The sequence below is a fragment of the Urocitellus parryii genome, chromosome 7 (assembly GCF_045843805.1).
Source record: "Urocitellus parryii isolate mUroPar1 chromosome 7, mUroPar1.hap1, whole genome shotgun sequence".
Classification (NCBI taxonomy): Eukaryota; Metazoa; Chordata; class Mammalia; order Rodentia; family Sciuridae; genus Urocitellus; species Urocitellus parryii.
In genome coordinates, this window is record NC_135537.1 from 93,924,322 (window position 1) to 93,996,410 (window position 72,089).

Here is a 72,089-nt window from a genome sequence, read left to right on the forward strand (position 1 = left end):
ATCTCTCAACACAGACTCTGAAAGCTAGAAGATCCTGGAATAACATATTTCAAACACTGAAAGACAATGGGCTCCAACCAAGAATCGTGTATCCGGCGAAATTAAGCTTCAGGTTAGAAGATGAAATTAAAACCTTCCACAATAAACAAAAGTTAAAAGAATTCGCAGCTAGAAAACCATCTCTTCAAAAAATCCTTGGCAAAACATTACAGGAAGAGGAAATGGAAAACAACATTGAAAACCAACAATGGGAGGTAGGACAGTAAAGGGGGGAAAGTAGTCAAAGAGGATAACAAATCAGGTTTAGTAACATCAATAAACAAATATGGATAGAAGAACAAACCATATCTCAATAATAACCCTAAATGTTAATGGCTTAAACTCACCAATTAAGAGACATAGGCTAGTAGAATGGATCAAAAAACAAGACCCAACAATATGCTGTCTACAGGAGACGCATTTGATAGGAAAAGATATACATAGACTGAAGGTGAAAGGTTGGGAAAAATCATATCACTCATATGGACCGCGGAAACAAGCAGGAGTGTCCATACTCATATCTAATAAAATAGATTTCAAGCCAAAGCTAATCAAAAGGGATATAGAAGGACACTTCATACTGCTCAAGGGAACCATACACCAACAAGACATAACAATCATAAATATATATGCCCCAAATAATGGTGCAGCTGTATTCATCAAGCAAACTCTTCTCAAGTTCAAGAGTCTAATAGACCAACATACAATAATCATGGGAGACTTCAACACACCTCTCTCACCACTGGACAGATCTTCCAAACAAAAGTTAAATAAGGAAACTATAGAACTCAATAACACAATTAACAACCTAGACTTAATTGACATATACAGACTATACCACCCAACATCAAGTAGCTACACTTTTTTCTCAGCAGCACATGGAACCTTCTCAAAAATAGACCATATACTATGTCACAGGGCAACTCTTAGACAATACAAAGGGGTAGAGATAATACCATGCATCTTATCTGATCATAATGGAATGAAACTGAAAATCAATGATAAAAGAAGAAAGGAAAAAGCAAGCATCACCTGGAGAATGAACAATAGGTTGCTGAGTGATCAATGGGTTTTAGAAGACATCAAGGAGGAAATTAAAAAATTCCTAGAGTTAAATGAAAACACAGACACAACATATCGGAATCTATGGGACACATTGAAAGCAGTTCTAAGAGGAAAATTCATTGCTTGGAGTTCATTCCTCAAAAAAAGAAAAAACCAACAAATAAATGATCTCATACTTCATCTCAAAATCCTAGAAAAAGAAGAGCAAAACAACAGCAAAAGAAGTAGAAGGCAAGAAATAATTAAAATCAGAGCTGAAATTAATGAAATTGAAACAAAAGAAACAATTGAAAAAATTGACAAAACTAAAAGCTGGTTCTTTGAAAAAATAAATAAAATTGACAGACCCTTAGCCATGCTAACGAAGAGAAGAAGAGAGAGAACCCAAATTACTAGCATACGGGATGAAAAAGACAATATCACAACAGACACTTCAGAAATACAGAAGATAATCAGAAATTACTTTGAATCCTTATACTCCAATAAAATAGAAGATAGTGAAGGCATAGATAAATTCCTTGAGTCCTATGATCTGCCCAGATTGAGCCAGGAGGATATAGACAACCTAAACAGACCAATAACAATAGAGGAAATAGAAGAAACCATCAAAAGACTACCAACTAAGAAAAGCCCAGGACCGGATGGGTATACAGCAGAGTTTTACAAAACCTTTAAAGAGGAACTAACACCAATACTTTTCAAGCTATTTCAGGAAATAGAAAAAGAGGGAGAACTTCCAAATTCATTCTACGAGGCCAACATCACCCTGATTCCGAAACCAGACAAAGACACATCAAAGAAGGAAAACTACAGACCAATATCTCTAATGAACCTTGACGCAAAAATCCTCAATAAAATTCTGGCGAATCGGATTCAAATACATATCAAAAAAATTATACATCATGATCAAGTAGGATTCATCCCTGGGATGCAAGGCTGGTTTAATATACGGAAATCAATAAATGTTATTCACCACATCAATAGACTTAAAAATAAGAACCATATGATCATCTCAATAGATGCAGAAAAAGCATTTGACAAAGTACAGCATCCCTTTATGTTCAAAACGCTAGAAAAATTAGGGATAACAGGATCATACCTCAACATTGTAAAAGCAATCTATGATAAGCCACAGGCCAGCATCATTCTGAATGGAGAAAAATTGAAGGCATTCCCTCTAAGATCTGGTACAAGACAGGGATGCCCTCTCTCACCACTTCTGTTCAACATAGTCCTTGAAACACTGGCCAGAGCAATTAGACAGTCAAAAGAAATTAAAGGCATAAAAATAGGAAAAGAAGAACTTAAATTATCACTATTTGCAGATGATATGATTCTATACCTAGCAGACCCAAAAGGGTCTACAAAGAAGCTATTAGAGCTAATAAATGAATTCAGCAAAGTGGCAGGATATAAGATCAACACTCATAAATCAAAGGCGTTCCTGTATATGAGCGACAAATCCTCTGAAACGGAAATGAGGACAACTACTCCATTCACAATATCCCCCCAAAAAATAAAATACTTGGGAATCAACCTAACAAAAGAGGTGAAAGATTTATACAATGAAAATTACAGAACCCTCAAGAAAGACATAGAAGAAGACCTTAGAAGATGGAAAAACATACCCTGCTCATGGATAGGCAGAACTAACATCATCAAAATGGCGATATTACCAAAAGTTCTCTATAAGTTCAATGCAATGCCAATCAAAATCCCAACAGCATATCTTGTAGAAATAGATAAAAGAATCATGAAATTCATATGGAATAATAAAAGACCCAGAATAGCAAAAACAATACTAAGCAGGAAGTGTGAATCAGGCGGTATAGCGATACCAGACTTCAAACTATACTACAGAGCAATAGTAACAAAAACAGCATGGTACTGGTACCAAAACAGGCGGGTGGACCAATGGTACAGAATAGAGGACACAGCAACCAATCCACAAAACTACAACTATCTTATTTTTGATAAAGGGGCTAAAAGCATGCAATGGAGGAAGGATAGCATCTTCAACAAATGGTGCTGGGAAAACTGGAAATCCATTTGCACCAAAATGAATCTGAATCCCTATCTCTCGCCATGCACAAAAGTTAACTCAAAATGGATCAAGGAGCTTGATATTAAATCTGAGACACGGCATCTGATAGAAGAAAAAGTTGGTTATGATCTACACGCTGTGGGATCGGGCTCCAAATTCCTCAATAGGACACCCATAGCGCTAGAGGTAACAAATAGAATCAACAAATGGGACTTACTCAAACTAAAAAGTTTTTTCTCAGCAAAAGAAACAATAAGAGAGATAAATAGGGAGCCTACATCCTGGGAACAAATCTTTACTCCACACACTTCAGATAGAGCCCTAATAACCAGAATATACAAAGAACTCAAAAAATTAGACAATAAGATAACAAATAACCCAATCAATAAATGGGCCAAGGACCTGAACAGACACTTCTCAGAGGAGGACATACAATCAATCAACAAGTACATGAAAAAATGCTCACCATCGCTAGCAGTCAGAGAAATGCAAATCAAAACTACCCTAAGATACCATCTCACTCCAGTAAGACTGGCAGCCTTTAGGAAGTCAAACAACAATAAGTGCTGGAGAGGATGCGGGGAAAAGGGCACTCTTGTTCATTGCTGGTGGGACTGCAAATTGGTGCAGCCAATTTGGAAAGCAGTATGGAGATTTCTCGGAAAGCTGGGAATGGAACCACCATTTGACCCAGCTATTCCCCTTCTCGGTCTATTCCCTAAAGCCCTAACAAGAGCATGCTACAGGGACACTGCTACATCGATGTTCATAGCAGCTCAATTCACGATAGCAAGACTGTGGAACCAGCCTAGATGCCCTTCAATAGATGAATGGATAAAAAAAATGTGGCATTTATACACTATGGAGTATTACTCTGCATTAAAAAATGACAAAATTATAGAATTTGGAGGGAAATGGATGGCATTAGAGCAGATTATGCTAAGTGAAGCTAGTCAATCTTTAAAAAACAAATACCAAATGACTCCTTTGATATAAGGGGTGTAAACAAGGACAGGGTAGGGACGAAGAGCTTGAGAAGAATATTTACAGTAAACAGGGATGAGAGGTGGGAGGGAAAGGGAGTGAGAAGGGAAATTGCATGGAAATGGAAGGCGATCCTCAGGGTTATACAAAATGTCATATAAGAGGTAAGGAGGGCTAAGTCAAGAGAATACAAATGGAAGACATGATTTACAGTAGAAGGGGTAGAGAGAGAAAAGGGGAGGGGAGGGGAGGGGAGGGGAGGGGGGATAGTAGACAATAGGACAGACAGCAGAATACATCAGACACTAGAAAGGCAATATGTCAATCAATGGAAGGGTAACTGATGTGATACAGCAATTTGTATACGGGGTAAAAGCGGGAGTTCATAATCCACTTGAATCAAACCGTGTAATATGATGTATTAAGAACTATGTAATGTTATGAACGACCAATAAAAAAAAAAAAAAGAAAAAAAAATTAAAAAAAAAAAAAAAAAAAAAAAAAAAAAAAATAAAATTGCTTTCAACCTAAATATTTTTATTCCACAAATAAATCTATAACCAAATTAATTCAAACACAACCAAGAATTTCATTAATCATTCTGAACTATATTACTTGTGCTGAAAAAAATTAGGAGAAACTGCCATCTCCAACTAATTTTACTTTGAAAGATTTTTAGTGCATCATTATCCATAAGTACTAATACATTTAATTAGCTCTTAGTTTAAAAAAAACTACAGCAAGACCAACCAAACTCTAACCTCACAGCTCCCACTTACTGAATTTTTTTAAATACGGTTATAATCCTCTTTTTTGAAACCAACAAAAGTCACCCTTTTTCTAGATATCAGAATAAATGACTCTCAAACAGACGGTATTTCAGCTACTTTCCTAATTCCAATCTCCCAACTGATCATATTCCACCCTGAATAGCTACAGAGATCTAAAACTAATGCTTAATATGATTTAATAACAAATGTTTGATTTCAAAGCAAATGAACATTGAAAACAACAACCAGAATTAAGACAAAACAATTCATTAACTACTTCATAAAACTTCTGGGCTCTAGATGGCAGACAACTGAAACTGAGCAAGCTTGCCACTCCTATTCCATATGTCCAAAGTATTTTCTGAGCAAGACTATAATAATGTTCACAGCCACCAAAAATGCAAGAGCTTATTGTTTATTCCCTTTAATGAACCTGCCTGTTAGGAGGTATGGTCCTTTTAGCCTTATACCTCATACAATTTAAGATCAGGATATACTAAACTAATAGGACAGCTTGACTATTAATATCAATCTCACCTAAATGGTTTTTATCACAATAAATCAGTAACCAAATTAATTCACACCCAATCAAGAATTTCATTCATCATTCTGAACCATCGATTATGCTTAAAAGAATTTCAGGAGAAATGCCATTATTGTATATATTTTCAAATTCTCCCATGTTTAACAAAATGGAATGTTTTTTGTGAAATGTATTAATTTTCTATTCTGCTTATTAATTTATAATTTAATAGCATTTAAAGTTATTTATGAAGCTCCAATAAAGCATAATTAAAATAAGTTGATTTTTTAAAAATATTTTGCCTCTCCTACAGGAATGACAAATAAATTTTCTATTCACCCAACTCCAATCAACTACTGTAAGTGTACCTGAAACAGCATTTAAAAAGCGGGTCTGGTCCAAGCTCAGCTAGAAAAGAGTAAGAAAAAGTAGACACAAAGGGGAACATAGCAAACCATCAGACCTAGTGTGTTTGGCCTTGTAAAGACAATATAATATCACAGCCTAATTATCTTCTTGCCCTTTTTCTGTTCTATCTACCTTTTTCTGGCTATCTACCTTTAGGCTTCTTTGATTACTAATTTGATTACTAATTTGATTCTAATTTGATTACTAATCAAATTAGAATCTTCTTTGATTACTAATTTGATTACTAATTTCATTACTGGAATTGGGAGGGAGGAAGGAGGGGAAAAAATCATATCAGCTGGTACTTTATTTCCATCAATTCCAAACTGAAATGTTAGAGGTATCATTAAACTATGTTTAAAAGCATTGATGAAAAGATAAGACACTTTCTTTTATCTGAATCAATCCATGTTTATTAACTACATATTTGTCCAGAGCTTACCTCTCTAACATGAAAAGACTTTAGTTTGTTAATAGGACTGAAAGAATGGAGTACTAAAAAAACAGATGAAGCATAAAATTTTTATAAACAATATCTGTTTAGTTTCAATTACACTAGTTCGTTGATCCAAGTCATACAATTCTAGACATCTGAATACATCTACAATCAGGATACATCCCTATAATCAATAAAATTATGATTATTATCCTGTGAAAGTCATATGACATCTTCTGTGAGACCAAAAAGCCTCCGGAGCAGTATCTGGGGCTTTAGCCTGGTGGTAGAGGGTGTGATAAGCAAATGCAAGGCCTGGAGTTTAATCTTCTGCAGCCAAAACCCAACATCAAAGCATCTTGGATTACATGAACAATAATAATTGTGTTTTTTCTTTGAAATCTCAAAAAGTCACAGTAAATTAGAGTTAGAAAGACTGGTATAAATCTAATCAAAACCCCTCCATTTTATTGAAAACATAGCTTAAGCAGTTCATTAAGTAAAAAAGCAGAGTTTCCAAAGCACTGTGTGCTGGGTGTGGTGGCACACACCTCCCAGCAGCTTGGGAGGCTGAGGCAGAAGGATCACAAGTTCACAGTCAGCATTAGCAACCTAGAGAGGCTGTAACTCAGTGAGACCCTGTCTCTAAATAAAATGTATAAAAGGGCTGGGGTTGTGGCTCAGTGGTTAAGTGCCTTGTATTTAATCAATCTCCATAAAAATAAATAAATAAATAAAAGCACTGTGCCTTTCACCACAATTTACTTCCTCACTTTTTCTGTGATACCTATGAATTTAGAACAAAAGTGATTGTTCCTATGACTCCTGGAAAAATGTGATTATCTATGAATTTTTAAGAAATGCTTTTCCTATGTTTCTTGAATTGAATATAAATGTTTCCCTGTAGTATTATATTTACATTGGTAAAAACTTTCCATTTTGAATGACCACAAACTACAATAGTATTTATGGGAGAAAAGAGTTGGGGCAGAAGACTTAAAACCTATTAAACAGCAATAACAAAATCACTAATTGGAACCTTAACAGAGAACTTGGAAAGACCAGGTACATTGTTCATCATGGCTGGAGGCTGCCTCAAGAGAAATTTTAAATGCACAAAACTATAGCAGTACAAATGGAAATGGAGCTCAGAGCAGCAGAGCTACCAAGAAGCCACCCAGAGCTGGAAGGTGCACCTCGCTGGGGAGAAAGTCCTGCCAACAGATGCTCACTTTCAATTTCTTAAAATAGAGCTGAGAGACTTCTTGCTTATGTGGCAGCCAAAATGAGGGCTATAATCTTACTCCGCTATTCTGGAGCCCCATACTTAGGAACAGCCCCAGAATCAGCAGCTTCCATCTGACACTATTCCCCAAGTTTCTAACTACATACAAGCTATGTTCTAGAAATGTGTTTTAGTAAAAGTGACTGTATTACAAACTGGAAAGTCTTTTAGAGATCTGAAAAGTTGGTGAAAATCTCTCAGTATATCAATGGTCCAGGGAAAACAATATTTGGATTTTCATTTTTTCTTCCATAAATTCCCAGTCATGTACATTTCCCTTTAACACTCTGAAGCTTTAAAAATAATGATTGACAGAGATTTTGGTAAGCTATCTGTAAAGTTTAATTAATCGAAGTGTCTTCTATAACTAAATTTTAAATAAAACAAGAGCAACAAGTTTCCATTCAAAATAATTGAGATAAGCATCATTGTACATAGCCATTCCTTCAAATTACCACTTTCAGTAGTGAGTGCTTACCTGAAGCACAATAGGATCAATGCAAGTAAACTTAGTTTCTTCTCTGTAGAGATACACAATGGAACACTTTAACAGAAGAATCTTGGGGTTTTTAATACAAGAATTCATCTAGAAAAAAAGAACAGACTGTTAAAGCTGTTAAAGGTTTGCACTTTACAGACTTTCTTTAATAATTAAGTTCACATGGTTCCTAATTCCCGCTAATTTAAAATATCTCATTATATCAGTATTAATTTAATTCTTCTGGGTTATTCTTTCATTTTTTTAAAAACAAGTAATCTTTTCTGATCAATGAAAAATTCTTTAAAAATTTACTCTTTTGAAACACTAATTGAATCCATTCCTCTATAATCTAACTTTTTCCCCCCTAATGTTGTAAGAAGAGGTAGGAATGGGTCTTACAGATAGGCTATCTTAAAAACTCAAAGAGATCAGCAAATTTGAAAGCATATTTAATTCAAGATAGAAAAGGAAGAAAAGAATTAAAATGCCTCCTGAACATTTATAATGAAATAAATTTCTAAACAATCACAAGTTGGCAAACTGAACTGGGTAACATGAAGTTCATACAGAAAGTCTTCAAGCATGTTCAAAAACATGTGACTAAAGTCACAGGCAAAAGGGACTGAGTTCTCTAATCAAGATTTCAGACTGACCCATCTTAGAGACCCCAAACAGTACTGAGAACAGTGACTCACTAGCTGGGGAATTATATTCAAGGTTCTTTTAACAAATTAAAGATTCTCTAAATATGGTCAGTAGGACAAGTTGGTCACTCATGCATACATTTCTACCACAGTTACACATGGTTTTCTTCAGTTCCTGAAAACAGCATGACACACTGACCTCTTAATTCAATAACAACCACCAAAAACCCTACTTAACCTGATTTAAAGCACTACTTTAAAAGGTAATGTGCCGCTTTAATAAGTGTCTATATGTAAATACTAACTTTGGATCACTGCTGAAAAATAATACTGAATTCAGGCAACTTTTACTTATCTTTGATCACTAACAATTCTCTAGAGGTAAAATGCCTTACAGTTGAAGCCCTCTGTATCTACAAGGTCCACATCCATGGATTCAACCAATCATAGACAGAAAATATTCATGGGCAGGAGGACTGTACCTAACTAAATTTGCAGATTTTTTTCTTGTCACTATTCCCTAAATATACAGTACAGCAACTATTAATCTAGTGTTTATATTGTACTAGCTATTATAAGTAATACAGAGATAATTCAAAGTATGCAAATACTACACCATTTTATATGAGAGGTTTGAGCACCCTCAGATTTTAGTATCCCTAGGGAAACCTGAAACCTTCCTATATGGAAGCCTGAGCCTCCTTCTCCTTCCTCCATCTGGTGAATGCTATTATTCAAATTCCAGTTCATTCATCATCAGCTCTGGGGGACTGTTATGGTTTGGTTATGAGTTGTTCCCCAAAAGCTCACATGTGAGACAATGCAAGAAGGTTTGGAGGAGATATGATTGGATTATAACATTAAGCTAATCAGTGAATTAATCCCTGATGAGATTAACTGAATGGTGGCTAGGGGCAGGTGGGATATGGCTGGAGGAACTGGAGTCACACTGGGGGTGTGACTATGGGTTATATATTTGTATATTGCAAATGGATTCTCTCTCTGCTTCCTGATCAAATCATGAGCTGTTTCCCTCTGCCACACTCTTATGCCATGATGTCCTGCCTCACCTGGAGCGGCCCTCTCCCAGAAATGGAGCAGTCTTCTATGGACTAAGACCTCTGAAACTGAGAGCCCTAAAATAAACTTTTCCTCATCTACAGTTGTTCTAGTTGGGTCCTTTAGTCAGAACAGCGAAAAGGCTGACTAAAACAGGGACCTTCCAAGAAACCTCCAAACTTTCACCCCTGTGACAAACATTACTAGTTGCCCCTCAATGTCTTATTCTCCTTTTTTGCCATGTTTCAGAAAGACTAGTTAACAGAGCACAGAGCCATAGTTCACTGAATTTCACTGTTGAACTAAATCACATTACCTTTTTATGTGCAATGTTCTTGGTACAAACAAAGCCATTGACAACCACAGAATCAAATTTCTTTCCACCTGGGATCTGATGGAATAATTAAAATTAAAAAAAAAAACAATAAAATTAAGTGATAAATCCTTAGTATCCAGCCAGATGGTGCTAACATTTTCTACTATACATCCAAATAAAGACAAGAAATTCCAGGATATAAATCTTCCTATCAACCAATGATTAATGGCATCTCAGCATGATTATCATCCTACTCCCAATTTTCTTATATAGTGTTGGTACTCTAACATACTCACTGATTGAATAAATTAGTTGCTTTGGCAATTAAAACTATTATTTTAAATATCATAGTAAAAAATACAAAGTATTCCATTACTATCTAATTAAATTAATTACCCACTGTTTTCCTCAGAATGGTGACAGTAATCTGAAACAAGATTTTCTCATAACTGATTTCTTTCTTAAGAAGAGGAAGCAAGAAAGGAGAAACTATTTTGGGGGATTATCCACCCAACTCACACCTTCTGTCCACCTCTCACTTCCTCTGAGTGGCCCTCATGACCCCTAAGTGCACTGCTAACAGAGCAGACACCAAACTTCCCACACTCAGCAACCCACAGGGTAATGACTCTTTTTACATTTCCATTAAGTCACAAATGCTACCAGGCCTGCCTCACTGATTCCTAGCATAGGCAGAGTATTAGCAGAGCTCACCTTTTTAATGTGTACAAATTGACGAATATCCATATCATCATCCTGGTTCTTGACATCAGGTCGCACTGTCTGAACAACCTGGCAGACCAGTGACACGATGATGTCCCTCCAAGATGGTGACAATGAGTCACTATGGAGCAACTGCTGGAGTAGTGCCATCATGTAGTTATGATTAGCTGAACTATGAAAATGTCAGAAGAAAGAAATGTGCATAGTTAATATAACCAAACACATAATTCTTAACATATAAGCAGTATACAATGGAATAAACATTTCAATTACACCTCACAGATGAATCTTCTAGGTCAATTTATATTTTCTCGGTGTATCTGTACCTTAATGATTTTGTATATAAATAAAATCTGTGAATAAATCCAACCAACATTCCCCATTAATTTGCTAAAATGAAATTTCAGTACATAAATTCAAATGTGAACAGACAAGTCCCTTTTTAATAAGATATTTCATCAGAAATCAGAATAGGCTTTATTTTCTAAGTAATCTTTGTATTTTTTGCTTTATAAGGAAGAGGAACTACACATATGCCTAAGTCATTGAACATAAAAATGGACATTTAAAATTTAAAAGCTCTCTGCCTTACAGCAATCTCTCCATAGCTTGTTTTTCCCCATTCTCCTCCCTTAGGAGCTCCAGGTTGTTATGATGCCAGCCCAAAGGTGTGAAAGGCAACTCTTTGGATTTTTCCTCCACCCGACGATTAAATAAGGATTCTAAGTAAACATAAAATATGAAGTCAGTATTTTATTGCCATGTTTTATGCCATCTACTCACATATTTAGAAATTACCAACTTTTCTTTTGAAATTTTTTTTAAGTTAGCCAATATAAAATACAGGTATGAAAGGGCAAAGATGTAAAATAAATACATAAATTATATAAAATATATATAATAATAAACATGTACATATATAAATACATTAAAAATATAGAAGCAGAGATTGACAGTGTATAGCTCAGTGGTAGAGCACGTGTCTAGCATGTGCAAGACCCTGGGTTTGATTCCCAGCACCACAAAAGAGAGAGAGTTGTGTATGCTAATTTCCCCTACAAAATTACAAACTGACTGCATTCAACTGAAATCTGAATGCTGGCAGAATAATATATAATAGTGGGGGTACTGAACTTTCAAGAAAGAAGCTCAACTCAGATATCCCAAAACAGAAGGTGACAATGTAGAAATCTATATAGACAATCCTTTATGGTGTTTCTTTTTCAATATTAGCAGAGACTTTTAAAGAAACTTGTTAACAAGATAGACCTGAAAATAAACTACAAAGAAATATTAAAACATGATACATAGCAAATTATACAAAGTTTTATAAAATCATTGAAATATTTTAAAGGGTAAAAATGAATCAAGACAAATTCAACAGATAATAAATGTTTTGTAGAAAAGATGCTTACTCTAAATAACTGAAGTGACTAAATAAATGGAAAGAAAGGAGATAGGTAATGCTTAGAAAAATTCTCTAATCCTTTCCCTTTTAAAGCATACTAATCTAGCAAGAAACTTCCACTAAACAGTCCAACAGTCATTACATAAAATATGTGTGCATGATGTGGGAGGTACAAGACCTGCACATTTCAATCATATAAACTGCCAGTCTACAAACTTCCAGTTGAACCAGATGCTTAGAAATGAATTTAGAAGGATTGCCAAGTGATCAGTTCCCTTGCACTAACTTGCCCTACCTTCTCTTTTATCCAAAACTCCAGAAGCCAAAAAGACACTGGGAAGGGAACTTCTCCCATATTCAAGACCTAAACTAAGAAGTATTGTGAACTAACTGGGTATGTTCTTACTTTACAGTAAGCTAAATAAGGAATGGGTAATAATAGGCTTATATTCTTCTATATTCCTGTTGTCCCCAAGAAACTGATCAGCAAAATTAGTTCTTTAGCCTCTTTTGTCTATTTCTTTTCCCAAGTCTACATGGGAAAGCAGCATCCTCAAATGGATGAAATCTACCTATAGGCTTTTTGATAAAGCTAACAATCCCTGATGATATGTATATCAATATTTAATACTGTATTCATGATGTAAGACACTATCCATGCCTTTAAAAGAATAAAATTCAATTTTTTAAAAGTTTTTAAACGATTACTTTTCAGACCCTTCTCTCAAACCAAATCTAAATTTATATCCTTGTCTTTCAACATTCTCAAAGCCATTATACACATTAAAACTGTGTTAGTAGTACTAATCAAACATATTTTCAGTACTTCTCTGTCAGTCAATGTGCTAAGCCCTAAGGATACCCTCCTGAGCAAAAGAAACACCATCACATGGACAGTTGTTGATAAAATTACCTTTGATGAAGGCGTCACTTATTGAGAGCTGTTGTCCTCCAGCATCAGAAATCAAATACTCTGCATACGAAGGAGAGAACAGAGAGGAAGGAAAGACACATGACTATAATGGGCCGGCATAATTATATAGAGAGCACACCCACACACAACAATGTATTACTCATATAAAACCCATCACTGCTTTGTGAACTCAAGAAAGCTTCAGACTAAATTTTTTTATACTTGCACTTCATACTAAACTTAATAACTCAACAGAACCATGAAACAGTTCACCTCAGTTCAAATGTCAGATCATTTTTACCATCATTTTTCCAAATAGTAAATATTCAGATACCAAAACTGAAAGTTTATGAAAACTAAAATCTTTAGTAATTTGCATAAGCCTAAAATATTACATTGCTTTTCTCATATGTAACTGTATTTTAATACATAATGACTTTGTCTATATACAAGGTAGTTCCCAGAGAAGCCATCTGAGAAAACAATGTAAGGTTTTTTAAAATTGCAGAATATAAACTATAAAACAAATTCATATGAAAGTGACATTGGCAAAAAAAAAAGATATAACTTATCAGATTTTTAATAGTTTTGAATTAGATTTTGTTTTTCAAAAATTCTAACCCAACATTGCCATTTGCCAGGAGGTAACTCCTGAACAGGCGCTGAATGCTTTTAAAAATATTAAAGTGAAACTTACTCTTTACTTCCCTTTGAACTTTCCTCTAGAAGGGTGACCAAGCATAGCTCAAGTGGGGTTCTGTATACTATGCAAAGCAAGCCACAACACAATTTAACTCCTTTAAGGTGAATGTTCTCCACAAAATTTTTTCTAAGTTCATTTATAAACAAATGGGCTTTAAAAGGACCTATGTTTATGAGCCACTATGATCATCTTCCCAACCAGGAAGCAGAGAAAATATTTTATTTAGAAAATTCAAGTGCACCATGCCAAATACAATAAAGACAAGGTTATGCTTTATTTCTATATTTCCCTTGCAGAAATGAATAATGCTAAATTCTGTTAGTTCAACTAATGTATTACAAGTCTTTTACAAGTTTTATTTTTCACTCTAAAGCTTAAATACAAAGGAGACTCCAGAAATTGTGGATTTTCCCAAACATTTATTATGAAAAAATTTCAAGCATACAGAAAATATTGTATACCATCTACCTACATTCAACAATTGCTAAGGACTTGCCGTATCTTTCTCTTCACATATACATATGCTTTTTTCCTTGACCATTTAAAATTACACACATCACATTTTACCAGTACTTCAACATGCATCCTTTTAAAATAAGGGCACGCTTCTTTACAGCCACACCACCAATTACAGACTTAAGAAAACTGTCAATATCTGTTTTTCATTTTTCTGGTACTAAGGATCAAACCCAGGGCCACATGCAAGTTAGGCTCTGCCACTGAGGTATATCCTCAGCCCCTGACAATACCTTAATATCATAGAACTGGTCCATATTGAAATTTATCCAACTGTTCTCAAAATATCCTCAAACATATAACCAAAAAAGTTCATACATAATATTTGGCCCTATGCTTGCTCATTCTCTTTTAATCTAGAACAGATCTCCTACCTTTATTCTTTTCCATGATAAAGAACTTTTAAGCAACCCAGGCCAAATGTCTTTGTGCAATATCCCACATCTGGATCTGAGCAACTATTCCTTCATGGTAGGTTTAATCTGCATCTCTCCCCCATGTTTTCCTGTATATGGGAAATTATATCTGGAGGCTCAAGGAAGCCATTATTTTCTCTTTCTTTCTAGGTCATACTTGCGATAACTTTCCAAGAATGGCTCAGAATTCTGCTTGCACCACATAATAAAACACATTTCAATTGTACAATTCTCTAAGACCAATAGTGAAAAATTAACCAAATCAAATGTCATATTTTAAGTACAGATATTTCAAAGTTTTTGGTTTTTGTGGTTGTTTTTTTGTAGATGGACACGATATATTTATTTTTATTTGTTTATTTTTATGTGGTGCTGGGGACTGAACCCAGGGTCTCACACATGCGAGGTAAGTGCTTTACCACTGAGCTACAATTCCAGGCCTCAACATATTTTATAAACCCAAATTTCCTCAGTCATAAAAGATAGAGGAAAATTGGTAAAGAGCATTGCTTTTAATTCCAATGGAAAAAATCAAACATAGTTAATCCCACTTGTATTTATTTAAAAGGAATGAAAACAGGCAGAAGAACTCTAATCTTTCACATACTCTTTTTTTTCCATACTGGGTCCTGAACCCAGGGCCTTGCACATGCTAGGTAAGTCTAAGATATATATATATATATATATATATATATATATATATATATATATATATATATATATACCACTGAGATATATATCTCTAACTCTTTTTATTTTGTTTTAATACAGAGTCTCACTAAGTTGCCCAGGCTGGCCTCAAACTTGAGATTTTCCTGTGTCAGCCTTCCCAGTAGGTGAGATTACAAGTATGCACTACCATTACCAGCTCACTTTAGGAATCTTTACTTTCTGATAGGATAATTTTAACAACAAAGAACAAAATATTTTTATCACATTTCAACTTCATAAAGTAAATGGAAAAAGAATGATTCTTAGTATTTTAAAAAATAGCAAGAAAAGAAGGACACAGAGGCACACTTCTGCAATCCCATCATAGTGTAAACTTAAAATAAGTACTGAACAACAGTAAATACAAATTGACAAAGCCCTACAGTATAATTTAGGATCATCCCTTTCCTGCTGCTATCAAATTATTAATTGCCCTTTTAACATTTTGTCCGACCATTAAAATAAGCTATAAATTAGTATGCTAATATTAATTGTGGCACTGCTGAGCTCCTACATTCCTAAACACACCATGCTATTTGTGTGTTTCTCGTACAAAAATTCCATAGTACAATGGTGAATATGAAATTCTAGGGTGTAAAGAAGATAGTGGTTAAAGAATATAAAGTTTCAGTTAGCCAGGGGAATAATTTTTTGAGATATATTACACAGAATGATGACTATAATAACTATAATATAATAACAGTGTATGGATCATTTCAAAATTGAGAAGATAATAAATTTCAAGAGTTCACACCACAAAAAATGATAAATAAATGAGTTGATGAATATGTTAATTAACTTGACTTACATTGTATACATGTTATTAACATCTCTCTGTACCCCATAAACACATACAATTATAATTTGTCAATTTACAATTTTTGAAAAGCTCCAAAACCGGTACTTTAAATAATAAATATGATCACCTCCTTCAACTCCCTCTTTAACAGATTTCTAGTGCAAAATTCATTGTTGTCTAAAATGTTTTTGAGAACCACCAAATGCCTAACATCATATAAAATCGTATATATGATATTCTCCTTATCTAATGACCTCATATTAACATAAGATGAAAATGGGATTGTTTTCAAAATGTCTTATTTTAGTAAACCAATGCAGCTGCCCTTTACCACAATCCTTTTCTAAATATTACAGTACACCCAATTCACTAAATTTTCCTACAATTTTTCCAACTCCCAATACCACATCAAGAAACCATCTTAAAAAATGTAACTCATCTATCAATAGTCATCTAGATTCTGTATTACCTTACACAATTCTTACAAAATAATCATCTCTGGCTCCATGACCTCAGACCCAAATTCTTTCAACAATCTTGCATGTGGTCTGCCTAAACCTGGCAACAGACTCACTGAAAATAGCAGGACATTTTCTATCTCTTCTCTCTCTTGGGCTTTGCTTTCCCCTTAACCTTGTGTTCTTTCCTGACAAGATAAATCTTGACAGAGAAAAAGAAAAGTTTCTTTCAATATTATACTGACTTCCCTAAATAACCATTCTAATTTTTCTTTCTTGCTATGGCACTATCTTTTCTCAGATATCCTTGGCCTTTTCTCCAACCTTTAGTAATATCTCAATCTTTAGTGCCATCTAGACTCCTGCTATCCTGTCATTTTCCTTAAGAGTGCTGGTCCCTCTTTTAGATTCATTATCATAAGAACATTGCCACTCACAACTTTTTTAAAGGTTTGAGATCAAAGAAGTTTCAGAGGAGTATGATGGCTTTTTCAACTTCAGGTGCTTCCCTTTTTATTCTCCCTGAAAAATGTGAGGTTGTGCTGTAAAAAAAGGCATTATTGGAACCTCCTGATCCATTCCCCTCTCAACACTCTGAAGTTAGGTTTCCTAAAATACACGTGTGACTGTGCTCAGTAGTGTGCCCCTTGCCATTATGAATTCTATGATGATAGATCACTTTCTTCAAGATTTTCAAAACTTTCTTAACTTTCCAAGAGATAAAAGCATCAGCAAGTCACAAATGTATTTTATATTCTGCTTTTAGTGAAATGAAACTGCCAATACATATGTCCAGAACAGATGTCCTCTGTCATGGTATACTCTGCCTCTGATCCACATCTGTAAATTAATACTCAAAAGCATCACAATATCCTCCAGGTGACAGTTAATTCTCACAAAAGTGTCATGTCTGCTTCACTGTCCTTTCATGCACACCCATATTTTCTCCATCATTCATCCAATTTCTGTTTTGAGGGTTTCCATAAAGATGTATACCTTACTTATGTTCCTTGCTAGTCAAATCTTCTCCTATCCCACACTCTCTAAATTTCTTATTTTTAAATAAAATACAGCTTATTATTTTAACTCTTAAAGACATTCTACCACATCTTGATAATAACTTACATTGACAATTAAGATAAATTTGGTTTAGAAATGTAAATTTCTTTCAAATTATTTTAATAAAGATATTTAAGTTCAAAATCTTCCCATTTGTTACATTTTTTTAAGCTCAAAACAGAGAGGAACAAAGAATTAAGAAAGCAGTCCAGATCTAAGTTCAGAGACAATCTGACCTGAGAAAACTAAATGCTTAAAATTCAAACTTCAGGTAAAATCATACAATAAAATACTTTATAATAATGACTTTTCAGTTATTATGACATAATAAACTCCCATAATTATTCATTTAATCATTCATTTTTTTTTTCATTTATGTACTTTTACATAATGCCATGTTAGGGCTATAATTTAAATTGGTTTTGATTATATCCAATATTGTAAATCTCACCATCCATTTTTTTAAAGGCATTTTATTTTTTATGTACTGCTATCTTAGATTTTAAAAATGATTTATCTAATTTTTCCTTTTACATCAAATGCAATTTGGATATGGCTATTATTATTATTATTATTATTATTATTATATAAGTAGACTAATATCAACATAACTAAAAATAACAAATTAATTCACTTTTTATTAGAGAAGAATTTTTTAGTAAATATACTATATGTATAATAGGCCTTTTAAACTCCAGTAGAAAGATGTTTTAAATGTGTGAATAATTTCCCCCAATTTAATTCAATCATCTGAACAGGTTTAAATAAATATGTTATCATAAAATAGCATAGGTGAATAGGCTTTAAAATGTTAAACAAAGAGAAAAGAATAGAGCAGAACATCCATGTTATAAATGCAAAGAAATGCCACCTTGGAAGTTGCACATTATGGGAAAAGCAGTCAGATGTAGGTCCTTTTAAAAGACTACAAGCTTTAAACTGGGCATGGTGATACTGAGGGAGAAAACAAGAAACAAAAAGAACCAACCAAAACGATGTAGGGAGGAGGTGTGGGGAAAATGAGAAAGGGTGAAACAACACCCACATCAAATCCCCTCAGCCATACTGGAACAGAGGTAGCCAGAAGGACAAGCTGGCATGAGAGCCCAACTCTCCAGCCTATTTGGATTCCAGATGGTGACTACCTCCTACCTTTTTGGTCAGCAGGGTGAGGGGGCACATGTGGGTACTTGGAGGGCTTCTTGATATGGAAGTTCACGTTGTCCAGCTCCACGTTCAGGCTGATAGACGCAGTTGAGTCACTGTCCACTGTGGACTGGAAACTGCTGACTGAGGTGCGCTTGCTAGGACTGGCAGAATCTTTTAGTGTTGGGGAGGGGAAAGAAATATAGGGAGAGGAGGGGAGTAAAAATGGGTTTTATCAGGGTATTAGAGGAAAGGAGAAAAATGTTTTTAATATACAAGCCCAATGTGCAATACCAAAATGGATATAGTATTTTCATGTACTTCTGTGTAGACTTAATAAAATTTGAACAAAATTAAATATAAAATCAATTTTTAAAATGAGTAAGTATATTGGAGGTTCTGCAGAAAGAAAGTCTGATATCATAGGGAAGAGGTGAGAAAGTTATCTGCTATGATATTATTTGCTCAGAGTTATTTTTAAGCTGCTGCAAACTATAGAATACGGTAAAATCTGAAAACATACGTTGCCTAACAAGTTAGTATCTCAAGAAAATACTGTATCTAAGACAAGGATTGCTACTAGATGTTTACATCCGGTTGAAGCCATAAATTTTAAAGCAGATTTTTTTTTCAACGAAATAAGTAATGCACTCATTTTATCATACACACATAATGATCGATAAAAACTAAAATGTTAGAAAGTAAAACTCACTAGCCAAATTATCGTCACCTTCTTCAGCTATCTGTTCTCTGTCGCTGTCATCAAACTTTATGTCTTTAAACCAGGATGGCTCAGAGTGTCCTTCCACAGAGTTCAGGGAGTCACTGTCCGGAGAAGGTGTCTCAGAAAATTCTGTACTCTGAAAGTATCAAGACAGGATCCAAGCAACTGACCCTCAATGTCAACGATGCTGGGGGTATCACACAAGAAATAAATTGTACCCAATATTTTTATAAACATAACTGAGTAAATTTATTTAGAAAAATAAACAAATTAACAAGAACTAAGCTATAAAATATTATCATACAGGCAATTCCATTGCTAAAACTGTAATTTTAATTAACTAGAAGTCTTAGGTTAGCATGTTACAAACACAATATTTCTTTGATATAGATTTTACAGGGTTTTATGTCATCCTTTAGTTATCAGAAAAGACTACACAGCATCTAGTCTAACCCTAAACAAACTCTGGGTCACATCCTGAAAAAATAACTGTCATACTTTAACAAATATACACAAGTCTTCAGGGTCATTTCTAACTACTGAGTTTCTCATTTTAGGTGCTAGGGATGTGCCTCAATGGTAGAACACTTGCCTGGCAGGGGTAAGGAAAGACATGCATTTAATCACTAATACCCCAAAAAAACATTTTTAAAGTTATTTAGTAAACATACACACACAACATATATATTTAGTGTGTGTATGTACTTTATATATATAAATATACATATATGGTTATATAAATATTTTTAAAATTTTCTATCTTTAAGTAATTTTCATTTCCCTTGAGTTAGAAAAAGATATTATTTTATCATCAGTGCACAGTTTAATAGTACTAAAGAGTCAAATCTGTTTCTATTTACTTTCCATTTTTCAATCATTTTGTTATACATGCAACTTTTAGTTATAAAAACATAAATAGTAAAACTGAAAGCTATTAAATGACAAATAAACTATAAGTTAACTATAAAACTAAGCCAAGTTTAAGCAAAACCACACCAAATAAAGTATTTAATCCTAACAGCAGGTTTCAATCTTTATTACCTTACTTTAAAAAAAAAATATTTTGGGCTGGGGATGTGGCTCAAGCGGTAGCGCGCTCGCCTGGTATGCGTGCGGCCCGGGTTCGATCCTCAGCACCACATACAAACAACGATGTTGTGTCCGCCGAGAAATGGAAAATAAATATTAATTCATTCTCTCTCTCTCTCTCTCTCTCTCTCTCTCTCTCTCTCTCTAAAAAAAAAAAAAAAAAAAAAAACTTAAAAAAAATAAAATAAAATAAAAATTAAAAAAAATATTTAAAAAGGAGAAAACAGCATTGGGACTAGTGGTATAGCTCAATACAAAAAAAAAAAGTTGTAACTTTCCTCAAACAGCAAGGAAAATCTATTAGAAAAAAAAGTTTCTTTGGTTAATTCAATTACTTTTTATTCTCACTGATGAAGAAAGACTTCAAAACAAGCTTGTTACATTCTCATTAGGAGTAAAAAATGAAGATTACCTGCAGTGGTCTGTAGAGTGCATACTCATCCCTGAAAAGCTGGTCATGATGACTAACACAATCCAGCCAACGTCCATCAACCATTGCTTGTCCAATTGCTATAGCTTGTGCCCTGAATTAAGAGCAAGAAACATGAAATATTTTAAAAGTCAGTCAGAATAATTTTATAGTATAAGACATAATCTTTTTTTTTCCAGTTCAGAGTTCGAATTTCAAATTATCCTTGGACAGAAAAGGAATAAAACAAGAGACTGGGGAGACTGGATGCAAATTAAAAAATTCCTCTAGATACCATAGTAAAGGATGAGAACCTATGGTAAGGCAGTCCTAAAAACCTTATTTTAATTACAGGAAATACTCAATGCATGCACACACCCCTCTCCATAATGGAAGAGTAAAAACATGCTAAAAACAGCATGCCTCCTACAAAGAACTTACAGTCTTGATGAAAAAACAGTAAATATTACAGATATAGATATAAAATATATGTATGTGTTTATCTGTGTATGAAAGAAACATTTTATTATGGGGCATTTCAGTTTATAAAACACTTAATCAACATTTATTTCTTTCCCAAAGTTCATTCACAGGACCAAAATATTTCTCCCATGTTGGAACTAAAGGGCTCAAGTCATAAAAAGATTGAATAATTTTACTAAAGGCACAAAACTAAAGAGATATAGCAAAAAAATTGGAATCCAGTTCTTCCCTGTTTAAAGTTATTTCTCTCTTTACTTATTTAAACATTTGTTTCTTCTCATAAGAAGCGAAGCAGCTCATCTGAGCAAGTTGTAAAACCTACGGGAATATGTTTGTTAGTTTGAAAGGTTTTAGGCCCTTTCTGTTATTCTTTTGATTTTTGATCCTCCAGACATGGCTTATAAATCCAATTCTCAACACAGGTTATAATGTCTAGATTGGAGAACAGTAACAGAAGAATCTTTTAACTTTAGAATCTAGCTACGTTCTCCAATCTTGCTTTACTAAAGAGTTCTAAGTTTGAGGAATTACCACATGCTTCTACTTCTAGTAAGATAAACTTTGACCCCCCCATATTTGGCTCCTTCCAACTATTTTCTACTGGTGAAAACCAGATGGAAGGAAGGTTGACTAATTAGTTCCCCCAAACCATCAAATACATTAAAAAAAGGGAATCTACAAAGAAATGTTATCCCTATATCTTCAAATATGTGTCCTCATTTAAAATAAATTAACAAATAATATCAAAACCTCTTTCTTAAGATCACAATACCTGGTAGCAATATGACCATTTCGGATTAGCCAGTTAATCAATTCCTTTCCTACAATGCAATTGGGATGGGTTCTCAGCCAGTACTGGTGATCCTGAAACTCCATTCCACTACTGTGATGGCAGATTTTTTTCCACAGGTCCTTTAACTGAACACTGTCCTGCAATACATTGAGAGCAAGTGTTACTCATAAGAATGCTATTTACCTGTACAGATGCTTTCCTGTGATTTTCACATTCATAAAAGGAACTTTGATTTGCATTTCTTTAGAGCAACTTTTTTTAAAGATTCTTTTTTTTATTGGTTGTTCAAAACACTACAAATCTCATGATACATCATCTTTCATACATTTGACTCAATTGGGTTATGAACTCCCATTTTTACCCCAAATACAAATTGCAGAATCACATTGGTTACACACTCACACTTCTACATAATGGCATATTAGTGACTGTTGTATTCTGCTACCTTTCCTATTCCCTAGTATCCCCCCTCCCCTCCCCTCCCATCTTCCCTCTCTACCTCCTCTGTGTTGTTCAATTCTCTCTCGTTTCCCTCCCCCTTTCCCCTCACAACCTTTTATATGTAATTTTGTATAACATTGAGGGTCTCCTACCATTTCCATATGCTTTCCCTTCTCTCCCCCTTTCTCTCCCCCCACTCGTCTTTGATTAATATTAATCTTTTCCTCATACTCTTCCTCCCTGTTCTGTTCTTAGTTGCTCTCTTTATATCAAAGAAGACATTTGGCATTTGTTTTTTAAGGATTGGCTAGCTTCACTTAGCATAGTCTGCTCTAATGCCATCCATTTCCCTGCAAATTCTATGATTTTGTCATTTTTTAGTGCTGCGTAATACTCCATTGTGTATAGATGCCATATTTTTTTTAACCATTCATCTATTGAAAGGCATCTAGGTTGGTTCCACAGTCTAGCTATTGTGAGTTGTGCCGCTATGATCATTGATGTGGCAGTATCCCTATAGTACACTCTTTTAAGATCCTCAGGGAATAGTCCGAGAAGGGCAATAGCTGGGTCAAATGGTGGATCCATTCCCAGCTTTCCCAGGGATCTCCATACTGCTTTCCAAATTGGCCTCACCAATTTAGAGCAACTAATTTATATGATTTAATATAAATGATGCATACATGAGGAACAACTTGAACTAATTCCAAGCATGACTTTTCTGTTAAAAATCAATGATGCCAAGTACTATATTTTTGGATCAATGGCACATATTATCCATCTCCTAGTTAAGTACAAAATATATTCTTCTTTTTTGGAAACTGGATAACGGTAGAAGATGTGACAACAGGCAAATCACAATAATCTAAGGTAACTATTCCTGGTAGCCTTTATGCCACCATATTCATTCCACCCTTTTCAGCACCACCCAACTGCTAGATAAATCTTTAAAAAAAAAAAAACTTTATCCATTGCTCAGCAACTACAGGTTCAAATCTAAACTTGAGTGACCAAATTCATTGCCTTTCACTGGGTAGTCCCAAATAACTGCACTCTCAATGCCCACACTCTCCAACTTAAATTTTCTCCCAATTAATAAATCCTACTTTATTCCATGGAAATGCCATGCTTATTCTTATCTCTATACCTTTCCTTACATCTATATATAAGATTCACTTTCTTTACTACTTATCCAAATCCATTTTGTCCTTCAAAACATAGAGCTCAATACCTTTTCTGACACCCTAATTAATGATCAATTTTTTAAATTTTATATCATTCGTGACGCTTTTTAGTATTAAGACATATATGTATTTATTTTACCATTAAAAACATTTCTATTGATTTGATTTCTACCTCCTGAATTAAAAGTTGAGGATAGAAGCCATATCTTTCATTTCTTTGAATCACTCTGTGGATTGAACACATGATTTTATATATAAGCAAATGGAAGAAACTAAATATTATCTCACATAAACTGAATAAACTGTCTCAAAGGCTTCTCCATGTGTATAAGAAACTTGTTTCAGGGGGCTGGGGATGTGGCTCAAGCGGTAACGTGCTCACCTGGCATGTGCAGGGCGCTGGGTTCAATCCTCAGCACCACATAAAAAGAAAAGATGTTGTGTCCACAGAAAACTGAAAAATAAATATTAAAAAAAATTCTCTCTATAAAAAAATCGTTAAAAAATAATGCTTCAAATTTTAAACAGCAAGCTTAACCTAAGAGTTAAGCTCTCTTATATTATGTAGGAAACTGAATTCTGATCTTGCCAGAAGAAAGGGGTAAAAAAAATATTAATGCAATAAGTAGAGAAAGAATACTGACCAGTTTCTCAGGTGATCTGAGTAAAAAGTTAAGCTAATCATTTCTGTTTAACTGATATGCTATTTAATTTATGTTTCTTTAAAAAAAAATCAATGAAATAGACATCCTTATGATCAAAACTAGCAATGGGTCAAAGACAGTGTACTAGTACCAGAAGAATTTTGCGTTCATCCTCAGTGGTCTCTGTCCTAACATATGTTCGGTTAGCCTGGGGACTGACAGATGTCTCATATGAAGGTACCATAGGAGAACCAGATCGATCCAATGACAGGTTAGTAATGCTGGCTGATCTGGAAACAAACAAACAAACAAAAAGTAAAATAGCAGTTGTAAATTCATCTATAAATAGAATACAGTAAACATTCATATTTAAATAAATGCTTACTTGCCAATGTTATGGGCAATTTCATTTTTTTATTGATTCTTTTTAGTTATGTATACAAGACAGTAGAATTTATATTGATATAATTATACAAGCATGGAATATATCTTGTTCTAATTAGGACCCCATTCTTATGGATGTACATAATGTGAGATTCACTGTGGTATGGTCATATACGTATATAATAAAGTTATGTCAGATTCATTCCACTGTCTTTCTTTTTCCTATCCTTCATTCCCCTTTGTCTAATCCAATGAAATTCTATTCTTCCCCTACTCTCTCCTTGTTGTGGCTTATCATCCACATATCAAAGAACTTTGGTTTTGGGGAATAGGTTATTTCAATTAGCATGATAGTGACCAGATGAATCCATTTACTGGCAAATGTCATAAAGTCATTCTTCTTTATGGCTGAGTAATATTCCATTATGTACATGTATCATATTTTCTTTATCTATTCATCTGTTGAAAAGCACATAGGTCGGCTCCATAACTTAGCTATTGTGAACTGTGCTTCTATAAACATTAATGTAGCTGCGTCACTATAGTATGCTGATTTTAAGTCCTATGGGTATAAACCAAGGAGTGAAATAACTGGGTCAAATGATGGTTCAATTTCTGAGGAATCTTCACATTGCTTTCCAGAGTGTGTGCACCAATTTGCAGTTCCACCATCAATGTGGGAGTATATCCTTTTCCCACACCCTTGTCAACATTCATTGTTACTTGAATTCTTGATAACTGCCATTCTTCCTAGAGTTTACTGTATTCTCAGTGTAGTTTTAATGTGCTAGAGATGTTAAACATTTTTTTCATATATTTGTTGACCATTCATATTTCTTCTTCTGTGAAATGTCTATTCAGTTTTTTGCCCATTTATTAATTGGGTTATTTGATTTTTTGGTATTAAGTTTTTTTGAATTCTTTGTATATCCTGGAAATTAACACCCTGAGGTGCAGGTGATAAAGATTTTCTCCCATTCTATACGCTCCCTCTTCATGCTCTTGATTGTTTCCTTTGCTGTGAAGAAGCTTTTTAGTTTGATGCCATCTCATTTATGGGTGTGAGGACAATCCAGATGTGACATCTATTAACCCATTGATTGCTAGAGCTGATTCAGCTGATTTGGCTGCCTAGGTGGGTGCCCCCTTACTCGCTCACCACTTCTTGTATGTCCTCCCCACCGTGTGCTCAATTGAAGAGGATGACCTTCTCCAATAGTGGAGGACTGTTCTTTAGTCAAGGATAAGCTCTCAAAGGCACTTTTAAAAGTAGTTATGATGATTATGTACAATGTCATTATTGGGAAAAACTAGGTGAAAGATACTCAGAAATTGTACTATCTGTGCAATTTCTATGTGAGTCTAAAATCATTTAGAAGTAAGTTTAAAAGAAAGTAGAAAGTAATTATGGAAATATTACAGAAAAATAATTATACAGTTATATATCAGTAATATTTCAAAGGAAGTAGATATAAACACTTGTTAAAAATATTAAAAATTAGGGGGTTTTATAGAGAAATATAAAAAATGGTAAATAAACATAGAAATAATATTACAAATCAGGAAGGAAAAAACTATAGTTCAGAGGTCAAATCCATCCTGTTTTTGTATAGCTCAAGGAACACCAATTCTGAACCCCAACTAAGTGAAATATTATGTTCAAAAAAAGAATTCCTCTTTTCTTATTAGCAGACCTACATTTAAAATATTGTCCCCAGTTATTATTAAATTTTCATTTCATCAGTTAAAAAAACCAGTGAATATTTGTTTCTTCTGATGACAAAAGTACTTATACATGATTTACTTAAATGATTTGTAAGTGTATTATCAACAGCATCAAGCAAGCTATTTTTAAAAAAAAAATATGTAGCTAAAAATTTACTTTGCTTCTACCTAGGAAAAATGAAACCAAATTTTAGCTTCCAAACAAAGGATAAAAGGCAGAAGCATCTCTGTGTTAGATACTATGTAACCCATTCATTAGGGCAAAACACACACACACACATACCTTATTTAATCCTCACTGTATTCTGTAGAGTAGGTATTTATAGTTCCATGTTATAGATAATGAAAGCCAGAATTAGAGCTTTAGTTAATTTTAGGGCAACTCAGTTAATAAGCATGAGGGCTGCCATTCAAAATTAGGTTTCAGCCGGGTACAGTGGCACACTCCTGTAATCCCAGCAGCTCAGGAGGCTGAGACAGGAGGATCATGAGTTCAAAGCCAGCCTCAGAAAAAAGTGAGGTGCTAAACAACTCAGTGTAGACCCTGTCTCCAAATAAAATACAAAAAATAGGGCTGGGAATGTGACTTAGTGGTTCAGTGCCCCTGAGTACAATTCCTGGAACCCGCCCCCCCCCAACCAAAAAAAGAAACTAGGTCTCAAATGAAAATCATCTTCTTTCCAATATAAAGATTTAAAAATATTTTTAAATAATTTAAGAAATTATTCAGAGATTTAGCAGAAAGTCACTATTAATGATTAATATATCAAATAACCTTTAAGCAATATTTTTAAAAATAATCAGCTATTCATTTCTTGGCATATTCTTTCAGTTCAAAGATTGCCACTATGTCTTACTCAATTAAAATCTCTTTTCCAGTTGGAGCATTAGTTCATGCATTCTGCTTTGTCTAATGTTCTAACCATCCTCCATTTATGCTATTACAGTGGCAGTAAGAAAAAAGCAAATTGGTTAATTTTGTTGTCAAAAGCGCTAATGAATATGCTAGTGGCAAGAATGCTGATGAAAATTATAAGCATAAGGGCTGCCATTCATTGAATAAATTACATCTCTCCTAAAGACCTTCATCAATCTTAGAATTACTTGAAAACACATGAAGATATACTGTAAACACAGCTATCTCTTTGAGTACATGCCCACAGGAATACTACAATTTATCTTATTTTTTAAAAACTTTCCACATCCCTCTGCTGTATTTCCTTCCTTCTCTTTATAGCAAAACTCCCATTTCCAATTATTCCTCCATCCTATTTTAAACCCCAACCAACCCACTGAAATTACCTAGTATGCTTTAACTCATCTTACTTAACATTTCAGCATTTTAATTCCATGAAAACCTTTCTTCACTTGTCTAGTAAGGCAAACACACCTGGCCTGGTTGGCCTCTCCATCTCCTTCTTTATTGGGTCCTCTTCACTTCCCCAATCTCAGTCCTTGGTCCTATCTCCTCTTTTCACACTCACTCTGCTGACGATCCCCATCCAGGTTTATAACCTTAAATACCATTCACATAATAATGACACCCAAGTTTATATTTCCAGCCTGTACCTCTTCCCTAAATTCTGGACTCATATATCCAACTGTCTATTTGACATCTTCCTTGGATCTCTAGAAGGTGTCTAATTCAGCTTGACACCTGTTAGTCAGAACTGCATATGCCTATAATCCCAGCAACTCCAGAGGCTAAGGCAGAAAGATCACAAGTCCAAGGTCAGCCTCAGCAATTTAGTGAGACCATGTCTCAAAATAAAAAGGGCTAGGAATATAGCTCAGTGGTAAAGTACCCCTGGGTTCAATCCCCAGTACCAAAATAAATAAATAAAATCAAACTGTTACTCCCTGTCTTCCTCCATCTCAATTAATGGTGATTGCAATTGCTCAAGTCAAAAACCTGAGTCATCTTTGAATTCTCTTCCTGTTGTGGCCTACATTCAATTGACTAGCAAATGTCATTATGTCTATACTCAAAATGTATGCAAAGATCATTATTAGGAACATTGATAAAAACAGAATACATACAACACATCAGATGACAGAAATTTCTTACCATTATAATTTCCAGAATTTATACATGATTATGTAAGGGACCTTAATTTTTTGTTCTAAGGGAACACACTTAAATATTAATAAGTAAAAAATAAGACTTCCTGTTTCTGGCCTGACATGTAAGAATCTTAGAAATTTTTACTCTGTCCCAACAACCAAAAAGCTAAAAAAACCGAAAAGTCAGCAATTCTTCATAGATCTGTCAGACAAATGAGATCACAGGACAAACTGCTACTTCAATCATAAGAATGAGACAGGTGTGTACAAAGAATAACAATTTACTGGAGCAGAAACTCACAAGTAGAAACCTCCCTGAAAAACAACTCATTTTAGGTAGAAAAACCTGAACTATAATTGACAAATTACAGATAGCTCAGTGTGAATATGCCTGAAAACTCTAGATGGGCCAAGTATTGGGGAGTGGGGCATGTATTTGTGAGTTTCATTTTCAGGAGTGCTACCAGGTCCTAGTGGTGAATGTCAAAGAAAAAGGCCCTCCAGCTCCCCACCCAGGGAGGAAAAAAATATAATTTTGAATATGCCAGATCTTTTTAATAAGGCCTTCCCCGAGAAGAAACTATTTTATTAGAGCCTAACCTAGTAAAATAGCAGAGCTAAACACTCCCCCCTCCCCAGGGGAAGAGAAATACCCAATACCAGCCCCCTCTAAACCAACCATGTAGGGGAAGAGAAATACACAACTCTAGCCTCTTCCAACCATCCTGTCCCACCTAAGGAGGGCAAAGGAGTGGGGACAAGGACAGAGGGATAGGGAAGTACTTAAAAAGTTTATAGTCCCATGGCACAGGCTCACCAAAAAACTGAGACTTAACCAAAGGAGTCTGAAGATACTTCCCCTCATCCATGCCTTATCATTACATGACTAAAGAAAGGCCTATTTACTGCAGTTTCTTTCACCTACTATATCATGTCTAGTTACCAACCCAGAAGGCATACTAAAAGGAAAAAAAACAGTTTGGAGATATAGAACAAATATAAGAATAAATTGGGTACGGCACAAATGTTGGAATTAACAGTGCAAGAATGTTTAACAAAACTTGTATGAGATCTAAATGAGGAAAACTACAACACATGAATAAAATAAAGAATAAATAGATATTTCATGAATAGGAAAACTCAATATTGTCAAGATGTCAAGTTTCTCCAAACTTGATCTGATTCATTGCAATACCAATCAAAAACCAGCAAATTACTTTGTAGACATCAAAAAAGTAACTCTAAAGAATATAAGAGGCAGCAAAACATCCCAAATAGTCAACACACTATAAAAGGAGAAAAAGTTGGGGAACTGATACAACCTGACTTTAAGATTTACTATAAAGTCACAATAATCAAGGCAATGGTATTGGTAAAAGAATAGCCAAATACGTCAACAAAACATAAAAGAGCCCAGGAATAGACTCACATAAATTGTCAACTGACCTTTGACAAAGGAATAAAAGTAATACAAAGGAGCAATTAATCTTTCCAAATAAGTTTCCAATCTGAAAACTCAACTGTCCATCCACATATTAAAAAATAAATAAATCTAGAAAAGAACTGATACCCTTCACAAATTAACTCAAAATGGATCATAGACATAATTGTAAAAGGCAAAACTCCTAGAAAATAACATAACAGAAAATCTAGATGATCCTGGATATGGTAATGAGTTTAAAAATATGACACTCAGGTCACAGTGCATGAAAGAAATAATTGATCATCTGGACTTCATTAAATTCTTCTGCTCTGCAAAAGACAATGTCAAGAAAATGAAAAGACAAGCCATACACTGGGAGAGAATATTTGCAAAAGACACATCTGATAAAGGACTATTATCTAAAAGACAACAATATGCTAGGTGTGGTAGTACATGCCTCTAATTCCACCAACACAGGAGGCTGAGGCAGGAGGACACACGTTAGTGAGACTGTCTCAAAATAAAGAATGGAAAAACAGTGGGCATGGGGGCTGATGTTATAACTCAGCAGCAAGGCACCTCAGGAGTCAATGTTCAATGTGAGTAATGCCAAAAAAAATTTTTTTAATTAACAATGAGAATTAAAAAACAATAAAGTTTTTTGCTGTATTTAAAAAAAAATAAAACAAAAGTTTTTAAAACTCAATGATGAGAAAATAAACAAACTGATTACAGATGGGCAAAAGATTTTGACATCTCACCAAAGAAGATATACAAACCACAAGGCAGATAAAAAAGATGTTCAACATCGTATGTCATTAAGAAATGGCAAATTAAAACAATAATGAGATACCAATATACATCTATAACATTGGCCCAAATCCAAAATACTGGAAACACCAATGCTGGTATCATGTGGAGCAAGAGAAACTCTTGCTGGTAGGAATGAAAAATGATATAGACACTTTGAAGAACAGTTCGAAAATATCTTACAAAAATTAATCATGTTCTTACCAAATGATCAAGCAATCATGCTCCTTGGTATTTATCTGAATAAAGTGAAAATTACTTGTACACAGGTATTTATAGTAATCTTACTCTTTCAATTGCTAAAACTTGGAAGCAATCAAGATGCCCTTCAGTAGGTAAACAGATACTGTACAACTGGACAATGGAACATTATTCTGCACTAAAAATATCAAGTCATAAAAGATAAAGTGAAAACTTTAATGCCCATTACCAAGTGAAAGAAGCCAATCTTAAAAATCTACATACATTCAGTGAATATAATTCTGGTAAAAAGGAAAACTACAGAGACAATTAAAAAATTAATGATTATCATGGGTTAGAGGGAGGGATGAACAGACAAAACACAGCAGATTTTTAAGGCAGTGAAACTACTACTCTGTATACTACAATGGTAGATACATGTTATTTTGCATTTGTCCAAATCCATACAACCTACAATACCAGTAGACTCTAATGGAAACTACAAACTTTGAATGATAATGTGTCAGTGTAGGTTCTATAATAAATATACCACCATGGTCCCAGATATTCACAGTAGTGAAGGGTTGAGCATATGGAAAACAATGGAAAAGGGCCTCTGTACTTTCTCCTCAATTTTGTTATCAGCCTAAAATTACCATGTAAAATAAATCTGATGAACTAAAGAAATAAAAGATAACAATGCGTGAAACATACTCTCAAATGGTTCAGGAAAAAAATGTATGTGCATGTGTAAAATGACAGAATAGGCAAAAACATAAATAAGTAAATCTTAATGAATATATGGATACTTATTTTCCTATTCCTGCAAATCTTCTGCAAGTTTGAAAGTTTTTTAAAACAATTAAAAATTCAAGAAAAAAACACTCTCCCCATCTCATTCAGAGTAAAAGTCCTGACAATTAACTGTAAAACTGATCTACTTCAGACTCACAGGATTGTTTCTTATTAGTTGCTGGGAACTTGTCATTCCTGTTTTCTTGGTACACTCTTATACAAAAGGTCCACAAGGTTTCATTCTCTCACATCATTCTCTCACATCCTTCAGGTCTTTTTACTAAACTAGAAGACAGAGAATGGTGTAGGTCCCAATATCTTAAGCCATTGATGAATACTGGAAAGAGCTACTCAAAGAATGAAAGCAAGAGCTGACCAACAAAAAGAAAATGATAGTTTAATTCAGCTTTTAGAACTGGGATTATAACAAGCAATCACCTTTTTTAATGCTTGTTGTTATTACCATGACAGGAAATAAAAAACATACACAGAATACAGTGTTTCCATTTAGCATTTACCTATTTCGGAAGTGGGGGATTTCCCAGCATCCTCCTGAACAGATACAAGTCTTGTTGACAGAGCAGTGTTGGAGGAGTCTGGATGAATCAAACTACAAAGAAAATAGGAAAATATTGAGATCGCTTGGAACAGTAAAAGACAAACCCAATTCCAATGAGATGTTTTAACATTTAAAAGCAAATTAAATCTTTTCCACTGAAATTGGGGGATTATGGGTCACTTTTGCACTTGCTTGGATTAAGGTGAAAACTGTGTGATTATCATATCAAATGTCAAAAGAATGATAAAGTTTTTTAAGTATACCAAACATTAAGAACACCAATAGCCAAACACGGTGGTGCATGCCGGTAAACCCAGCAACTCAGGAGGCTGTGACAGGAGGACTGTGAGTTCAAAGCCAGCCTCAGCAATAGCGAGAAGCTAAGCAATTTAGTACAACCCAGCCTCTAAATAAAATATAAAAATAGGGCTGGGGATGCGATTCAGTGGCCATGTGCCCCTGAGTTCAATCCCAAGTACACTCCCCACAAAATAACAATAAAATAATGAAATTGGTTGGATCAGTGACTTACATGATAACTTCCCAAATCACATATAAGATGGAAATGATTTGGGAAATATGAGTTCTAAAACTTTACTCTCTGTCCCCACAGCCCACTGGAATAGCAAAATAAAAAGCAAACCTAGGTCTAAGAGCAAGTTCCACCTCTTACTAGCTGTGTGACCAAATTCATTATTTAATCTTTCTGAACTTCAGCATCTGCATCTGTCAAAAGGAAAAAAACAGTGCCTACCAAAGAGGTATAATGAATAAAAGAGAATGAATATTAAATAATTAGCACAAAGTCTAAAACTATTATTCTACCTTTGACATCTATCAAACACCTCTCAGGAAGCTATCATACCTGGTTTGTTTTATGAAATTTGTTTTATTAAATTGTACCTGCCAATTAAGGGCTCATATAGCCAGATCATACACAATTAAAAGATATTACTAATTAAAATAAGCAAGAATTGAAGACTTTCTATACTTTGTACTATATTATTAAATATAGAATCAATTTTTTAAATTTATAATAGGTATGTAAGATATAAAGAATCATGATACTACAAACATCAAAAGATTCATCAAGTAATTTAAGAAAAAAAGAACACTATCACTGATTCCAAAGTACCTATGTTCCCACCATGATTTATTTTGTATACTTCTGAAGTTTACATAAATGAAAGGTTTGTGGATGTATGATTATATAAAACATCTTTTCCATTTTATATTATGTCCCTAAGATTCATACATGTTCAACTATAGTGGTAATCGGTTCATTTTTTTTTTTAATTTGTTTAAATATAATGTACAGTAAAATTCCTCACTTCCTTAAGATGTAACTGAGAAAATATCTCATCAGAAAAATGTTGGTTAAAACTCCAAGTTCTTTGATATGGTCAGATTTGGTATTATGCTTAAGAAAATTATGTAGCTAGAGAAAGCAATCAGAAACTGATGAACCTAGGACACTAACTCAAACAATTCTAAGTAACTTCCAAGTAACTTTCCCTACTACCAGTCCATTTAGACCTGCAGAAAGACAGGAAATGTACCTTTGGAAGGAAAAAAAATCTAATTTCATTTAGAAATATAAATACAAATCTCATTAGTATTATCCCTAAAAAGACTTCATTAGGAATTATTAATCTCAGTGACTTCTATTGCCTATTCATCAAATATCATGAAGTTTATATACATGCCATGTGCTATTCTTGGTGCCAACAGTAAAACAGTGAGTGAACAATAAAGATATAGTCTCTCGTCTTACTGAGATTATACTCTAATTGGTCAATAACCTCACTACCCATAAACATCTATGATCCTGCTGGAGGTGAACCAAAGAGAAAGGAGAAAATGGTGAATTTGAAATAATTTGAATAAAAGTCAACCGAAAGCACTTATAAGTCAAGAAACTTAGTATTTCTCAAGTTTAAATAATTATATTCAAGTGCCAGTACATTTGCCAGGCCAAATCATCCTCTAAGAATATGTTACGGCTGGCTTTTCTACTCCCAACAGGTGTTCGGGGTTCACTGGGATCAAGTACAGACACAGAACAAGCAGAATCTGAAAGAGCATTCAAATCTTCCCCAATGGAATTACTGTCTGTGGAATGACCATAACTTAAGGCTATTTTTCTACAAAAGGTGCAAGCTCGGAGGTCTCCTGGGAGGAAAAAAAAAAAGAGAGAGAGAGAGAAAAAAAAAAGGAAAATGAGTAAAAAATAGCAATAGTATATTATTTAAAATATTTTAAATCCTTGGGTTAACAGATAATCTAATAACAGGGAAATGTCTTCAAGTCTTAAAAGACTACTCCCCAAAAAATTTTTTTAAATATTTATTTTTTAGGTGTAGATGGATAAAACACAATGCCTTTATTTTTTTATGTGGTGCTGAGGATCAAACCCGGGTCCTGCACATGCGAGCCGAGCCCTCTACCACTGAGCCACAATCCCAGCCTCCCAAATTTTTTAAAGAAGTAAAATGCTTTAGCTGGCTCTGTTAAATATTTTAAGAATCATCACTATAATAAATTTATCCAGGGGCTGGGGTTATGGCTCAGTGGCAGAGAACCTGCCTCACACATGTGAGGCACTGGGTTCAATCCTCAGCACCACATAAAAAAATAAATAAATAAACAAAATGAAGATATTATGTCCATCTATAACAAAAAATACTTTAAAAAGAAAAAAAAGAAAAAAGAAATTTATTCAAGTGTCCAAATTACTTCAAATATTTATAACAAGGTAAGAAAATTTGACCCAATAATACTGGAAAACTCTGTTTGTAAGATATCTTTTCAAAATTGTAAAAATGAAATAAGGGATCTATCAAAGGTAGGAATTTCAAGCAGAAAAAAATTCAATACAGTAAATAAACCAATGTAAATGTAAACAACACAATTTCCCTAGGCAACAAGTGAGGAAATTAAAGTTTCTATTATGAAGCCCTGAAGAGTGGCCTCTAGAAGGGTACACAATTTTGAAATAAACTAATAAAATGGCCTAAACACAATATGATATATTGAGATAAACTTTGCTGAAATTCTTATAACGAAAAGTTAAAATAGAAATGAAATGTACTTGGGAGAACAAACAAGATTACTTAATACTTCTATTTTTTTTTTAGGATGTAGTCCTGCCCAAAAATAAGTGTTAATTTCTACCTTGTTTTTCTAAAACATTGTTTTGTGATTCCGTAACAATTTGGTGTATTAAAAATGGAGGTGAAATAGTCATATGCCACATAGTGTTTTGGTTAACAAGATCACATAATACAATAATTGTCAAATAATGGAGCCGAAAAACTCCATTTTGTTCCCCCCACCTGCAGTACTGCGGATCAAACCCAGGGCCTCACACTTCTGAGGCAAGAATACTACCACTTATCTGTAGCTCTGGCCCTTGAAAAATTCTTATCACCTGGTGATATTGTAGCCATCATAATGTTGTAGGGCAACACATTTCTAATATTTGTGATGCTGTTATAAATAAATCTACTACTCTGTAGATCTTATAAAAGCATAGCACATACAATTACATATATTACATAAAAGTTGATAATGATGATAAATGACTATGTCACTGACTTATGTCATTATGATTCTACACTTTTTATCATTATTTTAGAATGAACAACCTTTTACTTATAAAAAAAATTTACCATAGAACAGTATACCATATTGGATCAGTAGCAGTCTCTCAATTGTTCAAAATGCTATGTTGATACTCAGAAGGCTAGATATAAGGAACACCTGAGGCCAGAAGTTCAAAACCAGCCTGGGCAACTGCAAGACCCCAAAAACCCAATCCACCCTACCAAAAAAAAAGGGCCATAGGGATCTATTAACCAGCACCATCCAGGTTGGTTTAAGTATATTCCATAATGTTCACACAAAGATAAACTCACCTAAGTGATGCACTTCTCAGAACTTACCCATCATTAAGCAACACAAGACTATATTTAACTTTACATGTAATTTAACAATTCTACCTTGATTATTTATTACCACTACTACTAAAAATCTGAAGTGACAGAAAAGATTTCTAAAAGTTCACTGTACTGCTTTTGCCATAATTTCACCAACTATAATAATACCTCTGTTTTATTTTAAAACTACTATTATATAATACTTAATTTTATTAAACTATACATGTATCTTAATCAAAATAAAATGTCAGTTGTTGATATACTAATTTCTGTCACCACAATTTAAAAGATAAAATCTATTAAAACTATTAAGAAAAATAGATCTGCATCCACTTCAATCAGGACCCCAGAAAACAGTAACAACAAAGTGAACACCAGTCTAGGATAATCAAAGCACTAGGATAATTACCATCAACTGACCAAGGCAGAATTTCAGTGAGGATGTGAAATTACTTCCTTCCTGAAAGACCTACAGTTTACCATTACAAAAGCGGGTTTGTTTCTTACACTATTAAAGGAAATCTCCCTGAACCAGTCAGCTCTCAGAACTAAAGTTATCAAACCAATAAAGACAGTCAAGCCTGACCAGGAAAGTTTCATTTCATTAGAGCATTCTCAGCAAAGGCCACTACACATATAAGTGTATTATATGATGGAAAAATTAAGGCTGATGAGACACAGTCCTGCCACCAGAGAACTCACAGTATACTGGAGATGATGGACATATATAATTTAAAATGCTGCATGATGAATGCATAGATATTACTTTTACTATTACCATAATAATTGCTTAATATTCATGGATCCTTTGATATGTGCCAGACATTGTTCCAGGTATTCTACATTTATTCAGTGTCTCAATGTGCAATTGTGCACTAAATATATTATTCCCATTTGTGACGGTTAATCTCGGGTCAACTTGGCTAGACAAGGGGTTTGGTCAAGTAATCTAAACAGTTATCTGGGGTTGAGGGGTGCAGGGAGTATGATTAATATTTACAAATACTGAAGTAAAGCAAATTATTCTCCATAAGGTAGTGAGTCTCATCCAATCAGTTAAAGGTCTGAGGAGGTAAGACTAAAGTTTCCAGAATAAAAAGGAAATACTGCAAGGCAGAAATCCTATAGAAGTTTTCAGCCTGCTAGCCTCCTTGAGAATTTCAGACTTGCCAGCCCTTCACAATCATTAAATCACTTGAGCCGATTCCTTAAAATACAGATAAACTTCTCTCACTCATTTGCTCAGTGTGTGTGTATAACTCCATTCATTCTGTTTCTTTAAAGAATTCTCACTAATGCAGATTTTGGTACTGTTATATTTGAATATGAGATGTCCCTCAAAAGCTCCTGTAGTAATGCAGTAATAAGGTGAAATGACTGGATTGTGAGAGCTGTAACCTGATCAGTCTAGCCTAGTTTAAATGGACCTCCTGGTATCTGTAGGTAACTTGTATGTGGCTGAAGGAGGTGGGTCATTAGGTTCATGTCTTTCCTCTCTGCTTCCTGACCCCACCATGAACTAAGCAGCTTTCCTTCACCACTCCCTTCTGCCATGAAGCTCCATCTCATCTCAGGCCCAGAGCAGTGGACTCAATTGACCATGGATTAAACTTCTGGAACCAGGAGCCAAAATAAACTTTCCCTCCTCCATATTGTTTTTGTCAGGTATTTTTTGTCACCAGACACACAAACATAACTAAAACTGGTAAAAAGAATGGTTCCAAAGGAAAAGAATTTTAAGGATAAGGTTCCTGAATGGGCTTTCATGTTCCTAGAACTGGTTCTCTGATTGGACTGAAAGGCACTAATGATTTCATTTCTAACAGCAAAGAGAATATTGATAATCTATGGTGTGCTTAGCAATACAAACATGCAAAATATCACCTATGTATGGATACTCCTAATCAAATACTTATAAGAAGCAAGATTATGAGTTACTATGTATTTAATCTTTGAACATTTTTGTCAAACTAATAAGTTATTAAGATAAACATTGTTCCTAATTGCACTACACAAAGTAGAGAAATAAAAGAATAACCTCAGGATTCAAATTCCCAGTTCAAGAACTGAACTAATTAAAAGTTTCTGTCTTCCCTGAAAGAATCCCTTATCTCCTATGGCCTCAGTGCTAAGATTGCTGAATATCTAACCAATTCTCAAAATACAAGTGGCTGAATTAATACACATAACAACAAAGACAGAGACAGGAGTGATGGTTCTGTTCACAAGCCAAAGAACATGAAGAACTACCAGCAACCACCGGAAAATAGGAGAGAAGCCTGGATGAATTCTCCCTTGGAGCCTCCAGAAGGAAGTAAGACTGCCAACACTTTGATTCCAAGCTTTTGGCCCCCAGAAATGCAGAAATGGGAGAACAAATTTCAGTTGTTTAAAAAAAATACCAAACCCATAACTTCAATTACCAATCTTGCAGTATGTCTGCTAGTAAAGTGAGGACACTGATTAGGAAGAAATGGGATCCTGAAAATTAGAATGAAGATATATGGGAAAAGCCAAAAGAAGCTAAGGATATTAAACCCCCAAATCTGAACCTCCTGTCGGAAGTAGCCTTTCCAAGTCATCCGAAATTAACTCTGCTTTGCTTCAGGAATTTGCAATGCCCTCCCTCGAGTTAGGTGCCTTGCAAGACACTTCTAATTCCCCTCAAGATCTATTCCTAGTACCTCCATCCCATAGTCAAGTCCTGTCAGGTCTTAAAGGTAAGGTACAAAGTAAGACCAATGAGGATGTATGTGGTATACCCGAAGAACCAAATGACTATTCCAATTAATATAGACAAAAACCCAAGGAATGTGTGAGATGGCTATTGAGGGTATAGGATAAGAGTGGATAGAAAATTGGCCCAAGTTGAATTTACTGATATGGGTCCATTAAATAGAGATTCCATATTTAATCTTGCAGCTTGAGAAGTTAAAAGAAGCTCTTAAGTCTATTTAGTTGACTGGCTAAAAAATATTAATCTTTAAAAGGTGGCTTATATTAAAAATGAAGATAAAATGCCTGAACTTCCCTAATATACTACAGAGCAAGGAATACATGAGCTTAGGAAACAGGAATGAGTCAATTTTGCACATACATAACCACACTCCCTCTCTCTTATTATGTGATGCTCTGCATGACCTTTGGGCTCTGCTAGCAAGAAAGACATCACCAGAGGAGTACCCTAGACCTTGTACCTCTACAATCAACAAAAACAGGTATTTGGGTTTTTTTTTTCCTGATGCCAATTATGAAACAGGGATTGGTATGTACTGGTTTGGCTAACGTAGCCAAACCTGCAGAGGAATTCAGTACAGCTCAATTCATTGTTCAACAGCTACTGGGTTTATTTGGTCAAGGTACTCGTAATATGGAAGCAGAAGCTTCTCATACTTGTTGTATTTGGAGCTATCACCAGGAACTAAAAGCTAAAGTAAACAAAAGATTTTCTTCCTGATAACTTGAATAATTGGGATGTAGACAAAACCACTGGGACCTAGTTATAATTTGATTATTTATAAAGTAATGCTAATTGTGCTAATACTTGGAAAGCATAAAAAATCTAGTTGTAAGTGATAGTAGTGTTTGATTTGACAGAAAACTAAAGTAAACTTTTAATAACAGTCTCTCTTTACATATGACTTAAGGAATTTATCTATGGATATTAGTAACCTTTTTCTATGATTTGCCCATAATAAATCATACTTGGTCACACACATAAAATAGAGTGGATTTGCCATATAAAACCTGCTCCCTTATCCCTGAAAGATATACCTTTCAGCACAACCATGAAACATAAATTTGTGAGGGGAGACTCAGAATCCCTGAAGGGCTCTGGCTGCTATTGCTTTTCTTTTTAGATAAGAAATTACTGCTACCACTGAACCAGAAAACCAAATGCAATTGGGATAGATAACTGGATCCTCAGGTATCAGGGGCCAAAGGGATTTATGGCCTTTGAATACTGTGACTATACAATTAAAGCAAGGAAACAGTCAACTTTTTCAGGGATTACCAGTACTAACTCTAAACTGAAACTAATTCCAAGGACTCAAACATCACTGTTGTTCACCAGTCACAGCAGAGGCTTAGGGAGGCATGGCAACTGATGGGAGTTTTAGCTCAGGTACATGTGACAGTGAGTTTAGTGGATCCCCAAAGCCCATTTTGTGGTTATTTCATCAGTTCTAGAATATATAATTGATATAGACATATTCATCAACTGGTAAAATCCATACATTGATTCCTTAACCTCTATTATGGTGCTTCTGGCCTCCAGAACTGTAAGACAATAAATTTCTATTGTTCTAAGCCACTCAACCTGTACTTTGTTATGGTAGTCCTAAGAGACTAAAATGCCAGCCAGGCATGGAACACACACCTAAAATCCCAGTGACACAGGAGGCTGAGGCAGGATGATCACAAGTTCAAGGCCAGCCTCAGCAATTCAGCAAGTCCCTCTTTCAAAATTAAAAAAAAAAAGACCAGGGATCTAGCTCAGTGGTTAAGTGCCTCAATAAAAAGGAAAGAAATCAATCCTAACCGTATGAGATAGATTTTATCCTAAGGGTAATGGTAGCTCTGAAAAGGTATTTATCCTAAGAGTACTAAGCAGGGAAATAACCTGACATGATCAATTGGCATTCTACAAATACTGACTTGAATATGAAAAATGAATTCAAGATAGGGAAAAACTAGGAGTAAGAAAATCTCTTAAAAGCTCTAGTCAATCTGGATGATAGATAATGAACTCTGTAGCAATTTTAGTTTCTTTTTTTTTCAAGTGAATGAAAGCAAAAGGAAAATCTATACAATAACAAAAATAACATGAAAGAAGTCAAGAGCATTTTCTTGAGTAATTTCGGTCCACCTTCCACTCCAAATCACTGCATAAATCCACACATCATTGTCAGCTTTCTTCTGTTTCAACAAATAACTTGAATTTTCAGTATTGCTAAAATTTGACTATGTTCCTTATGGAAGAATAAGAGTAAGATACAATTTGCCAAAACATAGTGTCATATAAGTCAAGAAAAAACTTTAAAAATAAGAACTCTCATAATAATATAAATTAGAAATCTACTCTAACCATCTTGTCTGATAACTTTTAACATCCCTAGAGCTTTCTGCTAGTATCTATGATACACTGTCTTTTATTCTAGTTATTTTTTAACTTTCCATCTACTTTTATCACTTGACTGTGAAGTGCTGTCGCCCTCACTATTGCATCCCCACGCCTTACACACAAGGCCCAAAATAAAAATTGGCTTATTGTTGGTCCTGTATTATAATTATTTTATACTTATGACCTTTAAAAATTGTAATACTGTCAATAAAATGCATTTACCTGTATAGCACATAAATTTTCCAGGGATTTCTTGATTACAGCAACAACTGCAGAAAATCTGCCCACATAGTTGGCAATGGTGTCTGCGCCTAAAGGTTGTGAATTTTTCAATACAGTCACAGCACTCTTTACATTGGCTATCTGGCATCCAGTATTGCTTCAGGTCACTATCCTATAACAATAAAAATGTGTGAAGACTTTTTGAAAATACTGATTTTTATATTGTAATGGCAAATAAAATCCTTGAAGATTTTTTTTACATAAATGAGAAGTTAATTCTAAAATTCATAATAAATGCAAAAGACCAAAATGACCAAGAACAATCCTGAAGAATAAAACAGGATTTATTCCTTCAAGACTTATTCAAAAGCTATATAATTTTAAATAGTACTTGTGCAAGGACAAAAAAAATGGAGATATGGAACAGAAAAAAGTAGCTTAGCATACACTAACGTGTACATGATTTTTGTGATAAGATTTACAGCACAATCAATGACAGATGGTCTTTCAAAAACTATGGTGCTATCCTCATGTCCATTATATCCAAATAGACATGAAAATAAAAGGAAACTTGACCCTATTTATTCACACAAATAATAAAGCTTCTTAAAAAGAATCATAGGGGTATATCTACAGATCCTGGGCTGAAACTAGCCTTAAAAGGAGAAAAAAACACTAGCCTTAAAAGGAGAAAAAAAAAACTGATACAATAAACCACATTAAAGTTAAGAACTTACGTTAAAAAAATTGTGGTTTTCACAACTGAAATAAATAATAAATATACTATCATTTTATTCTTTATTTTTGGTACCAGGGATTGAAACCAGGGGCACTCAACCTCTGAACCACATCCCCAGCCCTTTCTTATTTCATTTAGAGATAGAGTCTCACTAAGTTGCTGAGGCTGGCTTTGAACTCAAGATTCTACTGCCTCAGCCTCCCAAGCCTCTGGTATTACAGGTCTGCACCACCACACCCAGCTTAACAAATACATTTTCTTTCAAGTCATATTATGTCATTTTTCAGTGGGAATGGTATGATCCCAAAAAGTATGTAAGAAGAAATCTTCCAAAGCACTAATTATTACCTGGCTTTTTCCCTCCATGATTTCTTTGAGACGTTTTAATACTGTGCTGAGGCTTCGAAGCTGAACAGCTGTAAGAGGATCATGACCTCCAAAGGTAGGTTCTGCTTTCCTTCTTGTATCTGAGTCATATTAAAAAAAAAGAGAGAGAACAACAAAGGCAATCTTGTTAACGGTTCCTTGTGTCTATATAAAACACTGCATCTATGTGATGTGAAGTGCTTTTATTACTTGTATTCTCCCAACCAGTGACATAGGTTGAGAGTTAAGGGTGGTCTTTATAAGGGTAACAGACTGTTGAAAGTATTTCTTATTGCCATGTAAAATACTATTTCACAAGCAAGTAAAAGCTATCTAAGACAAGAACTATCTGAGCTGATTGTTTGGAGGCCTAAAACAGCAGCATCATCTACATGGTCAGAATTCAGTAATGATTTCTTTTGCTCTTTGGTCCCAACCTATAATAAATACCTGCTGGACATTTAACAGAAGAAAAAGCAACTCCAGAGGATTAAACACTAGCCATAAAAGGAGCAAAAAAAAAAAAAAACTAATAAACCACATTAAAGTTAAGAATTTAGGTTAAAAAAATGTGGTTAGTTTAGCTTAGTCTCTATAGTCAAATAGGTAAGCAATAGGATCAAATGGTTCACTTCTGGGGCTAATCATCAAAAAGAAATAACTCACCCCTAAAGATTCTGATAGAGGGCTGGGGTTGTGGCTCATCTGTAGAGCACTTGCCTAGCATGTTTGATCCTCAGCACCACATAAAAATAAATAAAACAAAGGTATTGTGTCTAGCTACAACTAAAAAATAAATATATTTTTAAAAAAAGATTCTGATAGAATTCAAAACATCCAAGAGAGTAGATTTGACCATGATAAAATCTGACAAATGTCCAAGCATATTATAACTGCCAGAGAATTGCTAAAACTCTAGTCCTATCCTTCTCTATTGCACCCAAACCAATCCTGTAGTTCCAAACTGAAAGGGTCAGGTATTTTGGTCATAGTGACAAAAAGTTAAGATACTCCAGCTGTTTCAAAACCTAAGGGTGAACAGGAGGTGATCTGACAAAAAAGATGAGTTATCTGACTATGGACTGACACCTCTGTAACCATGAACCCAAAATAAACTTTTCTTACAAGTTGTTCCTGTCAGGTATTTTGGTCATAATAACAAAAAGTTAAGACACTCCAGCTGTTTCACTGAAATGGCAATACTAAACATAAATCTATCTATAATAAAACAAGCCCAGATTCTAGCTTTGTAATCAGAATGGTAGATGCCCACCAAAAGTGCCACTAGTAGGTAACTGTACTTTTCTTGTGGACCAAAACTACTGCAGTTTCTATTCCTGGATTAGTGTTATGGTTTTGATATGAGGTGTTCCTGAAAAACTCAAATTATATTCAGAGATGAAATGTTTAGGCTATGGACACTATAATCTTATCAGTGAATCAATCAATTTAATGGATTAATAATCTGAATGGATTACTGGGTGGTAATTATAGGCAGCTGGGACATGACTGGAAGAAGGAGGCCAGTAGGGGTATATCCTTAGGCCTTATATTTTGTTCCTAGCTACTCTCTCTACTTCCTAACTGCCAAGAGCTGAGCAGCTTTCCTCTACCATGTCCTTCTATTCTAACATTCTGCCTTGCCTCAGGCCCAGTGTAATGGAGTTGGCTGACTATGGAGTGAAACTTCTGAAACCATGAACCCAAAGTAAACTTTTCTTAAAAGTTGTTCCTATCAGGTATTTTGGTCATAGTGACAAAAAATTAAGACACTCCAGCTGTTTCAAAATCTAAGGGTGAATAGGAGGTGATTTGACAAAAAAGATGAACATCCAATTAGCTTAAACACTCTAGTCTTATAACCCATGGAGTTCCTCCTAACCTAAACAGACTGCAGTTATTTCCAAGGTTTCAAGTACCCACAGGCAACTGCAGTCTAAAAAGTTTAACATTTGTCTTCATTCTTTCAAGAGAAAGAGACAACAATCACATAATTTTTAACATATTTATTGTCATAGTTATTTTTGTTACTCTCTTTCTATGCCTAATTTACAAGTTAAACTTTATCACAGATGTGTGTACATATGGGGATAAAAAACATAGGGTCTGGTACTATCTGTGGTTTCAAGCCTCTACTGGTACAGAAAAGAAAGGAGGTTTAGAGTATATCCCTGCAGATAATGGGAACTACTATAAAATGGAAAATCTGGGGCTGGGGTTGTAGCTCAGTGGCAAAGCACTTGCCTAGCATGCATCAGACACTGAGCTCGATTCTGAGCACCACAAACAGATAAATAAAATAAAAGTCCATCAACAACAACAAAATAATAATAATTTAAAAAATAAAATGGAAAATCTGCTTCAAACTCACTATTTGCCAGATTTATATTAGGTGTGCTTTGTTTTAGTTGGGTGGGAAATAAAAGATTACAAAGAAATGAGAGGTTGATATCTAAATCCAAATTTACAAAGAATTACCTAAAACAATTTAATGAAATAATCATTGTATCTAAACTGCACTTATTTTTAAACACTTTGAAAACTTTTTATCTTAATTTAGCATTAGTAATACCTCAGAGGTGGTACTAAAATGTAAGTATTAGAACGACCAAATTATTCTCGAGTCTCAAAATATAAAGCAACTATCCATGAATTATAAGTTGAAAAAGGAGACAAAGCTGTGAGAATTACAATGGCAGTGCTCCGCATACTGGCAATAACAAACTGTGAAGCCCCTTGCATTTAGCTACTTAGAAATACAAGATAGTATTAATAACATCATCCACTGGAAAAGGATGAGTGAGGCTCTTCCTAGAATCATGAGCACTAGTGCCCTTGAATTAAGATGAACAGACACTGAGAAAATCTAGTCTAGCTCTTTGCTCTTAGGCAAATAATCTTAGCTGCTTCTTATAAAAGAGATACCAGAAAATTAAATTATTTCCCTAAGGTCTAAAGCCAGTACATAATTACAGTTCTTTAGTGAAGAAAGGAACTTATTTGGCCAAACAGTCCCAGGCTTTTGAAGTTCGAATGCATCTAAGGTAGAATCCAAGAATAAAGACAATAAAAAAAGGTAGAGGGGCTGGGGTTGTAGCTCAGTGGTAGAGCGCTTGTCTGGCACATGTGGGACACTGGGTTCGATCTTTAGCACCACATAAAAAAACTAAATTAGTAAAATAAAGATATTTTTAAAAAAATTTTTAATATAGAAACTGCAACAAATGAGACATTAGAAGCTCCATCTAAAAATATTTAAATTCAATTGTATCATAACACGACAGGCAAAGTTAGGCAGTCTGTCACTACTAAAAGATGAGTTTCTACTCCAACTCCTCAACTGAACAAGTGACGAAATCCTATGCTTAAAATGGAGACTGCTGCTCTCCTTGGTCTCCTTTTCTTCTTTCTGTAGCTAAGGAAAGCGTGGTATTTTGAAAAACTAAGACTCAATAATTCTTCAAAGAAAAGGTGGTAGGTGAAATTTTCAGATAATAATGTCTTCATTCAATATTATTTAGTCAGAAGGGCTCCCTCAACAAAAACAGGCTGTTGGCCATGGGCCAGGTATAAGAGCTAAGGTTAAAGGTTAAAGTGGAGATGTTTTAAAATAAAAGGAGAGTTCCTTTATTTCTCTTCCCTTGTCCACCTTCCAATTCTTAACCAGGGGTTAAAGCTCACTGCCTTAGAAGTCCTGTAAAGATGACACAGCCACCTCTGGTCCAGTTCTTCAGCAGTACTTCTTCTGACTTGATTTCTCTTGCCTCTTCCACTAAACCAAATCTCAGCTAGCAATAAAATATCCTTCTGCCAAACACCATTGCTTTCATCTATTTTTCATTCTCATGGGGAAGACTGGCCAGGGCTGACAGGATCTGGTATTCAGGGACACTTGATTTCTCAATGCTGTATCCCTTTGCCTCTATTACACCACTTCCCACTGCCTTCTTCTATCACCTTGATAGATGGTTGGGCAAACCATTCTACTGAGTTTAGCAATCTACCAGAAATAAAGCATAAAATATTTACTCTCTCCAGTTTCTTCACTTCACTGATCCCTAGCACGCACTCATTAGAAGAGCATGAAAATGAAGGAGGTGACTGTGTAATAAACCAGGATGGAGAATAAACAGGCAAGAAGAGCTCAGCTTATACAGCCACACTGACAGTTTGCACCCCACAAAGGACACAGGCCAAGAGCAAGTGGCAGCCCAGCAATGGAGTTGAAGAATTCTGCAGCCAGAGGCATGCACATCACATTTCACTAGCACCCAAATACATTCACAAGACTGAAACTAACCTGTGTTCTCCTGGGGATGCTGCAAATTGTTCTCTGCTGAAACTCAAGCAAGTAATTAATCAAAAAGCAGCCAAGAGGTCTGTTGTTTCCCTAAATCAAAGTTTAGTGACATGTTTAAGAGCTTTTATTCAGATATCAACAAATTCTTTCACTAATTAAGTAATAGTTTTATTTATTCTGGAGAGTACCTGACTATTCCAAACAACAAGAAAGTTAAGTCAGTAAATAACTTGGGAAACAATGACTGTGGAAAAATCTTAGAAGAATGAAATAAGAACACTGTTTTACCTAACACTGAAGAGCGTCGCTGAAGTTCCTCATTAAGCTGTTTTTTATAAGGAACAAGTGACCTCACTGATTGTGTCCTTGAAGGGAGCTGAGGGCTGGCCCAAATTCCACTGGGAGAAGGGTGCTCTCCTTGGCTCCCTTCTCCTCTCTCTGTAGAGCAAAAGAAAGGTTGACATTATTTGAAAAATTGAGACACAAGAATTCAGCAAAGAGAAAACATGAAATTTTCCAGACAACTATATTATATATATACATACATACACACACACATACATATATATACTTATATATATATGTATGTATATATTACATGCATAATTTAAAATTAGGCTTTTGGATTTTTTTAAAAGAAAGAAATCCAAAGAGTAGAGCAAAATTATAAGCCAATAATCACACCCTTGGTATATGTGATTTTCTGTTTTACTTTTCATTTGAAATTTGAGGAAACAGAATGCAAGCTTTTTACACAAAGGCCCAGAATTTTTGCTGTGTTTATGGAAGAGATTCCTTGTACTATTGAAACAGCACCCAATATAGTAGCTGCTCAATAAACGTTTACTAAATAAATAGAGTATTATCTTATAAAGAGTATACATAATATAATATCTTAGATGGAATCTTATAACAATAAAAGGACATTATGTAAAAATTTTAAAACTCTGAATAAAATACATACAGTAGTTAGTGAAAATTGTAAAATCTTTACATTAGTGCAGTAATACTGATAGTATAGTAATACTAACCTGTTAATAATAGCAGAAACTGAATGTAGGGGTAAACTAAGTGCTCTGCCTTATCTTTCCAATTTTTCTATAAATCTAATAAAACTGTTTTAAAAATTAAAGCTTATTTTTTAAAAATTATCATCTTAAAAATGTACCAAGTTTTTACAGTACTTTAAACCTAACCATTAATAAACTTAATTAGAACTATCAAAATTTCTACTGAGGGGCTGGGGTTGTGGCTCAGTGATAAAGTGTTTGCCTCGCACATGTGAGGCACTGGGTTCGATCCTCAGCACTACATAAAAACAAGTTAAACAAAATAAAGGTGTTGTATCCACCTACAACTAAAAACAATATTTAAAAAAAAATTCTACCTAGTCTGGGCTCAATGGCACACAATCCCAGCAGCTCAGGAGGCTGACACAGGAAGATCACAAGTTCAAAGCCAGCCTCAGGAAATTAGTGACACTGTAGGCAACTCAGCAAGACAAGCTCTTGCCCTGTCTTTAAATAAAATATAAAACAGGGCTGGGGATGTGTTCAGTGGTTAAGCACCCCTGGGCTCAACAGTACCCCCCCCCAAAAAAAAGAAATCTAGCTTTTTCTTCTTAAGCAGAAAAATCTGGTGATATATGAATTAAGCACCTTGTTAATATTTCACTTTCTCACAAAGATACAACATGAAAGTTGAATAAGGGAACTATAAAGAATCAAAACTGTAAGTTTTCTGATGCTTAAGAGTAAGTCTTCCCTTTGTTAAATCGAAAAAGATTTACAAAAGAACTATATGCTGATTTAAAAGAAGGTTCATCCTGGTCAGGAGTCAAAGGATTAAAGTGTGTAAGATGAGAAAGACTGGTAGGAGGTCGAGGCAAATCATTAGCAGAGTCCAGTGTTGAGGAAGTCTTATCATCTGTGGCCATTTCATGAGTCTGCAAAAGAAAAAAAAAGTTACTGTTTCAGAAGCCAAAAGTTAATTTCAAACAATATGCATATATCTGGAAGATCCTATTCTGTGAGAGTTTTTACCTATGAAAACCAAAGAGTCAGTGAATTTAGCTTAGCATACTCAAGTGAAGGTTTAAAAACACTGCTGTCTAAATCAAATCTCAACACCTAAAACTGATGGTCAACCTAATTTCAAACATTACTATTAAAATCATTTTAAATTTTTTAAATTAAAAAATTTGCAGGTAAGGCATAAATGTGAGCAGGCAAAGAAGAAAAATATTTTCTTATCTGTAAAAATTTTGGGAAAATACAGGTACTTAATATTTTTTTAAAGTTATAGGGGGAAACTGGTTTTATGCCAACATATAAATTCCTCCATCTTACTTATTTCAGCTTTTCCCTCTAAAAATATAACAAAAAATTATCTACCTAAAGAAAGGAAATAAAATAGTCATCCTTTAAACATTTCTATATAAACTCAACAATTAGCTCAAGTTACACCCTATTTGAATATTGACAACTATTCAAATCAATAAGCTGTGCTCCATCATGTTTCCTCCCAGGAACATGAACTTGCTATTTTCCCCTTTAACCCTATATAAATATTAAGATAAAGATCTTCCTAAAGGACTTTTCCCCCTAAATTACCAAAAATCATAATTCAGCCAAAGCAGTAAATCTCCACATCAGAGTTTACCAAAAAAGCACCGATTTATATTTTGCTATTCGGAGTTATAGTTCAACCAGAAGAACCATGCATACCTCTAGTTAGTCATTAAAATGCTTTAGTTTCTAATATAATTTACACTTTTAAAAAGAGGACATTACACTCTTGTAAATGCTTTGCTTCTCTGAAATCATATGCACCATCTCATTTTATTTTTACAATCCTGGAAGGTACATAAAGCAGTCCTCATTACATTTTTATCTTCAAGGCAACCAAGGTACTCTGAATCTAAAATAACTTTCCTGGGGGGAGGTCACAAAGATAGTTTGGGAACCTGCATCTAATCTCACCACAAAATTCTTTAGATTGAAATTATTTTTGTAGCTTTTCACAGACCTCCAAGTCTAGCCTATAAGCTATTTTCTAGCTACTCAAGACTACTCAAGACTTTGCTTTATTTATAATTTAATTGACTTTTAATTAAAGCACAAATGAAACCACTAACTTAAACAGAATTTGGCAATAAATATTTATTAGAAGCTGGGGCAGGGAGGAAAAGAAAAAGAGTAAGGGGGGAAAGTGAGAGAAGAGGAGGAGGAAGGAAAAAGGGAAAAGTCTTTAATATCATCTTCTATTGGGGAAAGTAGTTAATAATCCTTCCAAAGTATCATGACACTCCATATTCCAGCTTCAAGACTTAGAAAATAAGATGGTGACTGATTAAGTACAAACTCAAATTTCTGTTCTGTATTTTTAAAAAGAGTACTAGAGATGAAGGACATGATGACAATAGCAACCTCAGACCTCAGAAAACAACCTATATTCTACATTCACAAAAGTAATATCAGAAGCAGAGTTAAAAACCTGCATAAAGAGCCTTAGAATTACCTTGAATTACTTCTAAAGATCAACTAAACATGAAACTTTTATTAGGTTTTGGAGATATGAAGATAAAAAATTACAATATTAAAATATAGCAAGTATTGTCTCTACAACATAAATACAATCACATGGAGTTATCAATAATAATTACATGATATTGGGATCCTGAAAAAACTACATTACAACTCTAATTTTTTGACAACTCAATAACTGCTTATTATAAAAACTAGGACTCCTTCCTGACAGGTAATTAGAAGTATTTATCTACTTACTCAAAGACCTCTGATGTATCACCAGCACTCCACCTCTTTCCATTTCAAGGTTAGTGTAGTATACGCATATTACCTTGTTAGTAAAGCTAATCAGTAGGCTATGGGGTATTAAACGTAGGAAATAAGTTGCTCTATCAGCCAATATCAAAATTTTAGTTAGAATATCCAAGTATCAGCCTAGTCATCTCTAAGTAGTTTTTTTAAAAAAAAATACTCAAATTTTATCTAATAATGCAGGACAGTTTAATACTAGTAGTGTTGGCTTCCACCAACAAAGAGTTTTGTTGTTGTTGTTGTTCAATTTTTGCCAACAAAAATACTAAAGGAATACCAAAACTGATCCATATTACTCTTTCCAGAAAGAAAGAGGCAGTTCCCAGGAAATTAGTCTTGCCTCTCAGAGGAGTCAACCTGCCCAAACTCAAGAAAAAGAAAACTAAGAATATTTTTTGTAAGAATGACAGAGTAGGACCTTTTGGAGAGGCAGAAAACGAGATTCAAATAAATCCGAAATAAAATACTGCAAATATGCCAAAATACTATCTGTATTGTCATTGTACTAATTTTTACTAAATGAATGCACGGAATTAACATCTTAATAATTTAACGTATTATACACAGATACACAGAAATAACCGATTCTGCTTGATACAGAATTCTAGCATTTTTCATATTTCTTGAATGTCTTAATAACAACAAACTCTAAACTAGGCAGAAGACCCCATATTCCTAAAAGTATCCACCCACTTCATTCTCATCCTCTTGTTGAGAACATTCTTTAAGAAAGGGAAGTACTAATTTGGAAACCAAGTCTCCCCAAAACACTTTGAGTTGAAATAAAATCGCCTTTAATGGCAGAAACAAGCTTTTAAGGAGATATACGCATATTTGAAAGCCCAATGTTGTTACCAGTTCTGTAGCTTATGAACTTTCTTTTCCAGCCTAATGATGTACCTCTGACACATGGACCAGAGCTCCTCCACTCAAAGGGAAGAGGAGTGGGCATTCCTCCTCCTAAATAAGTTCGGGCATGAAGGTTAAAAGAGGTGCAAGGGAACTTCAAATGTTTCAAGGAACCCTCTTCAAGAAGTGCCCTAAGCGGCTCCCGTTCCACTCGCCAGACTCAGGGCAGCCTGGAATTAGGAAGACCAGCTAATGCTTGGGACAGGTTCTTGGCCTTTCCTGGCCCAGCCGCAGCCCAGCGAAGGAGCCCCATCTCTCGCCCTCACCTCAGCTTTCCCCCACTGCTCTGGCCCGCACAGCACCCAAGCCGGCCTTCTTCCCACTATCAGCCCCAGCTGGCCACATCCCAGGCCTCTCCTTTATCTGGGCCTCCGGCCCCAGCCCCGCCGGCCTCCCTCCACCCCAACCCCAGTTTCACCCCGCTCAGGTGCAGGGAGCCCGCCCCGGAGAGCAGCGAAGGGGTACTCCATCGCTGGCTGTTGCGGCAGGAAGCGAAGATGCTTACACGGTAGATGCGGCGTCTCCCTTCCCCCCAAGGCTCCGCCCCCCCTTCCTCCTCCCCACCAATCCGCAATCTTTCCTGGGGGCCGACTCCGCCCCCTCCTCCCCGCCCGCACGACGTTCAGATCAGATGCTCAGGCAGAAAGAGTCCAGCCCAGAGAGTGTCCTCTTGGACCACTTGGCCAAAGCTAGGCCTCCTCCGCCTTTTTTGAGGAAGCCAGGATCACGGCGCGCGTGAGCGTCATGCGTGTGGGTCACCGGATGCGTGCTTGGTGTCCTGGGCACCGGACGGGTGCTGGCTGGGCCGCGGTTACCGTATGTGTTCGACACCGTGAGCACTCTTAATGGGTTACAGTGCTCGGCGTTCTCGTGACCCGGACTTTGACTTATGTAGCGCTAATCAGTGGGTGAGAGCGAAGACACCGGTGTCAGACTTGCAGGACTCCGACCATAGCTAGGCATATTCCCGTAGAAAAATTGCTAACTTCTTCAGGCCTCAGACCTCTGGTGTGTAAAATGGAGGTAATAATAGCAGTACCCACTTCACATACTTTTTTTTTTTAAGATTATGTAAAACAGTTCATGAAAAGTGGTTGGCAGAGTGCCTGACCCAGAGTTAGTGATGTTGGCTCTAAGCTTTTCATTCAGGTTTTGAGTTGCAGATGCTAAGGCTAGCTGGATCGTCACTTTAGTTGGGTAGAAAACATACCAAAACCTGCTGACTGAAATTGTGGGGCTTGGCAGAGGAGCACAGAAAGGAAAGAAATATAAAGGGAGGTTCTATTTTAATTCAATTCTGGGGATTCTTTTCCTCAGAGAGTTTTGGCAAATCCTCATTCAAGCTTTCTTTGAGATGATCTTTTCAGCTGCTAGAGAGTACCACAGAAATCTGTCCTAGTACAAAACCTGGTCACTACCCTCAACTGGGCCCTTCAGCAATCATTCTAGAGAGTATATTCAGCTTTCCCTTGTCATTCTTCATTACTGCAGTGCCAAACACACACACACACACACACACACACACACACACACACACACATTACCTTGACTAGCATTCTCTAGAGAATCTTATCTAACCAAGTGAACAAGCCAAGGTTACTTTGGGTGCAATCCTTAACAACCTAACCTCCCCTGCCACAGCTTTTTCCTGCATCCACATATCCACTTCTACCCTGGCCTACCTGGATCCCTCCTCTCTGGTAGAGAGAGGTCTGCTCTTTCCCAGTTCAATCCTCCTGGCACCCAATCTACTCTCCTGTTCCTGGTATCTTGCACTGTATCTTCAACCAATCTTTTCCCAATGACTCTTTGTTCTCAGCCTATGAACATGCTCAAGTCTCTGCCTTCTAGGAAGAAAAACAAACAAAAAAAAACTTTCTTAAATCAGTCCACCATATATTAATATTTCATAAACCTAAAATAAAGTACAAAATAGACCCAGAGAGCATATGAATAAAGTAGTCATTCTAGACAAGAACACCTTAATGTATATAGAAACTCCATGTATGATTAAAAAAAAAATAATAAAACATCTATTCAACAAACTGTTTTTCCCCAGCATAGGGGTGCTTTACCACTGAGCTACATCCCCAGTCTTTTAATGTTTTTTTTTTTTTTTTTTTTTTTTTAATTCTGAGATAGGAGCTCACTAAGTTGCCCAGGCTGGACTCATTTTCCATCCTTCCACCTCAGCCTCCCAAATACCTAGAATTCTAGGCATGTGCCTCCAGACCCTGTAACAAACATTTTTGAGTCACCAACAATGTGTGTTGTTAAGTAGGCACTACTCTAGGGATCAAACTATGAACATGATTATAGTCCATGTCCTCAATAAGTTTTTCAGTCTAATATCTGTATTCACTTACAGTTTAATCTGTGGGGAAAAAAAGATGAAAAACTGGTTACCATTTGGTGGTGGGGAGAGAAATCAGTTTAGATTCTGACCTCATACTAAACATCCAAAGTCATTCCAGATGAATTTTATCTGTAGAGAGATGATTTGTGTAAATATCCTCCCAGAAAACTCATCTGAGCCTCCATTTATAATTCTTGCTAAATTGACTATTGTTATAGTACTATATTTATATTTCTCCCCATATATTAGTTGCATTTTGCTGAAAATAGCTTTTTCTTTATATTGATTACTATCAATATGGATGTTAATCAATTTTCTGTGCCTGACTCATTCCACTTAATGTCCTCCAGGTTCATCTTTATTATCACAAAGATTTTTTTAAGACTCACTGATATTCCATTATGCATATATACCACATTTTTTCTTTATCCATCCCTGCCTGATGAACACTTGGATTGATTTCAATTTGGGTCATTGTAAATCATGCTACAGTTAACATAGGAATGCAGATATATCTTTGATACACTGATTTCATATACCCAAAAGTGGGGTTGCTGAATCATATGGTAGTTCTATGTTAAATTTTTTGAAGTACTTCCATACTGTTTTCCATAATGAGTGTACTAATTTACATTCACATTAGTAATATGCAAGCTTCCCTTTTTTACTCATACTCTGCAATGCTTCTTATCTTTTGATAATAGTCATTCTAACAGGTGCAAGGTGGTATCTCTCACTGTGGTTATAATTTGTATTTTTTCTGATAGATAGTTATATTGAGCATTTTTTAAAAGATATTTTATTAGTTGTTGATGGCCCTTTATTTATTTTTATGTGGTGCTGAGAATCAAACCTAGTGCCTCACACATGATAGGCAAGTGCTCTACCACTGAGCCACATCCCCAGCCCCAATATTGAGCATTTTTCATATCTATGGGCCATTTGTATGCTATCTTAGGAAAATTCTATTCACATACATTCCCCATTTTATAGTTGTGTTTTTCATTTTTTTATTATTAAGTTGTTTAAGTTCCTTGTATATTTTGGATAATAGCACCTTATTGGATGCAAGGTTGCAAATATCCTCTCATTCCGTAGCTTGTCTTTTTGTTCTGTTGATTGTTTGCCTAGCTTTGCAGAAGCATTTTGGTTTCATATGTTGCTCATTTGTCTATGTTGCTTTTGTTGCCTAAACTTTGGGGTCATAACCAAAAATAATATTGCCCAGGCCAATGACATGGACCTTTTCCCATACATTTACTGCTAGTAGTTTTACATTTTCAGATCTTATATTTGGATATTTAATCCACTTGGCCTACTTTCATTCTTGTGCATATGGACCTCCAGTTTTCCCAATACCATTTATTGAAGACACTGCCCTTTTCCCATAGTGTGTTCTTGGCAACTTTCTGAATAACCCATTTACCATAAATAATACTAAACATCCAAAGTCATATATTTCTGGTCTACCTATTCTGTTCCATTGGTCTTGTGTCTGCTCCTTTGCCAGTATTATGCTGTTTTGTTACTGCAACTCTGTAGTGTATTTTGAAGTCAGGTAGTGTGAAGCTTCCAGTTTTGTTCTTTTTGCTCAAGATGACTGGCTATTCAGAGCCTTTATGGTTCCATGTTCAATACAAATTTTAGCATTGCTTTGTTTTTCTATTTTTGTTTTTTAAAAAAAGTCATCAAAATTTTGACTGATATAGATTGACTCTATAGATCACTTTAAGTAATATGCACATTTTAACAATATTAAAATCTTTCAATCCATGAACATGGAATGTCTTTCCATTTATTTGTGTCTTCTTTAATTTCTTTCATCAATGTTTTGTAGTTTTCAGTGTGCAGGCCCTTCATCTTCTTAAGTAAATTCATTCCTAAGTATTTAATTTTTTGTAGCTGTCATAAATGAGACTATTTAAATTTTCTTTTCAGGAGGGTTTGTTGTTAGTAAATAGAAATGCTAATGATCATTGTATGTTGATGTATCCTACAATATTGTCAAATTTGTTCATAATTACTAACAGTTTTTTATGTCATCTTTAGGGTTTTCTACATGTAAAATCAAGTCATCTGCAAAGAAGGACAATTTAAGGCTTCATTTCCAATTTGGGTGCCTTTTATTCCTTTTTCTTGCCTAATTGCTCTATCATATTATGTTGAATAGAAGTGGCAAGAGTAGGCATTCTTGCCTGATCTTAGAAGAAAAGCTTTGAACTTTCCACCATTGAGTATGATGTCAGCTGTTGTTTGTCATTGAAAGCACTTCCTAATTTTTGACCAGTAGGCTTATCTTGAACTTCCCTGTCCAGTGGCCTGGAGTCGGTCAGTTCTGTACAAAGAGCTCTAACTCACTTCAATAGGTAATGCAAAGATGTTTTTGTTGTTTTTTTGCAGTACTAGGGGTTGAACCTGGAGCCTTGTGCATGCCGGGGAAGTGCAATCATTGAGCTACATCCCCAGCTCTATTTATAATATTTATTTATTTGTTTGTTTGTTTGTTTGGGGGAGGGCTGAGAAAGGAGAATTGCAAGTTCAAACCCAGCCTCAGCAAAAAGCAAGGCACTAAGCAATTCAATGGGACCCTGTCTCTTTTTATTTTTTTAAATTTTGAGATAGGGTCCCCATAAATTGCAGAGACTGATCTCAAACTTGGGATCCTCCTTCCTCAGCCTCCCAAGTCACTGGGATCACAGGCATGCACCATGGCACCTAGCTGCAAAGATGTTTTTTAAAATTATGAAATTCAGTTCTGGCTAGGATATAATAAAATTAGCTCCCTTTTACCCTTTATATAACTATATAAATTGTTATATCCCTTCTATAGAATGATTTGGTAGATCTAACAAGCCTTAAAAATTCCTTTATCCATTCATTCCAATTCTAGCAATGTAGCCTAAAGAAATGATTGAACTGTTTTTAAAAAGGTAAGTTAAAGATATCTGTCATAGTTATTTAAACAACAAAATGAAGAAATAAAAGGAAACAACACAACTAACATAAATGACAAGAAATTAAGATGATCTAATCTGTTCTAACCAAGACAAATGATATGTAAGTAATATAGGTAACAGAAAATTATGTTTACTAAAACTTTATAAAGCATTTTGAGTAGAAGTGGCACAATCAACTTCCTTGAAAAGTTTTTTGTGTCTCCTTTTTTATACCTCCCCTTCATACTTTAAACTCTTTTATTATGATTTCTATCAAAATCACTCTTAGAATCATTCTACTAAATGTGCATTCATGAGGTCCTTCTGCTTGCCAAAATTATTCTCAGATTGTCTTTCTTATCTCTTTGTGGTATTTCCTGCTTTTTGAAAACATTGCATGACATGAAAACTCTGCTGATTCTCTTACTGCCCCCCCAGATTTTTCTTCCCATTTACTTTGGGAACTCCTTTTCTTCTATATGGCCCTTAAAAATGTGAGTATTCCTCACAGTTCTCACTGAGATAGGCTTTCTTCTGATTCTGTACTCCTGAATGATCTCATATGCTGTTTTCAGCTATTATCAGTATATGCTAAAGATTACCAGATTTCCTTCCCTCTTCAACTCAGACATCCCTCCTGAACTCCAGATACAGATGACTGCCTCCTAGACATCAACATGTTGCTGTCCCACAGGCATTTCAAATTCAAGAAACTTTAAACTTAACTCATTATATTGGTCATCAAATCTGTAACTCTATCTTTATTTCTTCCTTGTTGAAGGGTATCCTGTCACCCAAACTCTAAATCAGGAAGTCACCTTCACTGTTGTCTCTCCCTTAATCTTCATGAATAAGCAGTGATCAAGCCCTACTCATATTCAGATTCTCTAAGATCAGCAAAATGAAAAAATAACAGCTTTTGAATATTTACGAGAATCTCATTATCTTAATGATAGTCTCATAACCAAATCCTAACAGAGATTTCATGACCCAGATTTCAGTTTGTATTTATGACAATATTTGGCATTAGAAATTATTAAAATATTTAGATTCTTTTATTGACCAAATGAAAGGCAAATGATGTCAAAGTATGCAATATTAACCAAATTGGGGAAAGTGGTGGGTTAAATTAATCATAATGTGGCATCCAATAGAATAGGCCAGTTCAATTCAAAAGAGCCTGCATGTAAGCAGGGAGCTTCATATTCACATTTCTATCAGCAATCTAATTTCAGTCAAACATCCATTGTTAAATTTAATTGATTTTATTAATGGTAATTTATTATTTCATAGTTTTATTTCTAACCATTTTGTCTATAGATTTATTATTTTAAAGTTGTGTAAGAATTATCAGCATATGGTGCATTACATTTAATTTTTTCAATATATATTTAATAATATTTTAATGTAAGTCAAACTGAAATCTACAAGAAAATAATATTTAAAGTCAACCTGAAATCTACTCATTCCTATATTAGTGGCCTAAGAAACACTGTTTTATGAGATTCCCATGTCATCTTTCCTATCACATTGACTTTGAGACAAATTTGCAGCCCTTCTCTAGCAAATGTTTATGATTTAATGGAATATTTTTATGATTAAACTCACAGTGGTTTTGAATAATATCCTATATTTATTTTATTTTTACCTCATTTTTCTCATATATTACCAACATTTTTTTAGATACCTTTATTTTTATTTATTTATTTTAAAGAGAGAGAGAGAGAGGATTTTTTAATATTTATTTTTCAGTTTTCGGTGGACACAACATTTAATTTTTTTTATGTGGTGCTGAGGATGAACCCAGGGCCCCGCGCATGCCAGGCGAGCGCATTACTGCTTGAGCCACATCCCCAGCCCTGTTTATTTTTATGTGGTGCTGAGGATGGAACCCAGGGCTTCATGCGCGAGAGGCAAGCACTCTACCACTAAGCCACAACCCCAGCCCATTACCAACATTTTTTATGAAACTATATTTTAGGTAACTTGAAGGATGCCCTGAATAAGAATGGGTATGATTGCATACTTTTAATAATCAGCAAGGGATAATAAACCACGTGAACCAGATGTGATATGGAGTAAAATTTACAATCTCAGGCGACCAAAGACCTGAGATTTGAGATGCAGATACACCCTTACACTCTTCTATAACCATTTTTTTCAGGAATAAGAAGACGTGGATGCTAATATCCGTTAATCCATTTTAAAAACTAATAAATTGGCTGGGTTTTTGCTTTCTTCTCCCTTTTCTCGTGGGAAAAATGCTAGTGCCCTCTAGCGTCCAAAATGCACCTTGAGCATTTTGCCCTGCTTGTCAATTATAATCAATGAAAGATTATTTTAAAAAATAAAATTTCGAACATTGACTCTTGATCATGCTATTATCCTACAAATAGCAATATAAAATACTGTTTTCCCATGTTTTCTAGACTAAGAAATACACATACAAAAATGAATCTCTGGAGGAAATGGAATTTTTTAAAAAAATCCACTGTTTTCTAAGGCTTCACATCTTTACAGCAGCTACCTTGGAACCCGGATAATCATCTTTTTCATTATGTTTTAATGCAAATTGTAAATGCGGCTTATTATAGTATATGGTAATAACTGAAATTATAGGTGCATAAAACCCTAAAGATCTCGTTATTGGTTGTGGTGGAAATTATTTACTGAGGCAGGCAGGGTTGCTTTTATATCTGTTGCATCCTTTGCATTCTGGCATCCCCAAAGCAACCCCATGTTGGCTGGAACACTCTCCTTCCAAAGGCAACAGCGGGTAGGGAACCCGCCAAGGTGCTGGTCTGGGTGCCTTTACTGCGGACCTGAAAACATGCTTCACAGTGCTCAAGATTGGTACATGGCCGGGCTGCTGCAGCCTCAGCGCGGCCAGCTCCCCGGCCTGCAGGTGGCATTCACGTTCCTCGGCAGCTGGGCTTGGAGAGGAATCCCAGCTGCAAGGAAGCCCCTTCCCCCACCAGGAGGACACGGAGGTCGCCCCAAGTACTGAGCCCCAGCTTCTCTGGGCCCGCCCTGGCAGGCGGCGATTGGAGACAGGGGCGGGGCCCCGGGAGGTGGGCTGAGGAGGTGGGGCTCGGGAGGGGACAAAAGTTGGGAAGAGGAAAAGCCCTGACCCGCCCACTGGTCCCTGGATCTGTACAGAGGTGGTGTCACAGGCTGAAACAGCTGGGCCCAGTGAGGATTGCCTGTGTGTGTGTGAGTTTGAGCGTGTGAATATCTGTGGCGCCTCTGGCTGCTCCCCAAGGTACCTTCCCCTGCAGGTAACCTCAGGCTTTGAGGGGCGGCCCAGGTCCCTGGCTGCTGTGGGAGGCTTTAATTCATAAAAGGCTGGAATGTGGAAAAGAAAGCAAGCTCGGGTCTTGGCTATGGAGGGAGGAACTTAGCGGCAAGGCCTAAGTTCAAGCAGGGACAAATCCAGGTATTCAGCATGGGAAAGGGAAAAAAGGAAGAAGAGGGTGCTGGAGGTAGGGAAACCTGCTCTCGAGCATGGGAGAAAGAAATTGGGCGCTGAGGAAGTTGGATGCAGTGACAAGTGGAAGACCAGATCTGCATACGGAAAGGAAAATCTTGCTGTAGGAGGTTTCAAAGATGCTTAGAAGACCGTCTTGGATATAATAGGAAGAAAACATGCGACAGTGGGGAACTGGGTGCAAAGAAGGGTGTAAGCTGAGGACTTGGGCGTGGACAGCGAACTCAGGCTGCGAGGGACTACAAGTGGCACAAAGGCTGCGTCCGCCTGGGGGCGCGAGGGGGCGGAGCTCTGGTTTGAATTCGAAGACTGTTCCCTAGGACACCCCGGGGCGCGGTGGGGGTCGGGAAAGCATTCCTCCCTTGAGACGGGATTTCAAGTTCTAGGAGGGCGTTACTCCGCCAGCTCCAAGTGTCTGGGTGTTAAGGTCCGGGCACCCGATAGGGAACATTAAGAGTGGAAATCTGGAAAGAGGAACCCGTCCAGATTCCGTTGGAGCCCTCTTGCACAACGTCCACAGGGACATCTGCAAGCTCACAGCGTCACCCGAGGACTTACAAACCCCTAAGGCAGCTAACAGACTACGGACCAGGGACACACCCTCGGACGCACCCTCAGATGTGTGCACGTAGAAAGATTTGTACTCCCTCGACCTTTATTTGGAAGGTGGACGTGGACCCAAAGCTGCCCTTTGCTCCTCTGGATACTCAGCACTGTACTTTAAACCAGATAAATCAGGCAGCCTGACTGGTATTAAAAACAGCTAAATCCTCCTGACGTGTGTGTGTGTGTGTGTGTGTGTGTGTGTGTGTGTGTTTGTTTTAAGACTTTCTATTCCCGGTTTTGTTGTGTTTTAGGAGATAAACTGCAGTTGAGTCCACAAGATTGAGAGGAGTTGGTGTGACTAGAAGTCCGTTCACTGTAAAGGTGAGAATTCATAATTTCTCTTCTTCTGTACATTCTTTGATGTGGCGATCCTGCCTTTAATTAGTTTTGAGGGCAAGCTAAGATACTGCAATGGAATGAGTCAAGAATATTTCCAATGATAAATTGAAACCGCTTTATTTCTTTTAGCTTAGCGTCTTCTCTGATCTGCAAGAGACTATATTTGGCCAGCAATTATTGTAGTTCTTAAACATAGCCTTTAAAAATTGGCTAAAAATTTGAGGTTAACAAAAATAAAATAGAGCAAGTGGCTCTTTTTACTTGAACTACCCTGTATTATTATTCCAAGTTTGTTTTCTGGAATTACACTAGTATGTCAGGAGATTGGAATTCAACTACCTTCAGATTCAATAAATGAACTGGTGGCTGTTCATTTACTGGGCTTGAAACAGCCCTTCTTTCAGAAGTTGGGGTTGGATGGAGACAGAAAACCAGAGAGGTATAAGAATTCAGTGAATCCAGTGAGATCTAAAGTCCAGGGCATTAAAATCAAATCCAGAAGAAACACACTAATGCCTTACATTGTAGTAACAATAATTCTTTGTTGTTGTTGTTGTTGTTGAAAGATGGTAAAAAATTAATAGATAATTAATGCAGGGAAAACTTAAAATGTTCAGTAATGCATTATAACACATAGAAAAATTATTGCAGAGAGTATGTTTGCATTCACTGAGAAGGAAACTAAAAAAAAAAAAACTGTTACTTAGTTTTGACATTTTAAGTACAGAGTCTGATCTATTAACTGTATTTGCCATTAAGGAAAAATAGCCCAGTCTTAACTATTGCATAATACTGTGTAAGAACATGGCCATGAAAATGTACTATCAAAACCAAGATAAGCTTGCCGCTGCTTTTATTTGTTATGTTTTAAAGCAAAGACAGGTATGAAAGTAGGATTAAGCATGACAGATTCATACACTTAAAGCTATACTATAAAATGTTCTTGAAATTACTGATAGAAGTAATTAACTCATCCACAAGTTTGCTCATTTCTTTTATTCTAGTTGAGTTCTAAGTTCCCTGGTAAGATATAGGGAGCCTCCTGAATACTAATAAGCAGGAATCTAGAACTACAAATTTGAGAAGTGAAAGTGAGCCTGGAGTTGGGATTATATCCTCATTTATCACAAGAAACTAAGGTTTACAGCTTACTAAGTATTATAATTTTTTATTTAAAGGCCAGAATGCTTTAGCTCAACTGTTCAAGAGAGACTGTTTTTCAGCTTCTGATCTAATCTTATTTATTTTTGTATTTATTTTTTTTCAATTGATTTCTCCTGACTTTTCAGTCCTCACCCTAACTTAAGGGGTTAAAAGTAATTTGCAGTTGTGTTGCTGGGCAAAGTTTCTATTAAAGTGTCATGAGAAGGAACAGATTCTTTTAGCAGGCTCAAGGCCTGTGTCTCTTCGTGAATAAGCGTAAACCATGGTCTTCTTTGAAGGCTCACAGTTTCATTTCTTCCAAAGGATCCAGCTTTGTTCTTTATGGGATTAGATTAATTGGTATTTTGTACCCCCACATGCCATTTTTTAAAGGGCCATGCCTCCCTAAAACAATGCTGTTTCCCCCATCCCACCCACTAGTAGCTTATCCTCGCCTGTGAAGGGCCAGAGGAACCATGGAGGAGTTAGGATACTGAAGAACAAGACAGGGACATGCTTGGGTCCTGGGCAGGGGACCTTTCCTATTCAGATTTCTCTAATTGAGAAGTCACTTTTGTATTTAGCTTCACATCTCTGAAGCCTGTGTTGTCTCTAGGAAAGCAGAGTTCTACCAGGAATTCTTTATCTTGCACAGTTCCACCAGGAATTCTTTGTCTTGCACTTCTGAAGTTATCTGGAATATGGGTCATAAGAACCAGTTGAATCTCCTCAATGGTAGTTATTTTCACCAAAATAGCCTTTTAGGAGAAATACTAGCACTTGCTGTTCTGCTCATCTTATGGGCCCAATAAAATGAGGAATTGAATTGGATAAATATGTTCAAATAGGATGATATTGTGAAAATAATCTCATTTCATAAGACAAACCAATAGTTGAGAATAGTGATTGCATTATTAAGGACATGTACAAGGTCAGACACCCCTACCCTTTAGCAAGGTGGCCTTGGGCAAAGCTAGTTTTCTCTAAAGGTAAAATGGTTAAACAATTTCCATCTTATAGGGCTAATAGGGCTGACACAAACCACATATAAAGAACACAACACAATGCTTTATACAGAGAAAATTCTCGATTCTGATGGTAAATATAATTGTCATTTGCTTTGCATGTAAGAACTATTATGAACTGTTCTTTTAGTAGTCACGAGATTGTTCATATTTCATTTCCACTTTATAATGAAATAATGACAAGGCATATATCCAATCTGTTCTTCTTTTTAGATTTATTGAAGTAAAAATGTCCCAAAAAATCCATGGTGGTTCTGTGGTAGAGATGCAAGGATATGAAATGACACGAATCATTTGGGAACTGATTTAAAAAAAACCTCATTTTTCCTTATGTGGAATTGGATCTGCATAGGTAAATGAATTATTCGTCCATGAAGCTAGCAGATTCAGAAAGTTTAATCTAAGTTATTTCAGGGTGAAATTGGCTTTTAAAAATAGATGTAGCCATGTTTTGTGAACAGGCTTAAATATACCTAATGAACCTTCTAATTTAACATTCTAGTAGAAAAACTGGATTTATCATTATCTAGAACTCAAGAATCATAAGGGGAACATATTTTGAGGGCTTTCTTACCTTGATTCCAGTGATGGTTTTATTTGTAATAAATCAGTGCCCACGAGTAGCACAATGTATTACTTGTGGAAGAGAAAAAAACGAGAGGATGTAAAAAAATAGTAAAGTAAATTTTATCCTTTCAATCTCAATTTTCTATCATTCTCTTAATCAGTCAGTGGATGTTTCCTTTTCATTCTTGACCTTTCACCCTTTCATAGAGCTGCTGCACTGAAAGAACCCTCATGGTTCTCTGAGACACCCACCTCAAGCCCCAGTTCCCTTAGGTCATCTTTGTCTCTTTGCCCCGTCTTTACATTGTTTGGGGGCAGATGTGAAAGTATGTTGGTAATTCTCTCATTTTTTCCTTGTGTCTTTTATAAGCAGCTCTTGTTTTTGAGCATTCAAACTAAGTAGAGGCAGAATGTTTAAAAAGGTGAAGTGGCTAAAGCCTGGTAGAGTACAATATAGAGCAACACGTTTCAGACAAATTGTTGGCAACAATTAAGTGTCTGCCTCCATCCAGAAGTATTCAGAATGTGTCCTGAGGACCCGTTAACTTGCTTTGGTTTAGACTTTCAGTTCTCATGCTGTCATTAGATGCCCTTTTTAATTGTTCTAAAATTAAGGTGCTGATAATATCTGTATTGCAGCCACCATGTGGTGTAAAGACTGTGCTTGTAGGAGTCCACAAAACATACAGGGAACAGAGCATAAAAACAGTTTCCAAGTGGGTTGAAGAAGCATTTCACAAACTCTCTCCTTTTTCAGAACTTTGCATGACATTATGTGAACTTGCAGGGGTTTACAGGGTCCAGAATAATAATGCTAGCCTCTTTAGTATAGACTCATAAGGCCTTTTAAAGGGGTGTCTTTATGCCTAGGCAGAAAAAAAAAGTCAGTGGCTACAAACTAAAGAATTCTTGCAAGTTCAAATAAGTTTTAAGTTGTTGCAAAATTGCTGTTATTTCTGCTTCTTTTTGAAAGAAGTGTAGTGATTGATTGTTTTTCATTTTGCTTTTTGATTTTTGATTTTGTTTTTGTTGTTGTTTTTATGAAGACTCAGTAGTGGTCCTGGCTATTTATTTCTTCTTTTCTTTTAGAAATGTTAAGGGAAGCAGGAAATCCACTAATTTTCTGGTAGGTTCTTCTGATGAGAATCATACTTAGGAACATTAAAACTGTGGACATCCTTCTTGTGGAGTTGGGATTAGACGTTGTCTATATTCAGCATTTTCTACGCAGGAAGATAAGAAAGTATATGGCTTTGTTAGATTTATGTGAATTATCTAAAGTTGAAGCATTAGACATTTATTTTTTTTATTTGCGAATCAATCAAGATTGCTATTTCTGTGTTTGCATCAGCAGTTGGGATATCTAAGGAAAGAAGATGTGAAAACTAAGAACAGAAATCTAGAGACTATTTGGTTTAGCAATTTTTGAGAGCTGAAAAACTTTAAATTCTTAGAGAACAAAATAAGTTATTCTATTATTTTGTTTTTACTACTTTCCATAAAATCATGTTTTTGTGTTCCATGAACAGCCAACATTCATTCAGCTCTGAATGACCTGCAGTATGGGTGTTGGTGTACGTTGAGCTAAAACTTTCTGGTGCATATGAAACTGTTGATGGGTTCTACTACTTATCCAATAAATTGCAGGCTTGTTTCCAGAACATAGAGACTTGCCCAAGAATTAGGGGAAGGTTCACCTTATGACTAACTGGCATAAATGAAGCAGTCATTAGTATTTTTTGCACAACAGTAATCTCTATACCCTTCACCACTTTAATGTCAGAATACAAAACATCCTTTAAGCCTTCCACCCCTTTATTTATCAAGCACAATATTTACTAAGGGAAAATTAGGTAGTGCTTAGGTTTAACTTGTATGCTAATTATATAGAGGGAAGCCATGCCAAAGGGTTGTTCATGTGTTGTTATTGCCTCAAGATGGTGAAAAATAGGGGGCAATTTGGCAGAGTTCATTGTTTTCCATTCAATTTCCGGATAGACAGCTGCCCACTAGCCTAGTTCTCTTGACTCTTTACTTCCTTCTTGAATTGTCAGTCATCTTCTATGTTTAGGATACATCAGTGCTAAAACTTGACAGATTTAGGTGTCTTTGAGGCCTTTATGTTCTGCATAGCAACCTCTGCCTGTCACCAGTGGGGTCATGGATTATAACTTATTTATTTTCCTGAAGTATTGATACTTTTTTCCCTTTCTAGCTATGACTTAGGCATAGAGAATCGTGATGCCACCAATGACCAGGTCACCACGGATGCTGCAGAAGCTATAAAGAAGTATAATGTTGGCATCAAATGTGCTACTATCACCCCTGAAGAGAAGAGGGTTGAGGAGTTCAAGTTGAAGCAAATGTGGAAATCACCAAATGGCACTATCCGAAATATTGTGGGTGGCACTGTCTTCAGGGAAGCAATTATCTGCAAAAATATCCCACGACTTGTGAGTGGAATGGATAAAACCCATCATCATAGGCCGTCATGCTTATGGGGACCAAGTAAGTCATTTGGGCATAATTTTCCATATATTTTTACATGACCCAGCAATTCTGATTTATATGGGTTTTTATCCTTATCTTTTGGTGTCTACACCCATTAAGCAAAGTTGCAAAATTTAGAAATTCTAATATGTATAGCTGTATATTTACCCACATTTAGGTAGAGGTAAATACAGATAAACTTACTGTAGATACCCATCTCAACACATGATTTTTGCCAAACATGTTTTTTTCTTTCTTTATCCTTTTGTTAGTTATATCACACAAATGGCCAATTGTTTTTTTAATTTTTTTATTTTTTAGTAGTATCATATGATCCAACCAGATCAGTGGTTTTCAATGCTGGCTGCATAATAAGATCCACTTATGAATGATTCATTGGTTTGGTTAGGTTTAGCTTTACCTTTTTGGTTTTTGTCTAATATCTGAGTCCCATCTCCACCAGCTGAAATCTGAATTCAGGCTTTTGAATCAGTTCCACAAGTGATTCTAATGTACAGATAGGGTTGAGAACCACCAAATATGATATTAAACATGATAACTGGCTTAGTATTCAAAAGCAATCTAGTTAGAACATTTTTTCCTACTTGAAAACCAAAAATGGATTCTGTATTTCTATACAAATAGACTCATTGCCAAGTTAAGCAGAAAAGCTGCCAATTAAACAAATTCCAAATTGTGCTGAGGCAGGTTTCAAATTTTCATAGAAAGAAGCTTATGTCTTACAAGAACCTTAAAAACAGGAATTCCCTAATGCTAAAATCCAAAATCAGCACTTCTATGTAGTCATCCCTGTAAACAGTGTGGCCAGGGAAGATATTTCTGGGGACAGGGTTGCCAGCTCAGTCCCCAAGGAGTTGGTTAACTTTGTTCCACCCTGTGGTTCATACTGTCCCTTCATCCTGGCCAGGCCCCACACAGGTACCAGAGTCCCAAGCAAGGATGCATAGGTGGCAGTTCTTACCAATTCAGTCTGTCTTTTTTTTTTTTAAATTGTAGCATCAGTCATTTGTAATAATGGACATTCTGTTGTTTAAAGTCAAGATTAAAATTTTCAAATGCCAGGTTGATTTGCTGTGTAAATGTGCATAAACTCTATGCAAAGCATTTATAGTGCCTTGATGTCTCAGTTCTTCCTTTTGAGAAATGGAAACAAATCAGCAACCCATAGTGAATGACTTTATATGTCATAAGTGTTCTTTGTAGAATAGATATTTAATCTTTTTTGCTATCTGAATGCTCTTTTACCTACTGTTAGTATTACTATAAACCTATAGGTGTGGCTGGTGCTTGTTAATTCCTAACTCCAAGTCTCCCAATTAACCCAAGTCTTTGAGTAAGTTTCAGTGCACGAATGACTTGTGAACACCTCATGTGTACCAGGCACATTTCTCCACTGGAATGGCTTATGCTCATAAGGGATGTGAACAGGATTTGGGGGGGGGGGTTCATCAACTGTCACAGCAGCTTCCAGATGATTTTTTTCATGTGGACAAGTGATAACTGGAACGACTGAGCCCTGAAAGTCTAAGTAATGATCCCAAGTCTCTGGACTCAGGATGCATTATTTTCATTATATCACACTGACATCTTTGTAAGATTGATGTGAGAATCAAATGACATCATCTTAAAGCATTTGATACATAGTAAGGACAAAGCATCAGCTCTATCATCATTTTCAGCACAAGTAGTATTATAATCCTCCCTGCAGTACAGCTTCCTCAGCCCATGGGCCAGGTCGTATCTCTTCATCACCCTGCAGTTTTTATTGATTTATAGGTTTATGACTCTTTCTGACATTTAAAAACTCTCTGTCACTTCTCAGTATTGTCTTTATTAGGTTGGTAAGCTTCCTAAAGAAAATATCTTGTGTTATTCTCTGTGTTCTCTGTATCAGTGCCCATAAAACTGTCACATACATGGTAGCCTTCTAATAAATACTGACTGACTTTTTAATGTGCATTACCACTAACTAGAGGAACTCTGGACTATCTTCGTTTCTATCTCTTTAAAGATCTGCCAGATGTGGTAGCCTGTAATCCCAGCAACTCAGGAAGCTAAGGCAGGAGGATCCCAAGTTCAAGGCCAGCCTCAGCAACTTGGGAGACCCTGTCTCAGAGTAATTAAATAAAAAAGACTGGGAATGTAGTTCAGTGGTTATGCACCCTGAATTCAATCCCTAATAACAACAACAAAAAAAGGACAAGCTATATTCTCTTGTTTATCTTGGTGTGCTCTTGTGCTCATGTGTGTTTCTCTGTCTCTCTGTCTCTCTCTCAGATATATATATATATATATATATATATATATATATATATATTTCCTTATAATTCCTATTGGGATATTTTTCTTTTCTTAATACCTTTTTCCTACTTATATAGTACAGAGCAACTGATTTTGTCATTCCTGGGCCTGGAAAAGTAGAGATAACCTACACACCAAGTGATGGAACCCAGAAGGTGACATACCTGGTACATAACTTTGAAGGTATGTATGAGTCCATCATAAGCTACATCTTCTTTTTTTAAAAAACAAATGATTTAGAAACATTATTACTGTTTTTTTTTCAAAATTAGTATGTGACTGCCTAAAAATTCTACACTTCTACGGACCAAAAATCTAACTTAAAAAGTAGTTGGTTCCATACCCTCCCATGGCATGAATAAGGCATGAAGGGGTTAGTCACTTAACTGGAAATGCATATAGGCAATGACAAGGAGACATTTATGCATTTGTCTTAAAATATGGAGGGAAGATTTGCAGGAATATCTTATGCACAAATGGTATAAATTAAACATTAATAGCCCCAAATCATCTGTAATGCAATCCTGCCCTTTGCTCTGGTGGGGTTTGTATTTAGAAATGGTTGCATTATTTGCTAAGATTTTCTTCTTGCCCTTCTGGGAATTTATCCTGTGAAAGTGAAACATTTGTTTTTTTTGATTTTTCTTCCCTGGCAGCTTCAAAGTTTCATTAGGGCAATCCCACCCAAAAGTTGCTGAAATTACTCATTGAAACAAACAAATTTAAAAAATTTAAACAAACAAATTTTTAAAAAAGATAACACCTATATATCTTTTTTTTTTCCTTACCTCCTTTAAATAATGTCATCTTAATAGAATCTACTTCTGTGAGTTTCAGCACCCTGGGAGTTGGAATGGGTTCAAGTTTCAGTAATAACAGAGTTCAACTAATAAAAGTTGTGAAACATGAATGATTACATGTAGCGTAATTATTTCCACCAATTGCAGTAGGCATGCTCAGTATCCTTCTGGAAATTACAAGAATTTTCATTTCGTATTTAAAATGCAAATCTCTCTCAATAATTATGGGCTGAGTACACCCTTAAGTTCAAAATACATGTTGGAAATTGTTAAAGTACATAAAAAACAAATTCAAAATTATTTGCCCATTTGTGAGTATATTTCTGTCACATTAGCAGGTTTTTTAAAATATTTTTTTAGTTGTTGTTAGACTTTTATTTTATTTATTTTTATATGCAGTGTTGAGAATCGAACCCAGTGTCTCACACATGCCAGGCAAGTGTGCTACCGCTGAGCCACAGCCACAGCCCCCATATTAGTAGTTTTTGGTATTTCAGTATCTTTGGGATCCTGAAGACCATATGTTTTTCTTATTTCCATGGTCCTTCCAAAACAAGTTAGACTATTCTTATCTAGAACTGATTTTCATCCTATCCTGTCCCTTGAAAACTCCTGAACTATTCAGTTTGGAAGACTGCCAGGGACTTGAAGTCTAGGCTCAGCCAGGGGAGCCAAGAATTGGTATTTTGGTTGTGGAGATTCCTTTAACCTCGTTCCAGCTATCCCACGTTTACTTTCTTTTTTTCTCTCATTGCTCCCTGCAGTAGGTGGTGGAGTTGCCATGGGAATGTACAATGAAGACAAGTCAATTGAAGATTTTGCACACAGTTCCTTCCAAATGGCTCTGTCTAAGGGTTGGCCTTTGTATCTGAGCACCAAAAACACTATTTTGAAGAAATATGATGGGTGCTTTAAAGACATCTTTCAGGAGATATATGACAAGTAACTGCCATTCTTTATTCCTTTTTCTTTCTTTTGTTTCCAAGTAAGCTGGCATTTATGGTATAGAATTTGCATTTCCTTATCCCTTTGATTCTGTGACAAATCAAGTGAAAATCTTCAATAATCCTTAAATTAGATAAGAGCAAAACTAAGATTTAGCAGGAGTGAAATAAAACCACTCTAAATTGCTTTTGGAAAATAAACATGTTCTAAAACAGGGCCCATCCTTAATTTTTCACAGAGCCAGGATTGTTTAGTATTTGACTAAAGAACCCTGTTAGTGATAGAAAGTTCTGATTTGTCAAATATGTCAATTTATGAGTCAGGCCCATTTTCTTCCTTCTAAAAATCATTGTAATGATTGAAACTCGGCTGGGGATGTGGCTCAAGCGGTAGCGCGCTCGCCTGGCATGCCTGCGGCCCGGGTTCGATCCTCAGCACCACAAACAAACAAAGATGTTGTGTCCGCCGAGAACTAAAAATAAATAAATATTTAAAAAAATGATTGAAACTCTACCTTACATGGTCTTTTGAACTTAAGTATAAATTTATAACAACCTCGGGCCCAACAACCTGTGAGGTGAGCCTGTGTTAACTCTTCAGTTCAGAAGCAGTTTTTCTGGATAAAAAAAATCTTTCCAAAGGCATTTTGATTCCCTCTTCCAACTATCCATCTGTACTAAGCCTAGAAACTGTCCCATAGTACATCTAGTTTCCTGAATGATATCATGTCATTGGAATATCTTTTATTCCCTTTGTTATATTATTTTTTCTTTACAGCACCAAGATTGAACCCAAGGGTGCTTTACTAATAACCTATACCCCAGCCCATTTTATTTTTTATTTTGAGACAAGGTCTTGCTAAGTTGCTGAGGGTCTTGCTAAATTGCTGAGAAGTTGCAATCCTCCTGCCTAAGCCTCCTGGGTTGCTAGAATTATAGGAATAGACCACTATACTCAGCTTCCTTTGCTACATTCTTAAAAGACTCTAAGTCTCAAGAATATGATCAGTACTATATTGAAAA

General features: G+C 35.5%; 1 protein-coding gene and 1 pseudogene across 2 annotated transcripts; one reads left to right on the forward strand and one right to left on the reverse strand.

Moving 5' to 3' along the window:
• Window positions 1-18,901: 18,901 nt before the first annotated feature.
• Window positions 18,902-49,239, reverse strand: LOC144255885 (1-phosphatidylinositol 3-phosphate 5-kinase-like). 2 transcript variants are annotated; one of them, XM_077800927.1, is made up of 11 exons: window positions 49,070-49,239; window positions 47,592-47,743; window positions 42,986-43,104; window positions 41,899-42,070; window positions 34,578-34,785; window positions 32,581-32,664; window positions 24,825-24,969; window positions 22,384-22,541; window positions 21,132-21,243; window positions 19,619-19,766; window positions 18,902-19,080 (listed from the first exon to the last, which is right to left on the reverse strand). In XM_077800927.1, the coding sequence occupies exons 1-11, from the start codon at window positions 49,237-49,239 to the stop codon at window positions 18,902-18,904; spliced, it is 1,647 nt and encodes a 548-aa protein (XP_077657053.1). The 2 variants fall into 2 exon arrangements, with proteins under 2 accessions (XP_077657053.1, XP_077657054.1); XM_077800928.1 differs by lacking the exons at window positions 41,899-42,070; window positions 42,986-43,104.
• Window positions 49,240-61,449: 12,210 nt separating this feature from the next.
• The window catches only part of LOC144255897 (isocitrate dehydrogenase [NADP] cytoplasmic-like), a 16,244-nt pseudogene continuing 5,604 nt past the window's right edge, over window positions 61,450-72,089 (forward strand).

What these genes read in the sequence shown, in the direction of transcription:
- LOC144255885 (XM_077800927.1), bottom strand. Translation starts at nt 49,239, where the DNA reads ATGGCCACAGATGATAAGACTTCCTCAACACTGGACTCTGCTAATGAT. An exon ending in CACTCTACAGACCACTGCAG is followed by an intron (nt 19,767 to 21,131) that starts GTAATCTTCATT and finishes TGATACTTTCAG; the next exon opens with AGTACAGAATTTTCTGAGAC. An exon ending in AGGTGACGATAATTTGGCTA is followed by an intron (nt 19,081 to 19,618) that starts GTGAGTTTTACT and finishes CAACACTAAAAG; the next exon opens with ATTCTGCCAGTCCTAGCAAG.